Below are 70,565 nucleotides of genomic sequence, written 5' to 3'. Positions count from 1 at the left end.
TCCGGCCGGCCAGGAGGCCAGCTGTGGCAAACGTACCTTCGCAACTGCTAAAACATCAACGCTTCTTGCTACAGCTCTGCGTTTCCAAGGAGGGGCCTCCTTGGGGCAGCGGCCATTTTGTGAGCGACGCCATGACGGTGGGGACGGCATCCCTCTCTCTTGGAGGGAAGAAGGAACATCTCCGTCCCCTCTTTGTCTGTGCGTTCCCCTTGACGCCTGTCCCCTTGGCGTGCCTCATGGCCCAGGCGGTGTTTCACAGGGGACTTTCGCACCTCTAAGCCCCGGGTGCCCCAGGCCTGCTGAAGCGCAGCTGCCTCCATGGAGCACCCGCCTGGACCGCCTCTCCTCCATCGGCCGAGACGTGGAAACCTACAGGAGTCCGCAGAGGCAGCTCCCCTCCGCCGCAGGCCGTGCTCCTCTCAGCACTCGGGCGGTGAGGTGAGGCCAGGCCAGGCCAGGCGAGGCGGGCCGGCAGCTCCCGCCGGCGGGCGGGCCGTGAGGAGGCGGTGGCGGTGGCGGCGGCGGGGCGGGCGGACTACACTTCCCGGCCGCCTTTGCAGGCGCTGGCCCAGCGGGGGATGCCGGGTGCCGTAGTTGCAGCCGCCTGGTGAAAGTTAATAACTGAATCTGGGGTAGGCACTTCCCAGAGCTCCTCGGTGTCTCTCATTGCCATGCCGGCTTTGTCACCTCGGAGGGAAGAGGAGCAAGATGGATGAGCGGGCGGCCGCTGGGGCAGGCGCCCGCGGGGTAAGGAACGGGAGTGGAAGGGGGAGGCTCGGGCCGCCGCTGCGAGGCCGGCTGCTTGAGGGGAACGCGGCTGGCTGCTGCCCCGCCGGCCCCCACCACCCCTTCCCTGCGACGAGGAAGGGGCCGGGGCCGCCCTGCCCGGCCAAGATGCCGGGCTCGGGGGCAGGTGCAGCGGGGAGCGGCTCTGGGGTCCCCCCGCCGGAGGGGCTGCTGAGGCGGGGGCGCGCGGCGCCGGCTCCCGCCTAACGGCCGCGGTGGCCCCGGCCCTGCCCTCGGCGCCCCGCTCCGGCCCGCGCCCCCCCCTCCCGCCTCCAGCCCGAGGTCAGCGCCCGCCCGCCCGCCGCGCTGCCCCCTCCTCGCACCTCCCGGGACGGGGCTGCACGGCCCCCTCGAGGCGGGGGTCCCCCCCCTCGGAGCCCGGGGAAGGGACTGCCGTGTTTCTCCGGGGCCCTCACGGAGAGCATCTCCTTCCCCGGGCGAGTTGGCCTGTGCGGGGCAGTTCTGTGGCTCAGCCCGCAGCCCCCAGGACCGTGTTTGGGGGTGGCCACAGGCACCCTCGGTGGTCTCGGGAAAGCCTCGTCGTGGGCAAGTGGTGAGGCGAGGGCTGCGAGGGCTTGCGATGGGGATTGTTTGATGTGTGCGGTGGTGGGGATAGAGGAGAGTTGGTGCAAAGGAGGGAGCGGAGCCATCCTGTCCCTTCCCAGGTCCGTTTTCAAGTTCAGGCACTGCAGGGGGATGTTTTGCTACCTACAGTCCTGCAGAGGAGGTCGAGGGCCTCTGCCCCTGCTGCAGCTGCCAAGAGATGGTGCCTGCTCTGCCCTCCTCTTCCCTCCAGAGTCCCTGTCCCTGCTGGCCCCAAGCACGCACAGGAGCTGATCTGCCTCTGCCCAAGCTCTGCATTAAGCACAAGTGACTCCAAATCCTCCTGCTTTGATCTCTGAGATAACAAAATGCCAGTCTGAGGGTGATAATCCCCAAAGAGTTAGAAGCTTTGAGTTTGCATCTTTGCCTGCTGTAGAGTGGGGATCCCACCAGCCCCTCGACGCTCTGGGTTTAGCCATCCCCGCTACTGCTTCACGGTCAGCCCTCAGGTTGAAAGATTATGCCTTTCGTTAGCAGACTGATTCAGGTAGGCCCATAAATCTTCACCATGAGATTTACCACGTGGTCGAAGCAGCAGCACAAATCCCATCTGTCTCAATTCCAGGGTACTTTTTGGAGATGAGGGCTGGAAGGCCAGATCTTCAGTGTGGAGGAGCGGTGGTGGACACAGGAACTTGGGTGATCTTAAACACCCATTGTGTTTGCTTGATGCTGTAAATAGCCAAGAACTGACCGAATCCCCGGCATATGGTAGGACAGCCCAGCACTTCCATAGTGCAGGCTCCCGGGGGGCTGCTGTGACTTTCACGACAGTCAGGCCCTGGCTCTGGCCCTTGGCATCCTCGCCTGGAATCTCCCATCCATCGTGAGATGCATGAAGAAGATCCCCGTTCAATTTTCAGGTTAAAATTTTCAGAGTGTCACCTCTGACAAATGATCCTCAATTCAGCCCTAATGAGGTATAAAATAGCAAATTCCTTCTTAGTTCACTTTTCATTTTTATTCCACTTTTTAATGATAATTTTTCATTAGGCATCTAATCCTGTCCTAGCATTTCTCCTCAGTAAGGCTCAAGGTGCTTTACAAAAGAGGTGAAAAGATGGTTTATCCTTATTAAGGCTTAGGTTTTGGGCAGCTTCTGCAGATAATTTAGGTCATAAATAATTAAGAGTACAATCTAATTAAATCCCTAGTCTAAACCGAAGTGCCATGCTTGAAGAAGCCTTGTAACCTCATCTCCCTGATCAGAACGGTATTCCATTAACCCACAAATCTTTGCTCTCCTGACCTGTCTGCCCCAACAGCAGGTACTTCCACGTGCTTGTGCAGGACCCAGGGGAGGGAGAGGGCCAGGGAGTTTCAGTGACCAAAAGCAGCCTGGAAAGTGTTCTCCTATTAAAGTCCCTTGTCATTTGAATAAAGGGCTTGTATTCGGAGGCTTACCCAAATGTACAGCCTGAACTGAGCGGGGTTAGGTGTAGAACTGACTTCGTTTTATAGCAGAAATAGTTGTTGGAAATGAGCGGCATTGCTCAAACTGGAGTCCAGAAGATACAAAGAAGATTGTGGCCTGATTCCAGTTCGTATATGACCTAAATAGAATTCTGACCCTGACACTTGCTCTGAACACCTTGTAAAATTTCACCAAATTTGGACGTGAGCTTTCGTGTTTGGGCATTTAGGTTCTAGTTTGCTAAACCGGGTCTGTGTACCCTGACACCTGCATGTCCCCACTGGAAGCTGCCTATCTCAGGACCGCTGTTTATCTGCATAATTCAGCAGCAGGGCTGCGTGGATGAAATCCTTGTTCTCATTCCAAATACCTGCTGTCACATATTACTTATTCTGTGGGAATGTTTTTGCTGCGATTTGTGGTTACGCAGTGTTCAGCGATGACCTAATTGCAACATTCTCATTAGGCAGAGAAATTTCTGAGTTTGGCTTTGTAGCTCACCTTCTCAGTGAGTAAATCATTGCTCCATAACACCGTCTACCATCAGTACTGTCGCTTTAGCCCGATGTTTTATGAGGGATCGTAAGGCTGATGAAGGCACTTTGAAGCGTGTGTATCTACAACAGCTTCTCACACTTCACCGTTGTAACAGCTAACTTGGAGCAAGCCTAGACCATCTTGATGAAAATGCCCGAATCCAATGTTTTACCACTAAAAGAAACTGCACCTGTGTTAGTTTGGTGTTGGGTAATTTCCTTGAAAGTTGGCTTTATATGAGCAGCTAGAAGTAAAGCTGAAAAAGGCCAGACTGCCTTTCTGACTGTCCCGTGATGAGGGTTAATCTTGGCCAGGGACTGCTGGTGTAATTTTCAAATGTAACTCAAAGGGATGTTGATTGCGAGTTACATTAAAATGAGTCCCTAAGTCCCTTAGGGTCTTGGAGAGACCTGTATCTTGATCTATCTGCGCCATAATGTCTTCATTTGTGTGTGTTAAACTGTAATTCAGTCTCATATGCTGGAAGCTTTGACTAGTAAGGCATGACGGGAGCTCCGAGCGATGCTGGTGGTACTGGAAATGCATGACAAATGACAGAAGGGAACCTGCAGAAATAAGGAAGAAGGGAGTGCAGACATTTTGAGCAGCAGAAAGAGGGAGGGTGAGAACAGAAGAAAGGGAGGAGGCACAAAGGAAGGAAGACTAGAAAAGGAAAAAGCAGGAAGAAAACTGAAACACCACCATTCTAGGTGACGATCGGCGTGGTGTGGGTGAGGCTTTGCGACTGAACCAAGTTTCCCGAAGAACGTTATCGTACGCCACTTGTGGGAGGGAGGAGAAGGGCAGAGGGTTCCTGGAGAAGCGTGTATCCACACAATGAAGCCTTTGGTTTCTTCCCCTCCACATTTGTAGAGCGCTCACGTCTTTCCCTTACCCCAGGAGACATTCCCATTTCCTTTCATGTACCAGTGTTTGGAAGGCGGAAGGAGATGAGGAACTGTTGGGTTCCCTTATTAACTTAATCTGTGGGAAGCCCTACATAAATCATTGAATTTCCTAATCTTGATAGAACGAGATATTTGTACAGTGAAGTCAAACAGCAGATCGAGGTTCCTGCACAGGGAGGCTTTGACGCTGTTCCAGCCCTGTGCCTGTGACTCTTAACGCGTGCATTTCTTTGAAGTCTGAAGCTTAGGAGTCTGCATTAATGATCAAGGGACAGAGCTGAATACGGAATTTGTAAGGTATGAAGGTAAAGGTGTGGGTATGAATGTGGGAAGAGAATATTTAAGAGCAGTCTGGCATGTATAGTTAATAATATTAAAAAAAAAAAAAAAGCAATCATGTTAATTTCCTATAGTTACTCCAGTTCTCAAGGCTTTTAGCATCTTCTCAGTCCTTGTAGATCAGTGATCTCTTGCTGGGTCCTGTCATGTCCAAAATATTAACTTCCTTGAAAAGCAGAAACCTTCATGTTTGAAACCTTTTGTCCCTTTCTACAATGGGAAACTTGCTCTGATCCCTTAGGCAGCAATCTCTGCTCCTCATGCAGTGTTTTGGAGCGTTGTGCTTGGCATTTGGCTGTCACACTGCCCCACTCAGCCAAGTGTCGGTGATCCCTGAATGCTCAAAAAGCTCCTTGGGACTCTCTGCAGATCTGAAGCTCTTCTGAAGTTGAGATTTGTCAGGAGCAGAATGCGTTAGAACAATTATTTCTGACTTTGACTTACGACTATGTTAAAACTCACTTATTTTTACCATTGTGTTTGTTCCTTTTAGGGCTCTTAGCTGTTTCTCTAATTCAGGAGCCATTCTTCCCATTTTTTACTTAATGAAGTAAAATAGTCAAAGTAAAATGCTGGTATCTTGCTATACTTAATATACAGATATCTGCTGACCGAAACAGTGAAATAGACCCTGGGTTTCAATTTCTGACCCACTATTTTAACTGTTTTTTCCAGAACTCCACCCTAATTGCTGCTGCTTCTTCCTTGAGCAGCAAGTCCGTTCTCCTCTAAGCCCCAGGATTACCAAAATTCAGATTTTTGTGAAGAAGCAAAGGCCAGATTTTCAAGACTCACCTTATGTGCAGATACCTTGTGAAGCAGATCCCAAGGTGGTGTTTATGTCCTACCAGACATGGAGCTGCTTCCAAAGTGCTGGCCCTAGGCACCGGGGGATTTGCAGTCCTGCTCTGGATGCCTCCCATGTGATGGAGGGGTATAGACCTACCGCAGGGCTTTGGGGGCACTGAGCCCTCACTGGTACCGCTCGCACTCCCACACCATTTAATTCAGCCGTGGCTGCACACTCCTGATCAGAGGGTTGACTGTGCCCTTCAGGTGGAAAAACTGGAGACCCCAGTCCCATTCTGTGAATGACGGGGACCCCTTTCCCAGACTTATGTTGCTGCTGTGAACTGAATCTCTTCAGCACCCCAAATACTTTGAAGCCATCCTCATGGACAGGTTCCTGAGTGCCTTGCAGGCGTTGAAAGGGAGGGACAGCAGGTCCGGCCCCAGCAATGCAGAGCTGAGCTGGGGCAGCGGCTCAGAGCTTGGCAGCCGTTCTCCAGGAATGGCTTTACTCTGGCTCAAATTGATAGGGCTGCATTATGAAGTCTCATATATATATATTTTTAACGTTGGATTTTGGTATGTATTTGCTACCACAGTGTAAATGAATATTTATGAAGGTGTCTGAGGTCTTTGGATCAGATATGTCATATAAAGCTCTGATCCAAAGCCCACTGTAGCCCAGCAGAAACCCCCACCTCTGACATTGTTCTCCCCTCTTGCCCCCCAGGGAATTAAAAAGACACATTATTTTAAGCAGTTCAACATGTACTGAGCTTTAGTTCCTTCGCTAAGAAAGAGTAGAATGTCTTTCCAGAACTATGTTCAAAACTAAAGAACAAAAAGCTACCTTGAAAAATGGCCATTGGGAAGCAGACCAGCAAAAGCCAAGAAACTTGAGCCCTTTGCTAATGAATACGCTGTCCTTAACTCACATTGTCTCTTTTGTTTCCCACACTTCATGAGCTGCACATGGATTCAATTTGCCAGGCTTTAACCCTTCTTACCGATGCCTGATCTGTGCGTAGTTTGGAAACTGGGACAGCTGTCACTTTAGGTACTTGGCTTTGGGTTTATTTTTTTGGCTCCTGATCTGTTTGTCCCTGTGCAGTCCCTGGCTCAGATGCTGTAAAGTAATCCATGAGGGGTGTGGACAAGGCTTGGGTGCTGGGGAGAGGGAGTCGAAGCTTTCCCAGCATCCTGGCAAAGAGTGTAGCAAAGAGAGGGCTGGAAGCAGGTTTGCTTTGATTAAAACACGGTAGCATTTCCACCATGACTACTGTAGGGGAAGATGTTGGTGCTATACTGGGAGTTTTTTTAAGGAGAGCTGCTTTTCTTGGCATAGCTCTGAAATTGATGGAACGTCAGGGTGGAGCCAAGGCATTTGGCATCATGGGAACTTCTCACACCAGCTTGTCTTTGTGCTACAGCACAGCAGAAGGGCTTTCTGCAGGGAGAAGCATTAAACATCAGATGTTTATTTCTGGCAGTGAAATTTCTTCCAGTGAACGAGGATTGCCATAGTAAATACGCTTCTTAGTAATGACTGTATTGTTTCTAGAAACATAACTGGCTCCAATGTTTGCTACATTGATAGGGTTCTAATTAATCATCCATTTAAAACAAAAAGTGGCATTCCATATCCAAAACATAATGCATTTCCATTCCTTATTTTTCCTTTAGATAACTATTGAACAAAGATTCTCCCTGTGAGGACGGGCTGATCTGGGGAGACCTCCTAGCGCCCTTCCAGTACTTAAACGGGGGCTGCAGGAAAGGTGGGGAGGGACTCTTTGTCAGGGAGGGTAGCGACAGGACGAGGGGTAACGGTTCCTAACTGAAAGAGGGGAGATTTAGGTTAGAGATGAGGAAGAAATCCTTCCCTGGGAGGGTGGTGAGGCACTGGCACAGGTTGCCCAGAGCAGCTGTGGCTGCCCCCTCCCTGGCAGTGGTCAAGGCCAGGCTGGATGGGGCTGGGAGCAACCTGCTCTAGTGGAAGGTGTCCCTGCCCATGGTGGGGGGTTGGAGCTGGATGGTCTTTAAGGTCCCTTCCAACCCAAACCGTTCTGTGATTCTATGAGTCTATGATTCTGTCACCAGCAGAGAGTGCTGGTGCTCTTCCAGAATGTGGCAGCAGCTTCTGAAATTGATTGTAAAATCTAATGAGACTTTGTTCCATAACTCTATTTTTAGTTTTCATTTCTGTCAAAATGAAATGTTAATCAATTATCTGTAACTTGGTATCTTGCTGTCTCTAATTATCAATCTTTTTGTATCTTACTACAGGAGAAAGATTGTTTTTCGGAGCATGACCATGTGCTCAGAAAAGTGTAATTGCCAGTTTTGGAAGTAATTATTTAACAGAATTTTCATATATTTTGTTCTAATGCACTTGCCCCTTTTTTTATAAAAAACATTATTTCTCCCTTCATTTCTCCTCTTTAATTTCATGTTCAAAATAATCTGTTTACTATTCAGTACAGCTTCTGCATAGGGGGGGAAGATGGCCCTGCTCCTACAATTAGTAGAGCTCTGGCATCTATGTAGTGCTCATTGTTTCCCTAGACCATACTTTTAACCTTCCCAGGCAATGGAAGGTTGCTTCCAGCCAAAGATTACTTTTGGTTGGGCCTCTTTCCTTTCTCAGTTCTGAGTCTGCTTCCTACATCAGTGTTAATAACGAGTTGCAAAAGCTTTAAATCAAGAAGCACCCCTTCTCCCCCGTCCCCGTGGTATTCATCAATACACTTGCACCATTGTAAGTCCTGGAGGCTTTGAAGAGGTTAGGCTTCTTGGTTTCAAATCAGCCATGGTTTCCCCCTCTTAATCTTCATGGTCATTGAAATATCAGGATTATCAAGTTTGTTTTTTGCTGCAGAACCTGCTGTGCATCTCGCTCTCGTGTGATTTCATACATTCTTTACTCACCGACAGCAAGCGAAGGCTGTGTTGAAGTGCAGGGCCTCACTCTTACAGTTCACTCTGATCCAAGTCCTCTGGAAATTCATTTCAGCAGATTATGGAGAGACATCTCTTTTTAACGAGGCACGAGACGCAAGAGAAACGAGGGAGGTGGCTAACTTTTGTACATCAAGGTTGTTAATGTACAATGGACATCAGTTAAAGGCTTGCAGGTCCTTCTTTGGGAGAAGAACCGTGGCTTGTAAGGAAATCCCTCTGTCCAGACTAACCCTGCTGTCCTTATTTTGCCAAAACTACATTAAGCCTAGGGAGTTGGGCTGTGAATGCGTTTAGAGCTAAGCCGAAACATTGAATTTGTTTTTCCATAGCTGGCAGTTGTTGATCACTTTTCTGGTTACACAGCTTTTATCCAAAATTCTGCATAAAAAGGGGCCAAGGTTCAGCAGTTAGAATAATTCTCTTTACAGGTGGTACCTGATCAATCAACTGACGGGTGACACATCACTGCTGACCTCTGTATTGCATTTCACTGTGGTGAGCTGTTCCTTTTCTCCCCCTTCCTGTGCAGGCCCTTTCTTCGCCCAAGGAACCATGCTGAACTTGAGTTACACTCCATTAGAGGTACCCTCCAAACTGACACACTTTTAAAACCCTTCGCGCTCCGTAGCACACCAGACCCTAGATGAGCAGGAGCCGTCTTACAGTGTAAATCACAACTTAGACAGGACATGAAGCTGGCTGTGCAAAAGTCTCTGTATGAGTTACTTCCCTCCCAGAAGTTCTGTGGTCATTAAAGTTTTATTATTTAGAATGAGTAGAATAATGTGTAGAAAAACACAGCGATTACTTAGTGAAGGACAGAGGAATACATAGTGCATAACTATTCCCGCTCTTGTGTTTTGAAAAGTAGAGTTTTTCTAGCGATTCTGCGCCTGTCAAGTTTCATGGTAGTAATTCCTGGTGTTGTTGGTCTATGAATGCCTGTCATTGCCATCTGCTGGTGAACGATAACTGGTTTTACATATAATTCATGCCTCAATCTCAGGTCTGTCAGATTGATGCTGTTCCTCTTCAGAAATCATAGCTGGGCTCCAGCTGTACCCAACGGCAGGACCTGAGGGAGCCTTTCAGGGTTTGTTACAGCTCGGGGCTGGATATAGCACCAACATCAAATCCTCTAAATACAACTTTAAAATGGCCAGGACCACCCTGAAGGCCCTGGATGCTGTCCACCCTGGCGGTAAAATGGCCACAAAAGCTGCAATGCTGTATGTCCAGGTTCACCGTACGTGTGGGCAGCAAGGCAGGTCCTGTGTCTCTGAGGCTCTCGAACTCTGGACTGAACTCCCAGCATGACTTTGGACAAACCACCTAACCCTCCTGTACCCCGCTGCCTTCCCCACACGTTCCTTGTGATTCTTACGCAGTTTTGAAGTCTTCTAATCTTGTTTTCGTCTCTATCTCCTAAGGTATTTGCTCACTCGCTTCCTTTTCTTCAATAAATATATCTGTCAAACTCTTCGGCTTCTATGGCAGGAAAGACACAGTAGTCTCCCTTACCAGAATTCCCTGTAGCTCCTGCTCACCTAGTGAGCTTGGCCTCATCTCCTCTTCTTAGTGTTTTTTACTATTGCTTGCGTTGCTGTTTGTTTACTGTAGGGCCGTTATTTCACCCAACAGCGTATTTACAGACGAGACAAAGAACCCCCGGCTTTGGTGGGGGGGATGTGCTGTCCGGTCCCGAGAGCTCAGTGGCACTTGTGAACGGTTTATTTTTATGCTCAAGGAGAAAAGCTCTGGTAAACTGGCCTGAGATCAGAGATCCACGGAAATTCATTTACACCCCTCTCAGCTGCACTGAATGGGCGCAGGACTGAGCGGTGATTTCTCTCTGCACATGAGGGATAATATCAGCGGCTTCCGGAGCTCCAGCTGCCGTGGACAAAGGACGGCGGAGTTACAGCGATTCCTGGAGGGAGGAACTTTAAGATGGAGGAATTTTAAAGAATGTGAAGGACAACCTCTTAAAAAAATTGTAGGTGGAGCAATTCCAGGTCATCCAAACATTTCGTAAGCCCAAGATTTATTTTCCTACTTTGAACTAGTTGCTGTTGTGGCGTTTATCTTTTGTGCTTTTTAACACATCTCCCGTGACCTTTGTATGGTCGCATAAATTGGCCCGAGCACGCTGGAACAGTTATTAGGAACCCCTTTCTTGTGTTGTTTCCTGAATTCCCACATTGTGGCGTGATGTGTGTATGGAAACTGCTCGCTTCCTCCGCTGGCAGCCGTTCAGCTGTGCGCTGGAGCTCCTGAGGACTGGGCTGGGCGGGGAGCTGGGTGAAGGGAGGATACAGGGGGAGAATATTTTAAGGAAGAGAATGTGGATTTCACGCATCTTTGTTCTTTTCCTATTCCGATAAAGCTGTTATCTCCAGTTGTGGGAGTTAAACGGGAGCCGTGCTAGGGCTCTGCAGAATCAACAGCAGGCAGATGAGTTGAGGTTCATATGCCTCGGGCAAGGCTAGCCGCTTTTCAGTGTCTGCATTAAGCAGTCTTTTTTCTTTCCTGATGGTTCTACCTTCTCTCTTTACCCCCCACTATTTTCTTTTAGCATGTGGGAGGGAGAGAGGATGTGCGATTGAAGCAAAGCTTAGAACTCTTTAGCTCGATGTAGCTGTGTATTTCCCTTACAACTCTACCCCACAGCTCGGAGCAAATATGTGCTTCATTAGCTCGTTCTGCATTGTCTTTTTTTTGTTTGTGCGTTTGCAAACTCTAAGGTTATGAGATGGTAATGAACTGTTTACATGTGTTTCTGCGTTTGTTCTACTGAAATGTTCCAATGCACGAATGTCAGTTATGAAGGAAAAAAAATAGATGTTTCTCTGTGCTGCATTTGGGATTTCTGAAATGTGACTTCCTGAAGTTTTTTCCAGATCTTTCTTTTCAATGTTAAGAGTTGGGGATGTTGGAAAGATTTGTTTGCTTAGAGCAGTTGAAAGGTAAATGGCTGAATCATGTTATCTCTTCTCACACGAAGAGCCCTAATGAACCAAGGCCAAGTTTCACAGGGCAAGGATTTGACAAGTGGCCAGCTTTTGAACATTTAATATTTTTGGAAACTGGTGTCATCTTATGGCCAAATTTTGCCAAACTGGGACTGCTTGATGGGTTTAACATTTTCATGGTCCAGCCTTAGTGTATTCAAGCTGTGGACACACCGTGACAGCTTTGTTTTGCTCTTTCTTGAAATTACAAGATAGTGAACAGGAGCTGGGAAAGAAGTAGAAGCTGTCAGTCGGAGATGGTTCTTTGGAGTTCACAGGCAGGAGTGACCTCACAGGGGGAGGATTCGAGTGCATTGTGTGCAAAAGCCCGAGGAGGAGGTGGGTTGTGAGAAAGACGAGGTACCATTGTTTGTACACAAATACGTCCCTATTGAAGGACCATTTGTTATCTCTGACCTTGTTTAGACTGGGGTTATCTCAGGCCTTGTTTAGACTGGGGATTTGCCCTGATTGCAGGTATCAGGCTCAGAGAAGTTAAAGTTGCTTATTCCATTTCAGAACAAGAGCTTTGCCTCTCTGGTGCAGAGGTTGGTGCCACTGCAGAGATGACGGCGTTACTGCCGTTACCAAGTGCTATTAGATCTTCCACAACAGGGAGGCTGGCTTAAGCCTTTCTTTTTATCAGCATTTGGGGATCTTTTTACTGGCCTTCTCTGAATGGGGAAGATATGCTTTTCTTTAAAGGTTGTTACTCGTTTAAAGCCAAACTCTTTTTATGAAGTTGAAATACTACAGCAGGATTCCAGGTGCTAAAGCCTTCCACAAAAGCCACCTCTGAAAGTGGCTGCCATCTTTTGTCGCGTGGTAAGATGATGAAACACAGCAGAACCGTGGTTGCATTTGGGGAAAGCACTGAAGTCTCTTCCCTCTGCTCTTTCCACACCAACCCTTAGCTCCAGCTGCGGCACGGTAGCAGAGCTCCGTTTACTGTTAGGATGGACCGAGCCTCGGAAGGCTGCACGATGTATGTTTGAGTTTTAAGCAGAACGTTATGTACAGGGAACTCCTTTCATATCAAGCTCTATGCAGTTAAGTCGCGATCAGTTCCTGACACGCTTTCCGTTATTCGGCCAGCAAAAAGCGGGCGAGTCAGGTCCTTGCCCGGTGCGCGTTGGCACAAACCCGTTGCCCTCCCCTGCCGGAGCGGAGCCGCTTGGCGACCTTGGGGCTCGCTCCTGGGAACGCTTCTGCAGGTGGCCAAGTGCCTCGGCGCACGGAGCCCCTGCACCCCCCGCCCTCTGCCGGGCTCCGCGGTGCTGACGGGCCGCCCGGGGCCAGGAGCAGCCGGGCGGCGCAGCGGGAGGCGCTCCCCGTGCCGGCCCGGCCGAAGCCCCGCCGCTTCCCACGGGCCCACCGGGGCTCGCTCGGGCGGGGGGCACCGCTAGCGGCGGCTCCGCGAAGGCGCCGGCTCCCCGCGGGACGGCACCGGACCGGCTTCCCGAGCGGCCGCCGGCGGCGGAGTGACGGGCGGCGGCGGGGCGGAGGCGGGGCCGCCGCCGCCGCCGCCGGGGGAGGGGCGGGGCCCGGGCGGGGGCGGCGGGGCGCTTCCTGCCCGCCCCGGCGGAGCGCCGTCCCGCGGGGCGCCCTCGCCGCAGAGCCCGGCGGAAGGAGGCGGAGGAGGGAACGGAGCCGCCCGGCCTGGCCCTGCCCCGTCCTCCCCGGCCCTGCCCCGTCCTGCCCTGCCCCGCCGCCCTGTGCGCGCCTGCGGCCGCGGCGAGCGTGTGCCGGGGGACGCTGCCGCCCCAGCCCCGCGTCCGGCCCTGCGGCTCCTCCGCGCTCCGCCTCGCCCCCGCTGCGCACAGGTAACCGCGGAGAAGGAGGCGCGGAGCCGGGCAGAGCGGAGCGGAGCAGCCTCCCCCCCCCCCCCGGCCGCGATGCTGCGGACCGCCCTTCCCTGCCGGGGCCGCGGGCGCTGCGAGTGCCCCGGGCGGCGCTGCCACTGACCGCGGAGCCTGCGCCGGGCCACCTCCAGCGGGACGCGGACTTTCCCTTCTTTTTGTTCCTTCTGCCGTTCTTGAGATACCGCTGTCCTCCTTCCAGGGACCGCGGGCAGGTCCTGTCTGACGGTGTTGGATTTTTACCTAATCTATCTTGATTGCCTGTCTGAAGGTATATTTATTTTTAATAAAAGAAAAAATCGAGCCACGAATCCAGTTCCCACCGCGTTCCGCTTTCCGTGGAGTCCCGTTTATTTCTGCAGTTAAAAAAGTTTACTCCCCCCGCCTCCAGTTTTATTGACACTGAGGATGAAGAAGGATTTGCAAATGAAAGCGCCTTGAAATACACCATCTCTTGGAGCGAGCTCTGCAGTTCGCCTGTTGAATCTCGAATTCCACCCTTTGCCCCTGCTGAATCCACTGTTCTGCCCTTTACTCTCTGGGGTAAAAAACCAAACAACAACAACAAAAACCCGAGGGGAAAAAAAAATACCTTTGGCAGCAGGGAAGCTTTGTGTGGCTGACCCAAGGAGCTACAAGTGTCCAGTTTCTGAAAAGAAGAAAACCCTTTTGTCTTCAGCAGATCAGTAGGTAAGAGACTCACGGCTTGTAGCGTATGGTACAAGGGACTCAGCAGTCGTTCTTGCAGCCTAAACCTGGGAGTTAGACTGGCTCTCCTCTCTGTCAGCTCTTGCCCATCATTTCTCTCTCCTGTAAAGATTACTCTTCATCTTGCAAAAAAAAAAAAAAAAATAGTCATCTGCTCGTTTCACCACTGGCAATGAATAGCTGAAATTAATAGTGATGTACTTCTGTGTAACTGGATAGAGGAAAATTCTGTGGAAGTCACTGAAGAGGGTTTGTGTCAGGCTGCGTTTGAAAGCAGCCACGTTTCTTATAGTGCTCTTTTCTTTTGAGAAAATAATCGCAGTCATTGTGCTTGTAATCCACGTGTTAGATTGTCTTTGCTCGTCATGCTTCGCAGAGAAGCATGTATGTGCATTTACGTATGCACGCGTGCAACCGGGGCTTCCACGGTCAGTTGAGATTTCGTGTTTCACACTGGAATTTGTTTTACATTAAGTGCTTTACTACTGTGTCACAAGGTGTAGAAGTGTTGAACCCATAATTAATACGCCTTAGCAGATCATTGAACATGGCTAGGAACATGCTTGGCACTGTACAGGGTGAGTGTGAGGATAAGTTTTCTTTGTTTTGAGATTTTTTTAAAAGTAAGACTGAAAACACAGCGGGGACGTGTGCACATAATAAGTGGATGGAGGCCCAGTCTCTGTGCAGGGAAACACATTTTGTAGCCTACCCCTTTCTGCAGGGGCCAAGTGCTCAATGTGTGCTGTGTTACAAGTGATAATACCGCTGCGAATTTCTAATTTTCCTTCTCCCCAGCTCTGTACCCACATGCCCACTTCCCCGCAGCCAGAATTTCACTGTTACCGGTGTTTTGTGCAAGGGAAGGACCTGTGGAATTTTGTGTGGCTGGTAGTAGGACTCCTCTTTGCAGGGAGGGTTATGTTGTTCCCTGTGGAAGCACACAGCATCCCCCGGCAGGAGGATCTGGCTGTTTGTGTGGTGAAACCAGCCTTGACATCATGCTCTTCCCCACTGCGTGGGTTTTGCCTGTAGATGATACAGGAAATGCCACATACTGGTCTGTTGTGGTCCCTGTTCCTCCCCCCACCTCCCGCTTCCTCTTTTCTGGGGGGGATTTCTGTGGGGAAAGAAAGTGGAAAAGGTGTCCTGGTCCTGCCTTAGAAGTGGGGCAGCAAGTCAGCGTACTGTGAGCTGATGGACCCGCAGAGAAGTGAGGGAGCCTGGGGGGGAGGACCTGGCATAGGTTTCAGCTGCTCCCTCCCTTCTTTCTGCTGCCTTTGACTTTTTCTGGGGACTGAGCCTTTCTGCCAAATCAGGGTGGGAACGCAAGAACACCGTCTTCTTGAGCTTGCCCTACACCCTGGTGCTGCTCCTGTGTGAGTGATGGGCAGCATCACGTCAGTTTTCCAGGGCTGATAGAAAACCGTGAACCCTACCATCCAGACCACGACCCTGTTAAATCTTTGGGTCAGGCTTTCACCAGGGTTACCTCAGTGACTGCTCCTCCTAGGAGTGGGGTCATGAGCTGACCCTGGAAAAAATTGTCACATAGTTGAAGCTGCAGGTTCATGTGGAGCACTTGGTCTCCCTCTCTTTTTCTCCAGAACACTTACTTGCAACGTAACCCTTGTCCTTAACACGTTCCTGGGAGCCACAAACACAGCCCAGAATGAATTGCTTGCGCTCTCGCGCTTTCTTGAGGAAAGGGTAGGATTTCCAGGAGGAGGGGAAGGGGTGCCTGGTCTCCCCCCAAGCTCGTCGTCTTTGTGATTCTGGAGGTGTTTTGCAGGCAGCGCTGCCTGTCCTGGGGAGCAGGCTGGAGGCAGAAAGGAAGCTGGGCAGTGCGGAGCAGGCAGAAAGGGCCGCGTAGTGGGCCGTGGGGTTGCAGTGGTGCTGGCACCTCGCAATTGCGGTGTTGTTTGGCATGACACACGTTTCAGTTGTGATGGCTGGTTGATAGACTGATAGCATGGTTCATCCTTCTACCTATTTGTGGTGACACATGGCATCAGATTGTGCCGTAAACGTGGGAGAATCAAAGTGTTGCTCTTTCCTGAAGCACGCATGGGTGACTTTGGACTAACATATGCTTTGTAGCACAGAATGCCACGGCTGAGCCCCTCAAGGTTTTCATATGCCTGTAACACAAATGTATAAAAATTCTCTGTAGTCTGTAGTACAGCTCAAAGGGCAGCTGATTTAGACGTGCTTGAGTGTTAAGGTCAGGAGATCACATTCCATAGGTTACTAGATGAAAGTGCTTGAAGAGAGCGTAGCATAAATATTTGATTCATATAGAAGGGATTGGTGCAAATCCTTTTGTCCCTTCTCCGAAGATGTTCTGTAGGGAAAGCACCATTAGGAGGAAAAAACCCACCAAACAGCAGAAAACTTGTAATGTCTTTGGGCTAGAGGAAGTAGGACGGTAACATAGTGTATTGTTGTTGAATTCCACTAAAATTCTTCTTGGGGGTTACACCATCTTCAAGAACAGCGAAGAGAACTAATGTTTTTAAATGTAAAATGACTCATAATGCATGGGCTCTTGAAGTTGGGTTTAACATTGTATGCAAACATTGCCAGCTGGTGGGGATCTTTCTGGATAAATAAGAACTATATTTGTACGAGGAGGCTTGAATGATGTATTTCAGATGCATCCTGATTAGCATAAGCCATTCACTTTGCAAAAGAATAGCAAGAATCCCAGAAGTGTAGATAATTTAATAGTTCTCTTGTTCTCTTTATCCTGTCTTTCATCAGCAGACTGACCAATCTTTTTGTTTATTTAGAAATAAGGTTGCATTGCTTACTGCCACGTTTTCCTAACCATGACAGTGAAATTGAGAATTTGCAACCCCCAAGTTCTCAAAGCATAAATGCTTCTCCTGCTTCTATCCCTTCGTTTTGTCTCCAGTTAAGTGTATGTGATTATTTTTTTTTTTTTTTTCGTTTCGGGGGGTGGTGGTGTCATGGTGGGTTTTTTGATGGAACAACCTGCACCGTTGAATTCTGTGTAGCACCCGGCTCAATGATGTCTTGGTCCCTGGCTGGGGCTCACTGTCACTACAAGGAATGAACAGCTGAAGTAAAATTTCAGCTCGTTAAAGGCTTTAGTTTCTTACCGTGGAGCAAAATCTGATGTAGGTTCAGGTTGTTGCTGTATTAATATATATATGGAAAGTTAAGTCTTTAATTCTAGAATTATCAACTGTCCAAGTGTGTGTTAATGTAGAAATACTTGTAGCTGTGAGGGCATTTATCTGTTCATACCTTTTGTGGGGCAGAACTCTGTTTTGCAGTTCTTGCTTCATTCTTGCTGGCAGCTTTTAAAGAGCAGCAGAACTGTAACCCAAGGGGAAGGCAAAGCCCAATGTAGGAAAGTTCTCACATGTTAAGAGTTCGTATTAATCTAAAACCTGGCTCCAAACACCTGTAAATGACGAGATTCCCTGTTTGGTGCAGAATATGGTGTGTGTTAGTTCTGTTCTGAATTAAAGAGAGAACTATGACCTTGTTCTTGGCAAAAGGTTCTTGGATTATTGGACGTTCCCACTTCAGGGAGAAGTGTAAATGCTTTCAGAATAAAGTCAGATGCCTGTTTTCCACCATCTAACTGTTCTTGCACGTTCCCATGTTTCAAGGTATTTTCAGACACTCGCTTTTGAAGAAGTCTTCTCAAAGGTTTCCTAATCGAAACAGCCTTATGGATGTTTTTTTTTCTCCTTGCTATTGTGGATGGTATAGTGGGAGTGGAATGTCCTTAGTTGCCAATGTTTGCTGCTAGGTATCCCCCTTCCATGGAGACCGCCTGTTTATAATAGTGTGGGAACAGCCATTCTTGGTGATTGGCAATAAGGTTCAAGGCTCTCTTTCTCCTCTTCGACCCACTGAAATGCAAGAGAGGACTTGGACGTCTTGGTTCTTCACAGGAGCGTTCCAACTTGCCTGTTGCTGGGGTTATGAAGTTTCAGGAAGCACTAGAGGATTTGTCAAAATGATTTAGTCCTTTGTGTTGAATCTGGGCCACAACCGATTTCTGTAAGCTCATTTTCTGCTTTCAGGAATTCTTTGCTTGTTTTACTTTCTGATGAGCGGTTACTTTCTGGATTAGACTTTCATCTACCTCTTGTGCCTGATCTTCTCTCTGTATGTGCCCCATATACGGCATCATGGCATTGTAGGCTTTCAGTCATGGCCTTTGTGAAAGAACAGGCACATAGCTGCCCTGTGAGTCCAGTTTGGCTGCAGGAGCTTCTCAGTTGTTAAACCCTTTTAGACAGGAGAGAGCGTATTCCCAAGCAGCTCTGGAATGCAGTGCCGGCCACAGGAAGAATTGCACGCTGCAGCCTCCACGCTACGGCCGTACCTTCAGCTTTTGCTGAAGTATTTGGTTCATGCTTTGAACAGATCTAATGCTGAAATTGTATCCATGTGAAAATACTGTGCTGTATGGAGAACTCTAAAGTCAGCAAATATCCAGATCTTGCACATTACTTGGTTCTCCAGAGTAGCCTTGAAATGTAATCTTCAAGACAGAAAAAAAAATCTCAACAACTTTGGGGAATAATAATGTAAAGGAGCTCCTTGGAGCAATTAATTTTGAAATATGCAATATAATATTTGTCTTACTTGCCTACTATGCCTGTAAGTGAAAGGAGTTTTTCAGGGTTGATGAAAGTTGTGTTTACCTAGACACTTGGATGTAATTTTTTACGTAAGATTGTATTTGAAACTTACCTGTGTATAAAGGGCCATTCAGGGCAACCCGGGCATTTGATGTAAGCCGGAGATTGGGGAGTGAGGAACGAGTAGGTGAATGAACACGAACGAAAAAGGAAAAGCCATGAACAAAGCAAAAAACTGAGAACAAAATAAAAAGGCCTGTGGAAGCAGAGTTCTCAAAGCCTTAAAATCATGTCTCAGTGGAGTAGCGGTTACGTGAGGTGCTCTGCTTACGGGAAGGTAGAACATGTGTTGGAGTCTCCTGTAGCGCCTGGGGATCATGAGCTGTGGTCGTCCTTCGTGGTGGTTGTTCGATGGGTCATCTTTGTTGTGAGCAGCTCCTGTATTGCTAGGTTGGCGCTGGAAAAGTGAAGTGCTCTCTCCTGTTTCTAATAGCTGAATCGTCTCATAGATTTTACTGGCACGCAGTCTGCATTCCTGGTCCTCCAGAAGGGGTTCAGAGATAAATACTGCCATTCATGCTTGTTTTTTTACTTTCTCGTCCTCTCAGAATGACTGTTGTCTGGTTTGGTTGTGTCTAAGCTTAAAATAACCTTTTGGTTTTTTTAAATACTAAATATTTGAAAACCTTTGGGAGTTTGGAGAGGTCTTTGGTCATTTTCCTTGGTAACTACTGTTGGACTATGTAAGGTTCATCAGTATTTTTTAGAATATAGAACCAAGACTTTGTTTAAACCATAAAAAAGTTCACTGATCTAATTAAGTCGTTTTTTTAAAGGCCTTGCTATTATTTGTATTACCAAAACACTTGCAGTGTCTAGTTGTAGACCAGGATGTTGTGGAGCAATTCTCCTATATGAACGTCTATGAATTAAGCCAATTTACGGTTTTGTTTAATGTATTAATTAGCATTTGTAAGACCTTGTCTAAGAGTTGTATCCCAGTAATGTTTGTTTGCTTTAAAATGCTTTGTGTCTGTACACAACTTGTTTTTTAAAAGAATTACTTAATCTCTTAGGATTATTTACTGTGACCCTCAGGGAAAGTAATTCCACATTTCAGTGACTTTGTTCACTTCAGAGTTTGGTGGACTTTTCCTCGTGTTCTAATCTGGGTGGTTCTGTGTTCAGCTGAAACAGATTGGATTGCTTCATACTAGGGCTAGCCTGTCTCGTTGTGGGGCTTGGGAAAAACAGGGTGGGAAAACATATCTCCCTAGTTTTCCCATTGTCCTTTTGAAAAGAAACAAAGCTGAAACCTCCTTCGTGTTTCTGGAGACACAGAACATAAAACCGGTGTAAGATGGCCTGGGGAGGCGCACAAGGAATTGGTAACCTGAAGTTTGCTGACATCATCACAACTGAACGCTGATACTCGTATTGGGTAAAACCAAATTTGAAACACTTTTTACTGCAGAATGATAAAGGTTGAAGAGACTGAGAGCAATTATGTAGTCTGTTCCACCCTTCCTTTGGGTAGGATCAGGGAACCGTAGAGAGCAAGCAGAAAAGAGCCCTCCAAAGGTACACGAATAAAACCAGCTTTTGCTGTTGCCAAGTTGGGGTCGGGTGTGGAGCCCTTGGATCTTGTTTAAAAAGAGTAAAGGTAATAAAAAAATCTTAGCACCAATGGGTGGGTTTACCACCTGGCGAAAGACCAGAGCATTTCTGATTTGGGGAAGGGGGGACAGCCAGAATAAAAATGGTGTGGGAGGCCGCTGGCCCAAACTGCTCCAGGTGGTTTTTGGAAGGGGTGTTTCCACGGAGCAAACTCAAAAGGCTGGGATGGAGATCGGGGCCCAGGACGGCTCTTGCGGGAGGCCGACGGCTCCGAGGGAGCGCTTCGGCGGCGTGTTGCCTTGCGAGACAGGGGGTAGCAGGTTTTCCAGCCCCAGTGAGGCCCGAGTGGTCGCATTCCTCAGGCAGCGGAGAGCTCAAGGGGTTTCCTGCTGCGAGCGCTGCTGGCATTGACTGCGGCTCTGACTGAGAGCTGGGGCAGGGTGAGTTCCTTTGGATTTGTGCTGAAGGAGCGGTGTGTTACCTGGGGTTGCTGCGCATTCAGCGAAGTTCCTTTTAGCACGTCTCGGTGCTTAAGTGGCATAAAGTCGTGGTGGGTTATTAGTTGCTGACGCTGCACCATCAAAACACGAACATGCAGATTTCCTTCATTAGGGGACTGTTGTGTAGCTCTAATTTGTTGTTTCTGCAGCTGCTGGGGATACCTTGCAGAAGTATCTTCTCCAGCTGTAGAAAATACTCAGAAAGTTTCCCTGCCTTCTGCTTGCACAAGTTCTGAGATGCTTACATCCTTGATCGAAACCGTTTAGGCAGGATCTGCGCTTGAAATATTTGCTGCTCCAGTTATGATGGAAAATCTTTCTAGTAGTGATGAAGTTTATATTAGCAAGGAAGAAGTTTTGCTGGTATGGTTTACACAAGGTTTCCTCAGTAATATACCTAAACCAAATTATTTCGTAGTGTGACTGCATCTGCTTTAGAGTGGTTGCTGGAATAGTTACATTGAACGAAATCAGTTCCCTGACTGACATAGTTGTGGCAACAAAACCATAAATGCAAGCCAGGACTTCGCCAATCAATGCTGCGCTAAAACGAACGTAGTAACGTCTTCCTCCCAGTGTGGTGGTGGGGCTTAATTAATCATCTTACAAGTAATTAAAGGTTTTTACAAGGTGCACATGAAAAACCCCGGTGGTTATGATAGAAGAACAACACCAAAACCACTTTTATGACATCCTTGCTTTCTAAAAATTTGGTGGTCTGGATCTTCTGTTTGGTTTAAAAAAAACAAATAAATGCTGATCTGTCTTTGTAACCCAAGCTTCCCATTGAGATCACGAACTGGGCTTGCCTCGTGATACTGGGTTGTCCCAGGACTGCATTGGGTCTGTTGTCTTCCTGGAGCCCCAGCAGCTCAGAAGGAGCCTTGCTGGCTCTGTTAGGCTGACTGACAACTGACAAGTTACCCGTATTTTAACTGTTTCTTTTTATAAAGGGGAAAAAAAAAAAGAAAAAAAGGCAGCCCTTTGAAAAAAGGAGGGGCCATGCCTGCTTGCTTTCCGTATTCTGTGAGTGGTGCCGTTAAATTCTGTAAAACTGCTTTGTGAAGTAAGAAGAGCTCCTCCATATGGGGGCTTAAAATAGTTGAAATTGTGGTAATGCTAGAAAAAGCCAGAAAATTCCCCTGCTAAAGTTAGGCCGTAGTGATTGTTTTCTTCTCTACACCCTTCTCCACCTGCGGTTTTTATTTGTGTCAACGTGTGATACAAATTTTCAGGCTGTTACAACTGAAGTAGGAGGAAAAACTACCTTAAGGTAGCATAAACTGGATATATCTGTTTGGGGATTGTATTTCCATTGTTTTGAGGTCTTAAGCTTTTAGGTTGGAATTTTGACTTTATTTTTAATGTAGGTGGTGATTCTAATCTTTTTTTTATCTCACCAGCAATTAAAACAGCCTGATCCTATCGGTAGGGACAAATGATGCACTGTCAACGTTTTGCTCCCTTCTGATAATGCACATGAAGCTGGTTTGCGTGTTTGAAGATTACATTTTACTCTCACATGGTTTTCATTATCTGAGAGCCCCGAGGAGAGGCCTGGACTAAATCAGTGAAGGAATGGAGAAACCACACAATGCAATGAAAATGGTGCTGAGGCATACTTGGGATAGTTGTGGGACCGGGGCTGCTGACGACAGAAGCAGGGCGCTGGCTGAGTGCTAGCAGCAGCAAGAAAGTGGAGCGTTCTTAAAAGACAAAACAAAACTTGATGTTGAATTAAAATTGCGGCTTGGGTTTGCAGCAATTCCCCAGTTCTGCAAGGATAATTACTGGAAATCTGTAAAGTTCGAAGCAGACGAATCTTGCTCGGTGTGCGCTGGGAGGCAGTCCTCTGAAGTGAGACCTGATGTGACTAAACCTGTGTGAGCTTGATCTGGTTTTATCAAGAAGACATCTAAAAGGTGAGATCTTGGCCTTTATTAAGTTAGTAGCAGAGCTCCTGTCGCCTGTGCTGGAATTAGCGTTTCATTAAATACGCAGAAATTGCAGTACGTGGCACTAAAGGGTTGACTCTGCAGACGTGAGTAGTGGTTGGTAGTGCTGCATAACAGTTTCAGTGACTGAATGGTATGATGTATTCCTGTAGAAATATTCCCAATAAAACCACACTGGTTTTGTTGTTAGACCAGTATATTCAGAAGAAATCCTCCCGCCCCTCTGACTTTTGAAATTTTATGGAGGAACTTGAAATTCCATAGCATTCTTATCAAAATGCTTGAAAGCCATGAAGCATTCCTATTTATACCAGGCTCTGTGTTTATTCTTCTTCTTTTTTTTTTCCCCCCCCCTTTGTAATATAAAACCTAAATTATGTTGGTGAAGATTATAGGTACTTCCCTGTGAAGAAATTGATGCTTTCTAGTGAGGGAGCAGTAATTGAGAGGTCAAGTAAGGTCTTTTCAGTTTTTTCCTTAGAGATGTTATTTAGAAGGGATTTTCCTATCTTGGTATCTTGACTTGTTTGTCTCAAGCCAGACCAAGCGACTTGCTGCTTTCTCTTCAGGCCTGCCAAGCTTTCTTGTGCTGTGCTGTGCCCAGATCCCAATGCCATGAGCGTTTGAGGAGAATGGTTAGTGGCTCTGGGCGAGGCAGTCTTGTCCTTGCTGAAGGTGGGCTCAGTTTGGCCCAGAGAGTTGTTAGAACCGTGATCAATCTTCGGGTGCTGTGGTGGCCTTTCTCGCTGGCATTGCCTGATGACCTAATACAGTGGGTATGCATATTATTTGCACCCCTCCGGGTGACATTGTTCTTGTTTTTAGTTAAAAGAAGGAAGTTTTTCTTGTTTGCCCGGTGACTCTGTCCTTTTGGTATGAAGAGGAGTTATGTTGGCACTGCTCCATGCACCTGCTCAGTGCCACCCTCCGAGATCACCTGAGTCACAGTCAGCAGATCTAGGCAAGCAGGGACAGGATGGTTGAATGAAAGCTGGGGAAGTGTTTGTGGCTGGAGTCTGAAACCCACTTTTGGTTAGGAGCAGGTGCTAAAAAGCTATCACAACTCTGGGATTCGTTGTGTACCGCCTTGCAGGTTTGGGTGTTTGCACCAGATGTTGGGAACCTTTATCCTCAAGGACTATCCTAGTGTTTATTCTCTCCCTTCCTCCTCCTTGGGTAGGACTGAAATGGAACGGAGAGCATTCGGTGATAATCTGCACTATTCATTAAATAATCTTGGACCTCGCCCTTGAGAGTCTGGTGCTTCTAGCCGCTTCAAAGTGAGTGTGTGTGCAGAACGGCCACGTTTCCAGTGGTCTTCTAGATGCTGATGTGAAGTGGATTTTGCAGGATCAGGCAGTCGGCCTGCTGGGTTTTGCGTAGGCCAGGTAGCAAAGGCATATTTCCACTAAACAGCGGGTGACTCAGCATGTGAGCCGGTCTCTGCGATTGCCTGGGGACTTCACAGCCAGTCCTTTCTGGGCTATCTCTGTTTTGTGTTCCCCTCCTCTGTTACAGCGTGCAGGTATGTCTGAAGATAGCTCTGCACCCAAAAAAACCAACCTAAGACTTCATCTCACTGATAGCATCCCATCACCTGTGGCCAGTCGGGATAAGCAGTATCACATGCACATCTTAACAAAAACACCGAATTACTTAGCAAAATGTACTGCTTGAGTTTGAAATCTGTCACTGGGTCGTTTTGTGTATGAGTGACACAAAATTTAGTAGTAAACCTGAAAGTGCTTAACTGTACTCCAGCCCTTTTGCGGTGGTGAACCTGTTCCCATCCCACCTGATGCGTAAGCTAATTAGCTCCTTGGCTAAGCAGTAATTCTGGGCAAGTATGTACAGGCTGTCCTCACGGGGACTCTTGCATTCCTCTTCGTTTCACAAGCTAAAGAAAGATGCTTCTCTTTTCTCTTTGCTTGTGAGGTTATTATTGCTCCATGCAGGTTAATTGAGCTATAGCATTATAGCCACTCATCAAACAGTGGTGAGGAGCTCACTTGTCTAAGCTTGTTTATTTTTAGAATGCTGAAAAATATTTGCATGCTCTACAGAAATGTGCTGCTTTGGTTCCTTACAGCCTGGCAGTGTTATAATTTTAAATTCTTCATTAATCTTTCTTCCTCACGAGTGACTGGCAAGGTTCCTGTGCATAATTACGTGATGTTTAAGACAGAAGCCTCAGCAATTGGGTTTTGACTCAATGCCCTGCAAACATGGGTCTTTTCTTCCTTAAATAGCACCTACGCTACCTCCACTTTTATGCCCGTTCTTGATCTCAGCATGATTGCGTGCAACGCTATTTGCAATTCCTGTGTTTGTTCTACCAGCTCTGGACTCTGATGTTTCCTTCAAGAACATACAGATAGAAAGTTACCATGAATAATTTCAGAGGAGGAGTTAGAATAAGGTAGTAAGATGATAGAGCTACGATGTTCAGGAACAAACTGTGAAATCGGGTCAGCCTGGGAAACCTACTTCACAGTGGTTCCTTGGAACAGAATTGGTGTAAACCTGAATTTTCCACTTGAAAAGCAAGGTGTTTCTAGGCTTTGTGGTTATGGAGAGTGCGCCATCCAATCCATAAGCCAGTACAGTTTTGCAGTTACTGGTAGTCTGAATTCAGCCCTGTCCATGAGAATAGATTTAGGCTAACCCCCCCAGATATGTCTAAAATATCTGCAGAACCTATGCCGATTTCCTTCTAGCTCTATCATAACAACTTTTCCCATGCACCTCACTGATTTCCAACTTTGGCACCCTGAAAACTGAAATTACTGGAAGAGCCTAACACAAACAGAACTTGGTGTCCAAATAAAAAACACGTGGGCTTCAGCACCGATTGTGCTGTTCATTTTTGTGTTTCATTACAGGAAAAAAGTTCGCTCCCTTGTTCTGCCGTGAGTTTCCAGCTCGCTCAGAAAGCGGAGTGCAGAAATGCTGCCACCCAAGTTAGTTGCACAAGATTTTCGTTGTTTATTAAAAATAATGGGATAAAACTGGAAACAGTAGGCTTAATGCTAACAGTTGGTATTTAAAGGAGGTAGATTTGTTGGCCATAATATCTTCATATTGTATCTCAGTCCACCTTTTGTTTTGGATTTCCAGGCTGATTCCTAGTTTACATCCCCACTAAAATTAGTAGTAGTCAGTTCCAGCCAATACTTTCAGTGTGAACTGGGCCTTCCCTTCCTCGGATCTGCAGCATAAGCTTCTGTTGCTGTGAAGTGAAACTCTGTGTGTGAAATGGTTGCCTACAGAATTACTTCCTCGAACGTTGGAAGGAGTTAAACATGCACAGATTGAATTTGTCTGTTGAGAAAATCTTTAAGGCAGAGAGGCAGAATCTCAAGCTGCGTTGTATCTTTGTATTAAAAAAATAAACATCCCCCTCTCCACCCCCCCGAGTTTTTCCAGTTGAGACAAAAGAAATCTTTGGGTGGAAAGGCAGCATCATATTGCATAATAAAAGCCTTTTTATGCTCTAATAAAAAGGGTTGCTTAGGGCAACTTTGTTTTAAAAACAAAGAAAAGTCAGTGATGATACTGGTGTGAGGGGGACAAGGAATCCTTAAGGTCTCTTGTGCAACACGAGGAAAAGAGGCTAGAAATTGCTCTAGTTATCTGCTATCTTAATGCCTGGTTTAAAGGTTCTTTGCTGCATATTTGCTGGCAGCTGTTTTCAATATATCCCTCTTGAGCTAAGTCACCAGTTAAGAATTTGACATTAGATGGGTTTTTTTCAACCACCGTGTAGTTCAGATTGGTTTTTAGTTGTAGCGATTCCCGTTGCTATTAAAATATTGTGTAAACCGACTTTTTGTAGCTATTTTGGTGGCTTCTCTTTTTCCTGACGTTAATAGCCTATGTGTAGTTAGCATGCTACATGAAAAAAACAAGAGCAAGTGTGTCATGAAAGCAACTTATATATCATATATTTATATATGTTGTATTACAATAACACCCCCTCCCCCCCTCCTCTCCCCCCCCATTTCATCCCCTTCCCCCCCCATCTCATCCCTGCTCTAAGTTTCATCCCAACTTCCCACCCTAGCCCTGATTTCAAGAGCTCTCCTCTTGCATGGCAGGTTAGGAAAGGGCCATTTGGGGTTTTGCCCCCGCCTTTTGGCATGTCAGCGCTGCTGGCAAGAGCTCTGCGCTTGCTGGGTGGGTTTGGAAAGGGGCATTTCTGTTTGTGCCCCCCCCCCTTTCAGGCATGCCAGGCTGGGCCGTGCCAGGCTGTGGTGGCAACCCTGTCCCTGCATCCCACAACGGCTTCTGGGACCCTGTCCCAGTGCTCTGTTGAGGCTCAGGACTGTGTTGGAGATCTCGGGAACGCTGTCCTCGGGGCTGAGAAGCTCTGCAGGCTGTGAGAGAGAGCCAGTGTCACGCTGGGAGTTGTTTCTGTTGGTGGCTGGGGCCTCCACTCTGCCCTGATGGTGGAAGGGTGCACAGTGTTGTGGCTGGCCCTGGGGGGGGTCCCGCAGCCCCAGGAGCCCCACAGGGCAGCGCCCGGCAGAGACGCAGCGCTGTGGCTGTGCGTGAGGATGGCCAGTGGAGGCACGGTGATGCTGGTCAGGTGGATCCAGGAGACCGAGGTGTCGTAGATAGAGCCCCACAGAGCCATCTGCAGACCTGCATGGGGGAGAGGGAGCTGTGCTGGGTTGGGGGACCCTCCAGGGGCACCCGTTGAGCCAGCCCCGATCACCAACATCCCCCAGCTCTGTGCCAGGCATGCGGGGAGCTTGTGGCCGGTGCAGCCCCCATGGGTGAGCTGCTGTGCCGGCAGCACAGGGTTGCAGATCAGGGAGGAGACTCGCTTATAGGAGGTGAAACAGGAGAGATGCCCCCAAATATTTGGGAAATTCTCTGTAAATTACATTTACTGGGCCTGCATTGCCCAGGCGAGGGCAGGAACGCTCACACAGGATTGCTGAAGCCTTGTGCTAAAAACGCCAGGGGCACGGGGGGTGCTGGGAATGCTGAAGGAGCTGAAGGTGCCGTACCTACTGGGGGTGCTTGGGCTGCAGGGAAGGGCTACTTCTGCCCAGAGAGCTGGCACAGGTTCACAGGGCCTGAAGAGAGAGACAGGAGCGATCGTGGGTGGTCACCTCCGCTCTTGCCCCCAGGAGCATCCCCAGGCTGCAGGGCTCAGTGTTGGTCCCTCCCTTGGGTGTGCAGGGTTGCTGGACGGGTAAAAGACCGAAGTGGCCGAGGTACCGTGGTGGCCTAGGAGCTGCACAGTGTGAGCTGCAGTCCTGGCAGTGCCTTGGTCCTTTATGCCTGTGGCTGCGAAGGACTCTGGGGTTGCTAGTTCTTGGCCTTCTGTTTGGGGGTATCCCGGGAGGGAATGCGTTGGCATCATGGCGAGGGAAGGGGTTAAGGGGGGGCTATCCGGTGCTGTGGTTGCAAATGCCTTTGGCTGGAAGCCTTGATCAGTTCCCTGAGTTACGTTCGTGTTTGTGAGACTTGGGGGAATGAGTCCCGTGACCAGTGTGCTGGGGTGGTGGGGTCTGGGAGGTTCAGGAGGGACAGGCAGGGCAGGCGACGTGGAGCTGTCGCACCCTACATAAGGGGGAGGTTTGAGTGTACAGCCCCCACAGGTAGTGAGATGTGGTTTAGAGCCTCTGGGTGAGGATTAGGGGAATGGGAAGAAAAGGAGATGTTGTAGTGGGTGTCTACTACCTATCGCCTGGCCAGGATGCTAGCACTGAGGAGTTATTCCGTAGGCAACTGGGACAAGTCTCTGGATTGGTATCCCTTGCCCATATGGGAGATTTCAACTTCCCAGACATCAGCTGGGAATATCATAGTGCTTTGACAAGCAGGTTGGGGAAACACTTGAAGTTTGTGGAAGACAACTTTTTGTTACAAGTACTCAGTGAGCCAAGGAGGAAAGATGCCCCCCTAGAGTTGCTTTTTGTGAATGGAGAGGGACTCCACAGTCTCCTGCAACATCCTTCTCTCTAAATTGGCGAGATATAGATTTGATGGATGCACTATGTGGTGGATAAGGGATTGGTTGGACGGTCCTATCCAGAGGGTAGTGGTGAATGGCTCAATGTCCAGATGGAGATCAGTGATGAGTGATGTCCCTCAGGGGTGTGTACTGGAACCAGTGCTGTTTAATATTTTCATCAATGTAATATTTTCATCAGTGACCTAGCAGGATGGAGTGCCCTCAGCAGGTTCACAGACGACACCACGCTACGCGGTGTAGTTAACTCACCTGAGGGATGGGATGCCATCCACAGGGACCCGGACAAGCTGGAGAAGTGGGCCCATGTGAACCTCATGATGTTCAACAAGGCCAAGTGCAAGATCCTGCACCTGGGTTGGGCAACCCCCGATATCAGTACAGGCTGGGGGATGAAGGGACTGACCCAGCAATGGGCGCTCGCAGCCCAGAAGGCCAATTGTATCCTGGGCTGCAGCAAAAGCAGTGTGGCCAGCAGGACGAGGGAGGGCATTCTGCCCCTCCACCCTCTTCTGCTGAGACCCCCCCTGCAGGGCTGCATCCAGCTCTGGAGTCCTCAGCACAGGAAAGACACGGACCTGCTGGAGTGAGTCCAGAGGAGGCAGCAAAAATGATCAAGGGGCTGGAGCAGCTCCCCTGTGAGGACAGGCTGAGAGAGTTGGGGTTGTTCAGTCTGGAGAAGAGAAGGCTCCGGGGAGACCTGGTGGCCTTCCTGTACTTACAGGGGGCCTACAAGAGAGGTGGGGACAAACTTTTTAACAGGGCCTGTTGCGATAGGACAAGGGGTAACGGTTTTAAACTAAAAGAGGGGAGATTTAGACTAGATGCAAGGAAGACATTTTTTACAGAGGGTGGTGAAACACTGGGACAGGCTGCCCAGAGAGGTGGAGACTTTCAAGGTCGGGTTGAAGGGGGCTCTGAGCAACCTGATGTAGCTGAAGATGTCCCTGCTCCCTGCAGGGGGGTAGGACTAGATGGCCTTGAAAGGTCCCTTCTAGCCCAGACCAGTCTGTGATTCTCTGACCGTATTGAAGTACCATACCACACAACACAGCCTTGTTCTCTAGTTAGATATCGTTCATGTGCCTTGAAATGGCTGTTGACACCTCAAGTATTTAACTTGCAGATCTGAGATAATTTTTGTTGGGTGTGGATGTGTGCCGTAATAAGACAAGAGACAGAAGTATCCGCGTCTGCATTCCTTCACTACATCTGTTTACTTTATTTTTTGCAGCATTCCAGGAAATTAAGTTAAATTCTACATCTCAGTGAATATTTTTGATTTCACTAGTTCTGTTTTAATTGTCTGCCCCTACAGTCTTAGCACATGGAGTGCACAAGTGTGTGCTACTTCTTTTGTGTCCTTTACCTTTTTCTGTAGGACACCTTCAGTAGTAGATTTAACTGCTTCGTGAATGATGCACCTAAATATAAATTTTTCTATGTTCTCCTGATTCCACTCTCGGTGGTTAAAGTTTCCTTGGTGCTTTGTATTCTGAAAAAGTAACATAATTAAAGAATGTTTTGGGAATTCGAGCTGTGCTCTGCAATATATTTCTGGCATATCCTTTTGTCAGTGTCCTTTTCTTTCCCTCAATTTCCTAGTCTGTAGAATAAAGCTAATATTGGTATACTGATGATTCTCACAGTCATTTCTGTGAGAATTTGTTGAAGTTTATGAAGCATTTAACCGTATCACCTTTCATCAAAGGATTTCTGCTGGTGGAGTTTGGAATATACAGCACCACTGGAAAAGGAGCCATAAGCACAGGGTATCATCATCTGTGCTGCAGCTTTCCTTCTTAGCAATAAATAAAACAATGGAATTAAAGAATTAGCGGGTTTTAATCACTGTTTCACTTGGAGGCACAGATGGGACAGAGCATTACTTGGCAACATTTAATCTTGGAGCAGAAATTGTCATGATTAAAGCAGCAGCTGGAGTAGATTGCTAGGGACAGGGGGGCTCATTCATCCTAAAGGGATCAAAATTGTTGGGCTCTGGGAGGAAGCAAGAAGCTACAAAAGAAAACTCTGCAATATGGGCCAAGGTTTGTTATTTCTAGGGTCTCATCTGCTGATTAAAATGATGTTTTCAATGCTTTCCTCAGAATTATTTTGGAAGCGAGGAGAGTATCAAGTGATCTGGCCTACTGAAGAGGAGACTGAAGCCATCTCTGAGTGGAGAGTTTGGAGTTGCGAGTGGAAGGCTCTGTGTGTCCCCCTCATGTGGCAGAACTGCTCCTCCTTACCAAGGAAGTCAAAGTGAAGGAAATAGGTACGTGCCACTTCAAGTAGGATTTCAGAAGAATTGTGTTCCAGGCCAGTTAACGGGGCCTGAATTCCTGGTTCGGTGAGGCAGCCTGGAATGAGGTGGATTTTAACTTTCCCGTCATTAACGTTTGCAGAAGGGTTCTGCAAAGCCTGATGTGTTGAGGCCTTGTGTTACAGGGCTAGACTCCTGCAGCAGGCTGGCCTGCGGGAGGAAACTGGGTGGCTGTGGAGATGCAGAACGAAGCAGACCCTTCAGGTCTCCTGACTCCTGCAATCCCTCCCTGGTTCTGCCACAGAACAAACTGTTGGGGGCGAGTTACCTTTTGCTAAGGGACAGTGCTACACAGAAAAAAGGTGTCAAAATAAAGTGCTGGAATACCAACGTGTGTGTTCTGCTGTCAGGGCAGAGCCACAGCTTAGCCAACAAGTAAAGCATACTCTATTCTGAACTGTTCTAGCTCAGAGGTAGCTCTGCTTTTAGTTAAATGTCTCAAAGGTATCATTAATTTTGGATATTTCAACTCATGCAAGGCCAATGGGCTTGAGTTTCCATGACAAATTCCTGACTCGACTGGGCGATTGAGCAAAGTATAATCGCTGTTGGTCACTGACTTAATCTGTACTTGGGATGTGCTTGACATTGGCTCTTTGTGTTTCTCTCATTGGTACACAGTGTTTTTTCCTGCCACTCTGAGGTCTTTTTCTGTTCCTTAGATCAGACAACTCTTTTTCCTCCTCCTGCATTTGCATGTGTTCAGCTGACGATATTTAGACGTGTGAGGATTTGGTTGCCTTTGTATAGCAGGAAGTTACAGAGCCCTCACTTGCAGTAGTATGTAGTGTTTTCTGCAGCAGGGAGACTAGGTGCTGATCTCACTCTCGGTATTTCATAACTCTGAAAACCTGCTGGCTAACGAGGTATTCATTAATTGCTTTAAACGATCTAAGCTAAGAGATTTCTTTACCTCCTTTGAACCGTATACTATCTCAATGGGACCCTCGCTTTTTTTTTTTTCTTCTTCTTAAAACTGACAAATTGCTGATTTCACCCTTTAATCCTTGCCTGCCTGCAAATATGGGAAGTGTGTCTCACTGTTGGTAGCCCTAAGTGTAAAGCAAACAGGTCTTAGGCATTTTTACCATCGTCCTGTGAATTATAGGTCTCCTTGCTGCCTGAAAGCAGCCTTGCTGTCTGAGGTATTTGGCATGCATCCCTACAGCTTGCAGTCAATTGGTATTCCTATAAACTTGCAAGGCACCTTTCATCACCTTTCGAGGCTTTGCCCCCGGCATGCAAGTCCTTCTTAGGTCAAGGGCCTTAACGACCCCCATTGTTACGAGAACCTTTGGTAATCTAACCTGCTTTTTTTCTGTATTTCGAGCCATTGCTCTTAAACGGCTCTTGCTTGATCCACTCAGGCGCTAATAACCGTGTCTCCTTTCCTTAGGTCAAGGGCAGCTTTTACATTCCACCCAAAAGGCACCACAGTTTGAGATGAGGAATTCAGAAGAGCAAGCAGCTACGACAGTTTTACAGCGCCTGCTGCAGGAGCAGCTCAGATACGGAAACCCAAATGACAACCGTAACCTTCTTGCCTTACACCAGCAAGCCACAGGAAATGCCCCCCCTTTCAACAGCACTGGGAGTCCAGCATCTCAGAACGACGGGCTGAACTCCCAGGACCACCAGCTTGTGACTCATGCTGCCCGTCAGGAGCCCCAGGGCCAGGAGATACAGGTGGACAACAGCATCATGGAGAAGCAGCTCTCCCCACGACTTCAGAACAGCGAGGATCTCCCGACCTACGAGGAAGCCAAAGTCCAGTCACAGTATTTCAGGGGCCAGCCGCACGCTAGTGTCGGGGCGGCGTTTTACGTAACGGGGGTCACCAACCAAAAGATGAGGACTGAAGGGCGGCCCACGGTCCAGCGGGTGAGCCCAGGGAAGGTCCATCAGGATGAAGGACTTAAGGACCTCAAGCAAGGGCACGTCCGCTCCTTGAGCGAGAGGCTGATGCAGCTGTCCTTGGCCACCAGTGGCGTCAAGGCCCACGCGCCTGTCACGAGCGCGCCGCTCTCCCCCCTTTCTCCGCTTTCTCCTCAGCAGTCCAGCGACCCTTATAAAAATTCGGGCTCCAATGAGTTCTACAAGAACTCGGTGCAGCCCCCTTCCCAGCCCAATATGAAAGGAATGGAGCAGCGGGGTCCTCCTCCAGAGTACCCTTATAAAAATGTGTCCACCCCATCTATGAACTGCAAACCTCAGGACTCGGGACATTTCTATAGTGATCATCGGATGAGCCAGCAGGGAAGATCTGATGGGCCTATGATGAGGTACCAGCATCCCCCTGAGTATGGGTCAGTCAGGTAAGCAAGATCTTAAAACAAGCTCCATGGCAGCCACGGAAGGAAAGATAAAACTCAGTCCGTTGCCCTCGCTCCTGAGGCAGGTTTTCTTTCAGCAAAGATCCCGTCTTTGTTATGTGAGATGACATGCGGTGTTCAGCTACAGGCTGTGTCTGGAAGGACTGTAACCTATTTCAGTAGCTTACCTAGCGAGGCCTGACTCTTTTTTAAAAACAAAACAAAACATAAATAATTAAAAAAAAACAAAAAACAAACCCCAAACCAAACCAAGCCAGCTTGATTTTATGGCATGGGGAAGTTTTAATGCTGCGGCTCCAGAGCCTTACAAAAGGTTTGCTACAAAAGCCAAAGTTACGGTGTGATTCATTGCAGAAACTTGCAGTTACTTATTGCGAGACTTAAGCTGTTCTTTAATTACATCTGCCCAGACAAAGGGGTTTTTTTAGGTTTAAACTGCATCTAAATGCTACGTAGGAAAGGAGAAAGTGAATGAAAGCAATAATGGTGCAGGTAACAAAAATCACATGAGCTTCCTTTAGAGCTTTTCAAATGGAAAATGGAGCATGCTTTGTGCCTCATCCCAGACTTGCTTGTTTAGCTTTGGCTAATTTTCCTTGCATCATTTGAAACCTTGGCCTGTTCTGGTTTCCTCTAGGTAAGGAATTGAATTTGGCTTGAGCCAAACACTGATGTCTGTGTGGGTGAAGGTGAAGTTTTATTCAGGTGGGCTAAAAATACGCCTTTGCTTTACCTGTTTCCTTACCATCTCATCTCCGTCCAAGACCAGGTGGGATTTGGTGTAATGATTTTGGCCTCGTTTTGAAGCTGAAAGGGTACTACAAAGGAGCAACAGGAGGGCGTTGCTACACAAGTAGATGGTGAGGTCTCTGTGCATTTGTGTTTGCACATATTGTGTTGTGTTTTAAGGAGAGTGTGAAGAAGAAACCGGGCTGTATTTGGGAACAGAGACTGAGCTTTGGGGAATTTGAATCTGCTCAGAACGTTCCTAGTCCTATGGGGAGCTATTTTCAGAGTTTGTCCACCATTGTTTGTGATCTGAAATGACTTCAGCAGCATACAAGCCTGATGAAAAGGCCCTTTGATCTGGCTAAATAAATAATAAAGAGGCCAGGAAAAGGGGAAGTAAAGGGTTTAGGGGGGGTAATGATTGTAGAAGCTCGTTGCAAATGTTTTTGGGAATTCAAAGGCCTCAAATCTCTGTGCACACAGGGAAGGGAAACGGTTCCTTAATGGTTATGCTGCATCAGAAATACTCATAATATTATATATAGTGAATCTGAGATGTAGCCTGCTTGCTGTTTAAGGGAGAGGTATTTGAAAACACGCCAACAGTCAGCTCCTCTAGACAGGGTGATTTTTGTCTGTATTGGATGGATCCTGGCTGCTTTGAAAGGAAAGTGGGGGGGGAAGGCGGGGGGAGGAGAAAGGTTCAGCTGGCAAGGTTTCCAGTAGGGGAAGCAACTGAAATTTGTCTTCAAAGCACTGGGAATCTAATGAGGTTACTTTTTAACCTAAATAGCTGCACAGAGAAGAGGTTTCCTTTGCAAGCAAATGCTGGAGCAGTAGAACAATTGCAAGACTAATCCATAAATTACAGAGCAGCGTAGCAGAGGAAGGGAGCGAGTCCTCCATTCCCCTCCCTCTCCCACACACTTTAAGAGAAACTGTCATTTAGACAAGAAACCTTCTGTGTTACTAAAGGTGCAGCTGGGTAATGGTGTGAGGATTTTAAAGGCGTACAGCTTTCAGGAGCGCGTTTGCCTTGCACCAGGCAGTGCTAACGAGTGTCTTTGCGGCCTCCCTGGAGTGGTAAAATATTTTCAGAGACTCCAGTTTTCCTGTGCTGCAGCTCTGTGTTTATCGGGATTAATTTGGATTGGTAAATGTGTGCATTTTTTGAACTGTGCGTCAAGGAAACAAAGCCCCTTCTTTCTGCTCCTGAAGCCACACCCTCTTCTGCGGGTTTTTCCCCTCATTGTTCGGGGGAATTTGAGGGTGACCTAACGATGCGGTTAAATAAAACTCGTTGAGCAAGATAAACATTGGGGAATTCACAGCATTCTCATGCTTCACCCTCCCCAGTCTGGGAAAGGAATGGGCTGTGTGGTAAGTTTAAACCAGTCTGCAAACAGTTTGCCTCACCTGCTCTTGGGCGGTGTAAGTTTGGGAACACGTATGTGTTCGTAATGATGTTGGTTTAATGTAAATACCGGGCATGCCGGAGGCATCTGTGCTGTTATTTGGAAATTTAAGGAAAGTTCAGAAGAGGGCTGGCTGCATGCAAAGCTCCAAAATCCTATTCTCTCTCCCTCATACCTCAACGGCACTTTAGCATTGGTGATGAAAACAAACCTTCAGGTCTAAGAGGAGAAGACGAGTGCCTTGGGCTCTGCGGGGCTGCAAGGTCTCTTGTGGCAGAACAGCAAGCTATGGGGGAGAAGGGGCTCGTGCTGATACAGTTTTGGGGGAAGAGGAAGCTCGCTGTCTCTCCGATTCGAGCACCATCCTCTGTTGGGAGCCCAAATGATGGAGCTCCTGCTGTGGTGATTAATCCCATTGACTTCACAGAAACTTTGGGAGAAGGAGGTCTGCCGAATTTGTCCCGTAATTAGTAAATCACTTCTGTGCACTGAGCAGCATCAAAGTGGGGGATAATCAGGTATGACTAGGAAGCAAAACAAAAATGCATCGGTTTGATTTCAGCTGTCGAGTCGAGTCCGCTCCCTCCTGCAGTCAGCGTTCCCGGGTTGTGCAGGAGGGCTGTGGAAGAGAGGGGAACTGTAGCTTCTTGAACATGAAACAGGCAGGAGAAGCTGGGAAGGCAGAAAAAATTTTAACGAGCCAGAGACCTTTCCTGATCTCTTCATTCTTCTGCCCTCCCCACTTTGTTGCTCTACCCACGGATCTTCTGCGTGACTTGACGTTTGCAATCCTCGGGACTCCTGATGGCTAGGGTTGCTTGCAGAGCTGCCCTTACTCTGCGTCTGTCTTCATGACTGAAAAAGCTAATGTGACCCTTAGAGTGCAGAGCCATAAATCCAGGTTTGTACTTGGCCCACGTGGTGTGTTTCTCCGATACGCGCCAGGGACCGTAAGGGAAGCAGAGATTCTTGCGTGATACCGTCTTCAGAATGAAGTGGCCCGTGAAGTTATGCTTTCAGACTTGAACCCTTGTGGGAATTATTGCTCTGAGTTTTTTTCCTGCGTTTGGGGTTTTCACGTCTTTATGACACTGAGGCGAATGGAAGGAGACTGCGTCATTTTGTTTTCCGTGTATTTTGAGAGACTTTCTGCATTTTTACATGAAGTGGTTAGTTCAGGTATAATTTCGATTACTGCTGCAGGGTTACCTGAGGACTGATTCTCTCACGGAGGGAAGTTTCTGCTGCCGTTCTATCAGCAGTTCTGTTAGGTGACCCCAATAGCGATTTGTACCTTAAAATTTTGCAGTCTGGCTTAAAAACCTTGAAAAGTCCAATTGTCTTCATTTCCCTTTCTCAGTTCAAAATTGGTTTACCAGAGTAATAAATTCCACAATTCTCATGTTAATCTGAGGGATCTCAGAGCCAGGTATTTTGAACCCACAAAGTGTAGGTAAGCATTTTATAAGACAAGATTGAAAGTAGTGGGGATGCTAAAATGTTCTTTGAACGGGTGTGTAAAAGTTTGCATACAAGATCTTAAAAGCTCTGGTTGTCACTGTGGCATTACTAGGGGTTTTTTAAATTTTCTTTTTAAAGATAAGATGTGTTACCACTGTAGTGTTACCCTGTTTTGCTGGGAATAGGAATGCATGTGTGACATTTTGGAAGCTCTAATGCTGTTGGTAATGCAACAGAGCTATAGAGGCTTCCAGCAATCATGTTTTAGCTCAGACCCACAAGATTGGTATAATTTTAGGATTATGAGAGGCTTTGGATGTGAGTGCCAAGATGCTGGAAATCTTGGAGAGGTGTCTTGGTTAGAAATACTCGGCCGTGATTTCCTACAGTTGTTCTTTACAATGGGTTTTTTAAAATAAAGTCATTACCAGGCATGTCAGTACAAAGACTGTCCCTTCAGAATTTAGCTGCTGCTGTTGTTTTTCTTTGGCCATCTTTGTGTTCCTTTCCTTAGTGCTCAGGTCCTGCAGAAATGGCAAGATTCTGCCCGTGTACTTCTGATGACAGAATAACGAGATGCTTTTAGTCAAATAGCTCAAATCGTTAACATTGGCATCTAAATAGTCCTCCTTAGGCTTAGAGTATTAACACACTGCCATCAGCCGAGTCAGTCTCTCTGAGAAACTGCTTCAGGTTGTTTTCAGACTGGAAGAGAGTATTTTGTCAGTTCAAAATAGGAAAGGGGGGTTTTTGCATCCATGAGGCAGACTGGCAACGCGTCCCTTTTGGTCTAACCCCTGTAGGTCATCGTAGATTAAATGTCACAGCAAGGTTATTCCCTGATTGAGTATAATGTCAAAAACAGAGGTGTGTGACGTTAGGTAAAGAATAAGCTGAAGGAGACGAGTCATTTCTCAAGATGCCAAGTTTTAACTCTGTGCGTAACTGGGTGGGCTGAGAAGGGAGCTGGAAACCACCTGAGACAAACCAGACCTTGAGCACAGCCTGTGATCGTTTTACCTCACTCTTCAGTATGAGAACTGGCAAATAAAAGTGAGGAAGTAAGTGCAACGGTAAGTAGAGCTGACCTCCCAGGAAGGGAAGAACCAAATTGCTGCTACTAAACCAAACATTCCTGAGGAAATTAATTGCACATCTCTCTTCTGCATGACCCCGAGATCCTCATGCTACATATGATCATTTCTGGGGAAATACAGCTCCTGAAATGATATTGCTGGCAGGGACTGCAGTCATCTGAGTGTGAGAAAGAGAGAAACAGTAACGAGAGCGGTAGTTATTTGTTTTTTCTTGAGTGACAAAGGCTAGATTTGTTTCCCTGTTAAGGAGTTTGAGCATCAGCTTGGAGTTTTCTGTGCACCTTCTCTGCGGGAAAGCAGGGAAAAGGAGACGTAAGATCCGTGATATTGGAATAGCAGACCCTGTGCTGGGCTGAGAATGTCCGCACTCCCACATGCGCTGCCAGCCAGATGTGAGTAATGCAGACGTTTCCTCTTTGGCCCGGTATGAAGAGTGGAAGCTTCTTTCTGCAGAGAACAGGAAGGATGATGCGGAGTGTTTGCACATCGGCTGAGAAGCCCGTTGTGTAACCCCTTAGTTCCCGTTTGAGCTTCATGCTCGCTGTGGTTAGTTGACGTGCCACTGGTGCTCCTGGGGTGGTGGGAGAGCTCTGCTGCGGGCTGCCTTGTACATCAGCAGAGCAAGCACGTAGGGTCCTTCCTGTGACCACAGACAACGGTGGGGGCATTCCACCTATGGCCAGGTGGGACAACAGTATGCGATTTTTTTCAGCTGCGGGGTTGAACTCTATCCCAAAGGGTGGGAAATTTTATCAGGAGTGTTTCAGAGCATGTTGAACTGCCAGACTGGGTCTGCAGCAGGCTGAGGACCGCGCTTAAAAAGAGACTGGCTGCAGCATGGAGAGGGAGTGACTTCAACTGTTAGAATAAAGAACATTCAGAGAAGCTAAAGGTTGAACGTCTCTGGAGGAGGAAGCAAAACCTGCCTCCTGAGGTCATCCAAGCACGATAAATCCACACAATCTTCTAAGAGAGGTTTCTTACTCGGCTAATGCAGCAGAAGTTGAGCTGGGGATCTCCAGCGCCTGGGAAATGTGAGCTGGTGTAGCTTGGAGTTAGTTCTGCGATAGACTCAAGCATGTTGCAGATTGCTAGATCTGTCTTTGATATCCTGTAGAGGTTATTGTTAGGAGCAGTAAAGATACCTGCTGCATAGGACTGAGGGTGGCTCTGAATCAGAAGGCAAAAGGCTGCTTCTGATTCTTAAGTTGGTTTTCAGATCCTTAAACTGTCTCATTTGACCAGGCTGCAGCTTGTTGGTTGATATTTCAGAAAGCTCAAATTCGTGGTGCTGGCATGCTAACATAGAGCTTAGCAATCCCTTTAACTCTGTATCCTGAATTGCAGAAGAAAATTCATTGTTTTTCTCCGTGAGAGATGGCACATTTCAGGACAGAACAAAAGAGCCCGTTCCTAACAGTCCTCAGTTTAGCCATTTTACCCACAAAAGGTGAAGAAAAGTTATAAAAATAATTTTGGTCAGTAATTGTTGATGGAGTTTCTCTTGGTGTTTCTGTACAAAACAGACTCCAAAGGAAAGACCTTCATGCACTTAGAATGTGTTTTCTGAGAATTAATTGATTTTGAAGTGTTTTTTAAAATAGACTTAGAAAAATGAGGAAAACCTCACATACAAGTCTTTTGTGTGGGAAGACCTGTGCCTAGGAGCTACACGGGTCATCCCGCGCCTTGTCGCTGGGTTTGTGCACCATCTTCTGCGTGACTTTGATGGAGCTCCTGCTCTCTCTTATTTTCCAGGCAGAACCCAGATGTGCAGCTGCAGTTACAACAGAGACCACCTCACCACCACAGCCCAACTTCTTCCTTGACATCTCTGGGATCTTTGACTTTGCTCCAGTCTCCGCCACCATCCAGGCTGTCCCCTTCCCAGCATCAGCAGCCTCTGACTCCAAGCCAGGGAGATCCTGGCGTTCTGCCACGGACCCAGCAGCCATTCTTGTCAAACCAAGTCCATCAGGGAGATTTGTACCGACTATGCCAGCCCTTCCTGGGCCCGCAGCAGCAGCAAAGCGATTCCTATTCAGTAATATCCCGGGCTCAGCAGATACCTTCCCCCTATCAGCAGATGCAAGTAGATCCTTTTGCCATAGTTTCCAGGGCCCAGCAGATGGTGGAAATCCTGTCAGAAGAGAACCGCTCTCTACGACAGGAGCTGGATGGGTGTTATGAGAAAGTAGCCCGGCTGCAGAAGGTGGGTGGTTTTGGGTATCAGGCCCTCTCCTGTGTCCCGTACCATCCATAATTGAATCATCTAATCTGGAACTGTTACATTCCTTGCTTAAGGGATTGATTATCTACTTTAGAGTCTTTTCTATGCAGATGGATTGGTCTGTATCCTGTCCCTTCGGGCAGCAGCTTAACTTTGTCAGAAGATAGAATCAAAGCCTTTAGTTTTATTCTAACAGTTTACTGACCGTACTCAAAAGAGCATCCTCATCAGTTGTCTGGAAGAGGCTGACTACTTGGCTTGCTTGGTGAAATTAAAGGTAGTGTTCTTATGTCCAGGATAGCAGCAGGCTTCATTTTCCCATCAGTCTAAAAACTTTAGAGACTGCAGGAAGGGCCTGCTTGGAATGACGTGAGACCACAGTCAGTCAGGGGACGTTGCTACAAAACTGGTTGGCAGGACGGTGTGCGAGGCAAGTACTGCTGCTATGGCTGCGTTAAAGACATTTGGGCTGCAGGACTGAAGCTAACTCTTCTTTTGTCACTCTCTCAATACCACACAACTTCCATGAAAATTTAGTATCTTGTTTCGGATCGAGCTAGTTGCCACCTTCGGCTTTAGGAAGCAAGTAGAGTAAGTGATGCTAAAACGCTTGACGAAACAAAATATCCCAGTGAGACACGTCATTAATGTGCACGTGTAGAGATATTTTCATTGCAGCCTCATAGAAATAATTTCTTGATGACCAGTGGTTTAAAGCCGTGCAGCAGGTCAGCTTTGCTTTTGCCTTGCAGCTGTGAAAAGGCCGATGCTGTTTGTGGTTTAGGCCTTTGTGGGCCTTGCTGTGCTCTTTGCACTGAGCAGTCTCCGGGGCCGTAAAAACTTGTTTCAGCTTAAAACATTTGTTTGAGTTCAGGTGACCAGTGTGGCTTTCCACACTCGTTATTCCCTATGTTGCCTCTTTCCAGGGACATATGTTCCTTTTGTTGTATTTTTTTTGGAAGATTCCTGGCCAGGAAATGCTTTAGAGACATGTCTGACAGCTTCCTGATAATGAAAGAAGGATAAAACCGCACTTCCCTCCACCCCCCTGTGATCACTTGCTGTAGGCAGTGCTGGTGGGGTTTGCTATTATGTGGATCCGTACTCCATAGCAGTGCAAACCATGCCTGGGAAGGAGAGTTAGAAGAGAATCTCCTGCTCTGAGGGATCAGAGAAGCTTTACACTGAAGGCTAGAAGAAAGGATAAAACTTATTTTCCTGTAGAAGTTTCCCTCCCCTCATTTAGTAAATTGAATATTTAAAAGCACAACTGAGTTGTAGAAGTGTAAACATAGACCATCAGCAGGTTTTATCGTGAATTTTGAACCATAATAATTACAGATCTGCAGAGTTCATCAGTAATGCAGGATCTGCCGCTAGCTTTTTTTTTTAGCATAGTTTTGTCCGCCTTTCTTTTATTTTACTTACAGAACTTGATACCACATTAGCTATTTATATAAATGCTTTTTGCCCAAACTAGCAGCAGTGCCAAACCGCCCTCGTCTTAGAAAAAAAATAGATTACATTTGCACTTCTTCGATTTGCTATACCTGTGCTCTGATCGTAGTGGGGAAACAGAGCTAGAGTCTGGAAGGAGAGCCCAGATCTTCGTTTCAACCGTTGGTGTTCTTTATACAGAAGGATCCATCCCAAACCTGAGACTGTCATTTTACTTCATGTATAGGTGTAGGTTTCTTTCAATAAAGAGAACTTGAGAGAAAGCAATCTCCTTTCTGAGACTGAATGAAAAGAATTGTTAGTGGTAAAATAGTAAGTGCTTGTTTTCGCTTCCACTGCAGCTGGAAACAGAAATTCAGCAAGTTTCGGAGGCGTACAAAAACCTGGAGAAATCATCCTCTAAGCGAGATGCCCTGGAAAAGGCCATGAGAAACAAGCTGGAAGGAGAAATTCGTAGGCTTCATGATTTCAACAGGGATCTAAGAGGTGAATAACTGCTGTTCTTCAATGTTTTTTAAGTTTTATTGTCGTACTTACTTGGCAGGACAGTTTTTTGCTGCAGAACTCACTGTGTCTGTTGACACGACTAGAATATGACAGGATACTCTGGTATATTCAGTAGTCTGAGATTTTAAGTGCTTGCTGGGAGCATGGTAAAGACAGGTTTAGGAGAGTGCTGTAGTCTCTCATTTCCAGCCTGTTTCTCATTGAGAAGAAACGTGGGATAAGCCAAATACCATAAACCAGATGCAAGCCTGGAATTCTCTCTTGTCATCTATCCTAGACACAATTTGTACAATTTGTTCAGTTTATACAAATGGAAAGATGTTTTGGTGACTGCCTAATCCCACACCAGGCATGTTCACTTTATTTCCTGTCCGGTGACCCTTTTGCGCTGACATACAAACTGCAGGCTGTCTGTTCTTCCTGAAGGTCTTGTCATTCCTTATCTCTGTAGGCATCTGGTTTTTTGGATCTCCCTCCCTTTTCCAGAGTGAGGTGTTATTAGTGTCTGGTTCTTGCTAAGAGGCTGAGGCAGTACGGTGGCTGGCAGTGGAGAGTGCTGTTGAATGGTATTTGACCTTAACACGGGTAAAAGTTTAAGCATTAGTTTGAAGGGCAAAACACATCTGCCATTTGAGGTGTGTAAAGATGCACAACCAGTCTTTTAAACTGTAAGTTTATTTTTTTTATGAAAGCTCTCTGATTGTCCTGCATGTCATCTGCTCTCACTACCTCATGTCTCTTACTAAGACTGTGTTCCCAGAAATTGTTTTGCGTCCGAGAAGTGAGGCCGTACAGTGCCCAGTGCTGTTAAGAAGGACAGTACACAAAGGCCTGCATTAAATAATCTTCATAATAAAACAGAGCATAAACATTTCATTCTTATTTTCATAGACTGATAGTAATTTTTAACAGCCTGCAGCAGCAGAACTGTTAAGCTGTCCTGAGGGTTTTACACTTTTCCCTAAAGTCAGGTAATTGGACAACAGTTATTTAATCTTCTATTAAGATTTAGTGGAGAATTATAAGGGAATCTTTTAATTGCATGGTGAGATTTGTTTGGGTGGAAAAAGTAAGGTGTCTTAACATTTGTAAAAATTGGAAAAATAAACTTCTTATGTGTTATAATTGTTTAAAGTAATTTCTTTGCAACTCAATTTAACCTCTTTTGTCTCATTGGGAGTATTTTCTCAAGGACATAAGCAGAAACATTTCAAAAGTGAGTGCCAGCTTCTGACAGGCTTTTTACTTTTGGCTGTGTAGAGTTAGGCGATCCATTCCCCTAGCTTGCATTAGAAGTGTCCTGAGCAGTCGTGACTTAATGCTTGAAAGTGTTTAATTATTTAATGTTCCTTTTATTGAAATACTTTGCAGAACGTATGGAGACAGCCAACAAGCAGCTTGCGGAGAAGGAATTTGAGGGGTCTGAAGACAATCGGAAAACCATCTCTCAACTCTTTGCACAAAGTGAGTTATTCAATCATTATTGAAATATGGAAATGTAGAAATGCTCTAGTCCTCCTGGGAAGGATAACAATGCAGCAGGGTAGTGTAGTTCAGATCTGTCAGTGTTCTACCAGAACAGACATCAGGGCAGTGACAGTCCAAAACTGTCAGTGGAGAAAGGAGAAGGGATTCAAGAATTCCTTTTCTGTCAGTATGTAGAGTCCATCTGATGGCAATTATTAGAGAATTTGGAGCAAAGGTAGTTTGCAGTTACATTCTAGAATTAGAGTTTACCCCATAACGTACCGAATATTTTGTCCACCTGTTTTGTCCCCTGAAAGCTTTGGAATTAAACCTTTCCAGGCTGATAAGAGTCCTGGCCTGAGTTAAGGCCAGAGGAATGGAACCTGGTAGGTCTCCTATCTCTTTCCTCTTTAATTTACCGCTGCCCTATCCAGTTCAGCAAAATAAAGGGGATGAACACTGCCTGCAGTATGCTGGGCTGGGTAAGGGTAATGAATTCTGTCCACAGCAGTGGATTTATCACAAGGCAAACCAAAGTGACGGATATGAAATGCTGCTTTTCCTTTGTACTGAAATGTCTTGAGGCTGATGGCGGCCAGCCAACTTTTCTGTCATCCCATAGCGTACTCCACCCTTTTGACAATGCTCACTTTTCTCCAATTGTTACATAAAAAGGTAATGCAATAAAATTGCAAAATAGAGATTTTCTATGGTGTAACACACACTGCTGGTATTCTGGCGAATGTTGGTATCCCTCTGTTTTGTTGTCTTTAGCTTATTCCTTGTGGCTTACGTTGCAAGCAGATGGCTGTCAGGGTGTGAATTCAAAACTCCCGGTGGGAGTGGAAAGTCTAGGAGTCTAGCCTCTCATTCCCGCTGGTTGGGTAGACTTTGAGGTTCACAGGTGCACCCAGGGAGGTGGGAAGGTAAAGCTGTGAGGCCTCACATTCAATTTCTCCTTTTGGATGAACACGAAAACCATAGCGCTGCATTTCATCAGTCCCAGCGTTTCCAGGGGTGCTGTAGGCCCTTTTCAAGTGAAACATTTGGGGAAAAGTCTGGAACAAAACCTCCAAAAGCTTTGCTGCAAGCACTTAGAGATTCACAAAGAGACTGCTGGCACTGATTGATACCTGCTGGCATAATGCCGCCCTGTCTCATCTCTGCCCATTTTCTGCAATACATTTTAGCTTGCCGACGCTGTCAGCAGCTCATTTCCTGGGTGGAGGAGAAATACTAGTATGGGAGAGATAGGGAAAAGAATAGGCAGGTGGTGACATTAGCCTTTGTCCTTGTGTCTTATGTCACAGGCTAGCTCTGAGTTGCAGTCAGGGTTTGCTCTGCAGACTTCTGGGTGCTGTTGGTGGACAGGTTAGTTTTGCAACCTGTGTGTGGGCTGCGTTGATTCCCTAGCAGAAGGGAATCTTTAGCTACTCCATGTTGCTAAAGCTTTGCTCCGGGCTCTCTGCTGGCAGAAGCAAGGAAATAGTTGTGGTCCTGTAAATATAGTTATGCACATGCTTGCACAAACGGGCCTGTGTACTCCATATACCGTCTGTCCTAACACCCAGGATCTAGTTCCTGTTTTTCAAGCCTTCCACTCCTTGTCCTCATTCCTTTGTCATGGGATATTGGTTTCTGGAATGCAGTTTCTCTGGTGTCGTCAGTGCTGGGTGTAGATCACTCCAGGGAATATTCTGTGGTTATGTATCCAGCAACTGTGTTAATGTTATCATTGTAGCTGGTTGGCTTGAGCTGGGAATGACAGCGTATACAAAGGACATCAGCTCTGTGTTGTGGCTTCGCTTTACACCCCTGTGTGATAATTTCTCCAGTCCCCAATTATTTTATCCCACTTACTTTTTTATGAAGGCAGTTGTTCTGTTCCTGAAACACACAGCATAGGTGCTCCCACTAGGTCCAGCTCCTTCTGGGGAGCAGCAGAAAAGGGCTGACTGCTGTGCTTGGGATGGATTTAAAGTATCTGACATGAACTCTCAGTGCTGGGCAAAAGGCTTTCTTGAACTGCAGGTCTGCTTTGGGCTGTGACAGGACAGATACATGTGCTTCGGTTCTGGCCCAGGGAGTTGTTTTTAGGGGCAGTAGAGGAAGACTGAGGAGTTCTCATGGCTTTACTTATTTTCAGTCTCCTCTGATGGTACTGCCAGCAAAGTGGGACAACTGGGTGTTACTTTCAGAAGGAGGACAGCTGCCCCAGGCAGAACAGCCTTCCTGTTTGTGGGGTCAGTGTGAAAAAGAAGAACACAAGTTTTTCAGTCACGGAAGTCCGCCATCTCTCCCCGGCCTGGGATATTAAAATTACCCGGTTTGTTTTCCACCGCTGAAAGCTCAGAGGTAAAGAGGTGCATAATCAGAGCAAATTACCTAACTGTACTGAGTGATGCACCTTCTGTTCCTTCTTGCTGGCGTTGTGGCACATGGTTACTGGAAGGTACCATGCTTGTTTTTCAGGGTTACGAGTCCTTCTCTTCCTTGAAAGCCATATACTTTTTTTTTTCCCCCATTAGCACTAGATTTGCATTCTCTCTCTTGTGAGAAGTTCCAGCACAATCTTTCCTTCACCTCTGGAGTGAAAGACTCCTGCAAGCTGGCTAGAGATGAGTGCTGCCCATTGATAACTCTCACTTTGTTTTAATAGACAAGGAAACACAGCGGGAAAAAGAGAAACTGGAAATAGAACTGGCAGCTGCACGCTCCACCAACGAGGACCAACGAAGACACATCGAGATCCGAGACCAGGCCTTGAACAATGCTCAGGCCAAGGTGGTGAAACTGGAGGAGGAGGTAAGGATGTTGAGAGAGAGAAATTAGGGTAGTTTGGGTTCCAGTAAAAGTGACTGTGGGAATGAGTTTGTCTTGCGCAAATTATAAGGAAATCTGCTTGCTTCAAAGCTGTTTATATCGGCTTAGCTTCACGGTGGTTAGCTCAACCACTGAACTGGGCACAGCTAAACCACAAGCGTGTATTTTCTTGGAAGTGCTTTCATCTAAGCAGCCCTGTTTCGTTTTCTTTTTTTTTTTTTTTTTTTCAACTGATAAAAGTGGACTGGAACTGAAATCCCAGTCCTGGCAACCTCCTGAACTTGGCAGAAATTCAGCTCTGGATAGACTTTTAACTAATATCAAATGAATGCAGCTTGTCCCCTTGCCAGGTGTTCCACTTAGACCAGGTTATCGTGGTGCACGGTGCAGATCACTGTATGTGCCCAGCATTTGTAAGAAGCTGGGCATGACCTTGGTTGTTTTCTCTCCCTCTCCTCCCAAGAGGGGCTAGTGCGTTTGAACTGCTCAGCTGGGCAGCTTTCACAGCGGTTTCTTGTAGCCTTGTCCCTGCCACTCACCCACGGCTCTCACCGTGCTGCCCTTCTGTGTCACGGTGTCCGTCCGCTTTCCTCCCGCCTACTCTTTTCCTCTCAAGGGCTCCATTTCCCACTCCCAGCCTCTGCTTCCTTTACTCCTACTCTTCCTCCATAGAGAGCCTCTGGAGGAAATCTCATGGCCAAGCACACTTCCTCCACTGCAGATTTGTTCTCTCCTTCTTCAATTCTGCCATCTTCCTGCTCACTAGCACTCACCATCACCCTCAGCTCAGCACTGTGCCTACACCCACCTGCATCTCGCTGTCTTCAGAGACATTCCTCAAACCCTCCCCTTGCCTGCTTCTCCTCTCCCCGTTCAGGATCCCGTTGTGCCAAGAGAGGAGGAATGACCAAAAACGAAGTGAACATCCTCCTGTCCTGTCTTGCCTGCCTTTCCTCCTTTTCCAGGTACAGATGTAGCTGCTGTCTTAATTTTAGCCTGCTCTTCTCTAAGCTCTGTGTTTGCCTCAGTAGCCCTTCCCCTGAACCTTCCTGTGTTTTTTTTTTCCTGGTGTCCTTAAATTTTGCCCCTTGCAGTACCCTTCTTTTAATCTCTTCAGCTACATGGAAGCCCTTCCTCACTCAGTCCTCTCCTGGATCTGCTCTGCTCATTCACGATGGTGTTGCAGGGTTACCTGCCATCGTATCTTAGTAGCCTTTCTTAGCGCTCCGCTTCGCTTTCCTTTCTCCACCCCATCAAATTCAGGCAGTTCCTCTTGGCTTTCCAGGCCCCTCAGGGTTTACCCAACCCTGTTTCTCTTCTCCCCTTGTTGCTGAGAGGATGTCTTCTACCTTTGTCCTTCTCAATTTCCAACCACCCCTTCCTCCCCATCCCAAACAAGCTTTCCCCCAGACTGTCCTCACCTTCACTGCAAACCCTGGCAAGGCTTCTTGGAAGCATCCCTTGCTGTGATGCTCACAACCTGGTTGGCAGGGACTGGGCCGCTGAGCCTGCTGCCGGTCATGCCAACCCAGAGACCGTCTGCTCGGCCTGCCCTACACGTGTGTTTGTGCCTCTTGTCTCCCGTCCCAGCCTCGAGCTGGGAGCTTTGAGGGCGGGGTACAGCACTTCGCATCGCCAGGCTGCGGTCCCTCACTGCAGAGCCAGGTTCTGTGCAATATAAATTACAGTAATAAAAAAAGAACAGAGTCAGAGGAATGCGTAAATATGACCGGCCACGTTCGGCCTCGTGCTCAGTTGTCAAGTCCGTTGATTTCACTGAAATAGCAGCATCCCCTGACAAGGCTGACTCGCACCTTTGTTGCTCGGGGGGGACAGGGAGTGTTAGGTTATAGGGTAACTTAAATGTGACGTGATTCTCTTTGGCTCTAAAACTGTTCTGTCATTTGATCCTGCAGTCTACTGGAGCTCTTTGGCTTTCATTCAGATTTCAGCACGTTATTACACAAAAAGCCTGATGTGTGACTAACTTTAAGTACACAGGACATCCTTGTGGCTTCCCTGGAACTATTCACATGCTTGGAGTCAACGTGCAGAGTGGTGCTGCGATCAGCCAGGGCCAGCATGCACAGCACTTGGCTAGGTTGAACCTCTGTAGGCACTAATATTGGGTCCCTCACAGTAAAGTTGAAGCCTTTAGGGGTAATAATAATTGCATGTTTTCTTTTCAAAAGGCCTCTCTTATTTTACTAGAAGAATTGGGTTCAGTGCTGTTGCAAAGTATTTCTGCCTAGGTAGAATAGTAAAATAGGTAACTCTGGGCTGGATTGCACAATCTGTTAAAAACCACACAGATGCTGCTACAGAGTGAAATGCCCTGCATGAGGGCTCGTGCTCGTTTGCATCCAACCTTTGCTCGAATCCCAGGGTGTGCAGGAAGTGCCACCCTTCCTGTTGTAGATAAATATGGAAGAGTCTCAGGGAGGGAGCAGGAATTAACTCTGCTTTTTCCTAGAGGGGAGGGGGAATAAGGGGAATCAGAAGGAGTAAAGAGCCGCTTTTGCAGGTTTCCCAAATCGCTTCTTAATGAAATACTTAGGATTATAAAGCATTTGTTGCCTCATTAGTATTAAATTGTGGGAACTTCTCAAATCCCCGAGCTGTTTGGTAACTTTCCGAAAGACAGCCAAGCAAGCTGTTCAGAGCTCAGGGCACCACTTAGAAGGGACTGTAAATGTCAGCCTGAGTTAGTGACGTTCAGTGACCAAGATATATGAACAATTTGTCAATTATTTCTTTCATTCCTGCCAGCTTAGTCTGAGTTACTAGTCCCTGTAATTGTCAGGAATTTCTAAACTAGTCCTGCAAAAGAGGGTGGAGTTTCTTACGCTAAGGTTTGGCAGCCACTCTGGCTCAGGGCCTGAGGGGGGGTGTGCATATTTCAGTTGTTGCATCCTGTAATGTAAGTTTTCAGCTTTTTTAAAATTTTTTTTTCCCCCCTTCTGTTTTGGCTTCCTATTAAGCAGAGTTACCCTGCTTTATATGCACCAGATCCTTTATAAAAAAGAATATTTCCATTCTGATAAGAGCTATAAGCCATATATCACTATAGCTGAATTTAAATGTTGAATTGGAATTGGAACTTCCAGATTCCTTTTAAAATCCTTTGCCTGAATTGCCAGCTTGGACAAAACCACTCATTTGTAAAATGTAGATGCTTGTCTACTCCTGTGAAGCTTTTGAGAGCTTTTATATATACTGGATTTTAGCATCCAAGTTAGAGGGGAGGGAGAGATAAAGGGATGCTAAATGTGATGGAGAAAGGAATGATCTTGGAGATACCGAAGTATAGTGTGAAGCAGTTGGAAGCAAAAGTAGACGTTCGTAAAATACTTTCCCTGGTGTGTCAGCAGGGGTGAAATGACTCTTCAAATTTAGAACAAACTGCCATTAAAGTTTTTGATAGTGTGGAGTGTATTTCTGTAAAGTGCTAAAAATGGCGAGTGATCGTGAGTTTTTAAACTTAAATATGTCCATGAACAGATTTGCTGAGTGTGTGTATGTTTTATATATTTAAACTTCACTACTTCTGTACTCTACCTAAAGATAGCCAGCTCTTAAGCCTTATTTTCGCTTCTCCATTTTCGTTCTTCCCTGTAGTAGGTTATGCATAAAAAGTTATGCATAAGTCAGCAGCTTATTAAAATTGTTTCCAGTGAAGTATTAGCCTGTGTATTTTAAAATTAAAACTTCGGAGTATTTTCATTACATGCAATAAATTTGAGATAAATTGAATAAATTTGAGGTAAAATGCAGGTTGGCTTAAAAACATGCATCACAGTGAGAAGTGGTCAGTGATAATACGATTTGCAGCTAAAGCAATGAAAAATTCCTATTTTGGAGCATGGATGGTCTCAACTTTGATGTAAACATTTGCGTGGCTGCAGCGTGCAGGAGGTTTGTAGCTGGTAGATGGTCCCAGATGGCCTGTGCGTGGGAGCTTTCACAATAGTCACGTTACCAACATCTGCTAGCATGCACCTTGAGAGCCTTCAGCGAACAGAGCAGATGGTTGGCCTTCGCTTTGCTCTGAGCCAAAGGCAGGATTGCTGGGTTTACAGAAAGGACCATCCTGACCAGCCCGAGACTCTGGGTAAGCGCTGGCTTATTGTGAGCCCTTAGCAGGCTTGTGATGTTGCCAGAGGGAGTTCGATGCCCGGCACTTTACCTAGTCACAGCTGCGGGATGTAGAGGGTACAACTGCTGCTGGTTTTACACCTTTTTTTAAAAAAAAGGAATTTCCAGAACTTTTATTGAACTTGGTCATTTCTGCTTGCTCTGCTTAGTTCACACCACGGAAGACCACACTTCAACTTAAAAAAAGTTTGTGGGTTTTTTTTTTTTATAGTAGTGTAACTTGTACTCTTTTGCTCCACCACTTTACAAGCCACTGTTTTAATGAGTGCCTTAAGGAGACAGCTTTGAAAAGCAGCGACTACCCCTAAGAAGATATAAATACCCCGTCTTTGCCATCGCCGTGCACACACCTTGCAATGGAAAGAGGAGCCAGACATCCTCTCTGCTGCGAGCAAACTGGGGGCTGAGGGAAGGGACGAAGGTTGAATGAAATATCTTTTCTAAAAGCAGCTTGTATTTAGAAGCTGTAAGATCTTTCAGCCATCAGAATTCAACATAAACCAGATATCAGAGCTAAGATATTATATTCATTTCCCGCTCAGCTATTGCGGAGAGAAATAGCGCGCTATTTCTGATAACACTGAGGGTTCTGTCTGTGAGGAAATATAGAAACATCCATTTCCAAATGACATCTATTGTACTTTATACGCTGTGTCTGAGATACTTTCAGAACAGAGCTCTGGCTTGTAGGGAAGAGACCCAAAGGAGAGTTTGTGTGCTTGAAGCCTTGTCTGTTTTTTTCCAGTCACTTCTCTGGGTCTATAAAAAGAATATTTCTAGTCTCCACAGTTTTGTCTCACTTAAATGCTTGGACTCTCAGAGCTACATAACTACTCCTTTCAGGACAGAGTTGCTTTTAAAGGGGACACTTTTTGGATGGCTTATAATTCATGGAGGGGTAGGGTGGAGAGGAGAGAAAACTCCCTCTCTTCCCTGTAACTAGTATGTGTGTGTGTGTCTCTAATGACCTGCGTTCTTGTAACAGCACAGAACTGGCTTTTCCTTGCCATGTCGCTACCTCTCCTCTTCTGCCTGTTAGTAGTTTTCCAGGGGGGGCTTTGAAAGTTATAACTTATTTTACCACAAACAAACGGGGAGACGACGTTAGGACATTCCCGTGCACCAAACACTATTCCCTAGCAAGAGGATAGCGTTACCAAATGACTTCAGCATGAGTTCTTGCTGAGGCCAGTGGCGCCTTGTTGGGCCTGGATTCAAACAAAGTGAGGGTTCAAAGGCATCCTAGAGGAATATATTCCAACTGCAAGAGGGAGAGGTGGTTTAAACGTGTTTGCTCTCTGTCTTTTTTTTTTTTTTTCCCTACATTTCTGCCATAGCAGGCAAATTCTTGTGGGGAAACACATTTTCAGCTGCATCTGAATGGATTCAGCTTTAGGATAAACCCAGAATGTAATGAAAACACCCTGAATATATTAAAGAAAGGACTTTGAAGACATCAGAAATAGTGGGTGGGAGACAAGCAGATGCTGACGAGTGTTACCAATTTGCTGAAATAGGAGCTGTCCAAGATGAAGAGGGTAATGGCTGGGTTTGTCAAAATGCCTGGGAGAGTTTCTGAATCATTGCTAGCTATGCAGGAAGTCTTCTCTTCTTCCCCAGAAAAACCCTTTGCTGACTAACGCATCTGGAAGCGATGAAGCTCTTTACAAAAGAAGATCCTTCCTTCCCCCTCACCTGCTATGTCCAGGACTGTGTTCGTCCTGCAGAGGCAGCTCCAGACCAGAGGATGATACAGCCTCTACCTCCCTGGCTTTTAGTGACTTGACAGTGAAAATTCCTCCTTCCTTTATGCCCCTGCTCCCTGTGCTGTGTGCCTGAAACCTCCGTGCCCTCTTCAGAGCCTTTCTTCTGCAGGGACCTGGGATCCCTGAAAGAGATTGCATGGTTTGTCAAAGCCTAAATCAAACGAAGGAACAGGGTTTGTTTGGCTTTTAGAATGTTAATCCCTTTTCTGCGGGGTAGTTGTAATAATAATCAAATGTCCCTATTTCTGACAGGAACACGTTGTCCTTGGCCATTGATTTTCGGCCATGCAATGCTCTCTGTAGCAGAGGAGCCTGCAGGTTGTCTGCTGCCAGGCATTACGTTGTCTTAGGAAGTCTTTTCTCCTGCGGAAAGATTTTGAGGACTAGTTTCTGTTTTCTAGGCTTAATGAATTTGTTTAATCACTTCATCCTTGTATGTTTATAGAGTGGTTGATTAATTTTCCATAGCTGGAAGCTCTGCAGTTCGGGGATATCGGTGTGCAGACATTTTCAGGCAGTAAATCTTTCTGACTGACTTGGAAACGGATTGCTCTTCAGGTCAGCCAAACTCTTGTGAGCAATGAAGCCTCTGAATCCCAAGCGTCTCCTGCTTCTCCCAGCTGGCTCTCAACTGCAGAAAGCAATCTTGACAAGGCATGGGGGAAATAAAATGAAGACAGAAATGCTTGATCGGGAGGCCAGGGAGTCTTTCCGGGGTATTCCCTGCATCAAGTCACACTTTTGTGTGCTACATTTCTGCAGAGTCCCAAGCCAGTCCTTGCCTTCCTTATTTTTCTTGTCCCCGTCCTGTTGCAGAATTTAGGTAAACATCGTAGTGGATGTGAACTGGAGAGTGGCTGCTCTTGTTTACAATGGTTTAATTGGAAAATCTTGTTGATAGAGTTAAAACTTGACCTCTGATACGTGGTTAGGACATTTTCCAAAGCAGCCAGGGATTGGCCCGGGGAAGATATAATTAAAGTTGTGCCATGTGCTCTAGGAAGTGCTGGGAAGGGCTCCAGTCATGCTGAAGTGCTCTGCTGAGCTTCCAGACGTGTGCTGAGGGTATTTGAGATCTTACTGTCTTAAAGAGGTGTTATACTAAAGGTATTATTGTAAGTAAAATGCTCTGCATTTTCAGAGCACCCTTCAAGGCAAAACAGTTACAATACATTATGTGAGCATGAGCTTGCTTCTTAGTTAAATGCAGTGCCAGCAAAAGGAAAATTACTCTCTTGTCCAATTTATTTAAACTTCTATACCAAAGGGCGTGACTGGATCCTTGCAAAGCTTCAGGAATGAACTCTTATCTAGAGCACGTGTTCACTGCAAGGCCTGTTGCAGAGGAGGGAATTCCAGCGTCCCTTGATGCCATCTCCCCAGTGGTAGATGTTACCGTGGCCCTTGGCACTGAGCAGCCAGTTTTGGTTCTTTGCTGGGAGAGGGAGGGTGGGGAATCCATGGCAAATGACCAAAAACAAGCCTCGGCATGCTGCCTTTTTTAATCCGTCCCATCTCACTTATGTCTGCAGCACCCTGGCAATACTCAGGAGACTGTTTCCAATTCCTGTCTTAGGAAAACACCATCGTGCTCTCAATTTATGGGAATGAAATCCTTCTGTGCTTGGAGGAATTATTCCTGATCCTCTTTACATCGAGAGGACAGATCAAGTCAGAAAGATTTTGAAAAAGATAAATAAAAATTAGATTTCACTGCTACCACTGCTGGAGAATCCTGGCTCACAGAAAGGTAGATTGTTCCTCACAAATACTCGCAGTAGCGGAGATGGCAGAGCTGGACATGAATGACACGGCCAGACTATGCTGTGAGTTGACTGAGTGCAGCGAGTGCGTGAAATGAAACAATCTCGTACATAAAGGACAATTGTGTCGAAAGGCACTTTAGGAAAGCCGAGTTGTCTGGAGCACATTCGTGCCTTTAAAGCTTACTGAACATCTGTGTTCCAAACAACTGAAAATGATTGGAGGGATTCCTGAATTAATTCTGGTTTTAAGCCATTATATCAAAAAAAGTAACACAAATCTCACATTTTCTAACATTCCTAATTCTTCCTGATGCTGGAAGATTACGTGTATTTTGTGAAGGGGAAGAAAAAGTTGTCTTTATGAAAAGCCACTGAACAAGCCTTGCCTGTACTTTAAGCCTGGTGCATGAGTTAGGCATGTGCAGGCAGTGCTGGTAAGTTGGGCAACAGCTTGTGTTGCAACGTTTCACCTGCAGGTTTGGCTGATGGGAGCACTTTCAAAGTGAACATTTCAGTGGAATTTGTGTGTCCTAATTCTTTTTTGGCTGGGCTCTTGGTATTCTTTGAGAGCAGGCCAAAACATTAATCCACACATAAGCATACTCGGGTTTATTAATTATGAAACTAGTAAGATGTTGTCAGCTGCTTTTGCAAGGAGAATTTTACTGTGTGTTATGTTAAAAAACTCTTCAGAAATTTAAATGCTTTGTGGTAGGTAATAAGAGACCGAATGTCTGTCCTTCCTTCCTTGATTTTTCATACAGAAGAGTGGGGGAGGAGAGCTGATTTTCAAGAGATTATTACTCAGCTCGATGCATGATATTTTGCTGCTAGCAAGTTTATTAGGTTGTTCCTTGCTCTTGTCCAGGTCAGTAAGCCCGTATGCAAAACCAAGATGCTGCATGCTCTCCATTTCTAGGTTTTGCTGCTGACTCATAGTTTATCATTTTTGCCTGGTTACAGAACTACTTTGAGCTGCTGTTGATCTAAGTGTAAAACTAGTGCGTTAATCTACACTTTAGTGGAGTCTGAGAAAGCTTAAATCAGTGTTATTAAGCACTATGATCTGGAACAAAAAGATCTATTAAGCATTAACATTTTTATTGATTTTCTGCAGAGCAGCAGTGGAATATTAAGTTGTATTAAAATGTTCTTGTCCCTCCCGTTCTAAACAAGCTTGAAATCTTAGGCAATCAAAGAATAAAAATACCTTTCTACTGTACGTGTACTGGTGGGAAGGCCTTTGGCTGGATTACTCGCTATTTATTGTAACTTTTATTATAAAATACTTGTTTGGGGAAAATCCTCTTGGGCAGCAACATTCATGCTGTGAGGTTAGATGCCTGCTGACTTTATGAAGAGAAGAAAAGGATACCATGTCTGGGATTAATAGCGTTGGGATAATTTTCTCTCTCTGCTATTCACATTACCGTCTCTGGATTGCCTCAAGGAGCAGGAGTGTGAAAAGGGAAAAATTTGAAGAAACACATGATAAGGCCTTTTCAGAAGGAAGGTGCGGTGGAAGAATGGCTCACGTTGTTCAGATCAAAGCCCAGCAAGCCTAGTACCCTGTCTGTGCCGAAACTTAGAGCAGGTTCCTAGGGAACACTATCAGAATGGGGCCGACAAACAGGAATACTTTCCCAGAATACTTTCTGCTTCCAAGAAGGACTTCTGAGCCAAAAGTGGTGTCTTTTGTCTTTAATATCCCTCAGTGGACTTTTCTTCCATGAAACTGTAGAGAAGCTCTTTGAACTCACATAAGGGAGTCTGTGTTTTGCGCTGTGGTGCTTCTCTAGACTTTGGCTCTGACCATTGGGAAGAATTGCCTCCTTCCTGCTATTTTTGTATTTTAGGGTTTATGACAATCGTAGCTGAAAAAGCAATGCCCCAGATTTGCTGCAGAAGGCCAGCTAATTGTGGTTGTTAGTCTTTTCCTTAACAGAAAATTAAGTCCATAGGTGTGCAGTATTCTGTATATTAGAATAGAGCTGGGCCCTGGGTGTGTTTTATTCTTTTTTTTTTTTAATTCATATTTTGATTTGATTTTATCCTGCCTGAACTGTGGATTAACCTTGCTAAAACAGTTATTGGGGGTCTCAGCATGGTTTTCGTTGCTTATCGTGAGGCAGGATAGCAGCGTGGTTTGCAGGATGAATGATGGAGGAGGACGGAAGGACAGGGGCAAGGAATGGAGCGGGACCTCTCAGGTCACACTGGGCCAGGATGACAGAGATAAATGTCCAGACTGCTAAAATAAACCTGGCTGCAGCGTGGAGAGAGCACAGGCCATGTCTAGTGTATGCTTTGATACTATTCATTATTTTGGTTTTGTGGGGTTGGAATAGAATCCTGCAAGTTTTGATTCAGTTTCTGCTTAATCTCATAAAACCACTGCAAGCGATTTTCAGTGTTGCACTGAAAAATGTTCCCAATTGTGGACCAGCTCTAAATGCTGTCTTTGCTACGATCACCTTGGTAACCTGGGTCAAGTCACTTAAATACTCCATTATGAACCCAGATGCCCTTTCTAGCCCATCTCTGGTCTCAATCATTTGCAACAGTTAATTACCACAGTTTCCCCATCATTACCGTGGGGTCACTGGGGACAAAAAGAGCAAATACACCTAGCAGGAAAGCAGAGATGGGGAAGACCTGTAACATCCTGACCGTTGAGGCCAGAGCAGGGGTCTGAGGCACACTGACAGCAGTCGTCTCGATACGTTCCTCCTGGCTGGTGTTTCTGCGCTCTGCCACGTGTACGAAGCCAGAAGTTCGCTCTTTGTGCTCATGGTTTAACTTACGTTGTATTTTCTTCCTTTGTTTCAGCTCAAAAAGAAGCAAGTCTATGTTGAGAAGGTGGAGAAGATGCAGCAGGCCTTGGTTCAGCTGCAGGCAGCGTGTGAGAAACGGGAACAGCTGGAACATCGGCTGCGGACCCGGCTGGAGAGGGAACTGGAATCTCTCCGGATGCAGCAGGTACCCACTGTTTCCCTGTGCCATACTAGGTCTCTTGTAGGATTGTACTCTATACCCTGCCCCACACAGAAAAGAAGGGCAGCCGTTTTTTCCATCTTGTAAAATTCACAAATTTGATAGCTAGAGTCATGGATTTGCTCGCTGTTGTATTGTTTTTACTTGACTTAATTCTTCCGTTCCAACCAGAAAATTTAGGTCAGAGAGCAGCAGAGGATCCATCACGTGACAAGATTCAGACGTAGCCATATAGCTAGGTGGTTTAAGTAACCTGGTCATATTTACTTTTAAATTATTTTAAAAATACTGTTCACAGTTGGAGATTTTATGTAAAATTCATTAACAACTGGCCTGAAAAGAGGCCCTTCAAAAACCTTTTGCATTTAAAAAAGCCAAACAAGACCAAACCAGCAAAACCAACTCTATAAAGGCAGTTAATGGAAACAGATGGGAGCTTCACGTGGAGTTTACTTTTACAATTGTAACGTGAGTCTTTTTCAGTGAAAAGAATGAATGAGAAGTAGATTGTGCCGTGGTGTTATGAATTGGATGTGCAGTTCTGGTTTTATTTCAACCTATGTCAAACATAGGTGAACTATCAGGTTTGTAAATGTTGCTGGAAATAAGGTGCAGGCCTGTGTTCTAAATCACATTTAGTTTCAGGTTATGTTTATCCCCCAACTTCCACCTCTGCACAGGAACAGATATTTAAGTCTTACTTGCATTTTTGTATTGGTTTCAGTAGGAGTTACAGGAATTTGATAAACTTTTCTGTGTTACCTTTGGAAGATGAGGCACTCTGAATCCCACAGTTTTTGACGTTGGGCCTGAGTCAACACAAAAAAATAGCTTGCTTGTCATGGTTAAGAATTCTTAGCTGAACATAAAATAGCTTGTTTGACCGATTCATTTTCTTTTAAACTATTTTTATTAGTTTTAAGTCAAATATTCTGCTAACCCCAGATGAGACTTCCTTATAAACCTTATATGCATTTTATCTGTTGGACTATTAACTCGGAAAATCTGCACTCTTTCTTGTTTTGAAAGGGAACGCTGCCTGTCTTCCAACTCTTGCTTTAGAACTGAACTATTTTTAATCCCCAGCTACTTAATCCACAGGTATACTCAGATCCTATTGGTTTAATAACCAAATCCTTTAAAAATATTGTGGATTTTTTTTTTAAAGGTGTGCTAGCTCTCGTATACCAGTTAGTGTTTTGCTGGAACAGTGTTGGAAGTAAATCTGTGTTACTTTAGGCATCATGGATGGGCTGTAGACATCAGACCCGAACAGCATGATCTAGCTCTTGGATACAGGTGTGGGGCTTTGCACGTGGAAAAAGGCCTTAGGAGGAGTATTTTCCATCTCGGATATTTGCTTGTTAGCATTGACCAGCTCTGGAGTGGCACCAGGAAGCACTGGTGTGGGTGCTGTGAGTTCAGCCGTCGTTCTTGGGAACCGCGCCTGGGGTTTTACGACTTTGGAGCTTCAACGTTTGGAAAATAGGAGGAGCCTTTCTTGCATTATATGAGCTTGTTTCCTGGTCTTGGCAGAGTGAGGCTGAACTGCCCCTGGAGATGTTTCAGATGAAGCTCTAAAGGAGACCATTACCCTCACCTAGTCTGCCCAACGTGGCATAGGCCACTGCGTTGCACTCTGGGGGGTTCTTGCATCAAGCTGCTGCTGCTCTGGACCAGCCTCTGTCCTTCAGACCAAAAGCAAACAAACCAACCCTGATGCATCCTGAGACTTCTTTTTTTTTTTTTTTTTCTTCTTTTGGAAATCAGCGCCAGGGGACGTCTCAGACTGCCAACGTCTCCGAGTACAATGCCACGGCGCTCATGGAACTCCTGCGCGAGAAGGAAGAAAGGATTCTTGCTCTGGAAGCTGATATGACCAAGTGGGAACAGAAATACCTGGAGGAGAGTGTGATGAGACAGTTTGCTTTGGATGCTGCTGCAACTGTGGCTGCTCAGAGGTAAATGAGACTTTTCACGGTACAGGGATTATTTTATTTTTCCAGTTGAATGTCGTATTTCCCACCAAGGAATGTTGTCATACCACCCTCCCATGATACCTTGCCGTGTGATCTGAACGGCTCCTCAGACTCCTGCCTGCAAGTGGAGCTTGGCTGCTTTTCCTGGGAGCTGTGCAATTGCCAACAGTTAGAAACATTTTTCCAGGGGAAGATTCCTCCACGTGCAGGAGCCATTTTCCAGACCAGAATTGTTCTGAGCCATTCCTAAAAGCTGTTGATTCAAAAATAGGTGCCTGAGAAGGGGTTCGGTTGGTTGGTGGTTGGTTTTTTTTTTTTTTTTTGAAGAGGAATCAGTCCTCGCTGAAGTCATGTGAGATGGGGTAAGCTTGGTGGTGATTCACATCATTCACCCTGAATGGCTTACTTGTTCTCCAGAATGTTTTTGCAAATTACTTTGTGGTATTGTCCTCAACATGGTTACTAACCAGAAACATCTACTAGGAAATTCAGCTCAAAACATTCTGCTGTGTATGGAGAGCACTGCTTGTGGGGGTGGGAAGGGAAGGGTGTCTGAAATGTGGTAACAAGCTCACATTCCAAGACAACTGGGCAGAAACACGTATTATGGCTGTAAATCAGCCCGAGTGCTTCAGCTAGTTGGTAAACAAGAGCTGTTATCGGAGCGCAGCTCTTTAGTGTCGGGTATTGCTTACGTATAATTTCGTTGCTCACTAGTTTCTGATTCTTGATGGCAGATTTTATTTCAGATTGTTTCATCAACCAGATTCAAATGGGCACGTTATCGCAACTGGCTTCCTAGCTCATAAGATCATACTAGAATTACAGGGGTAAAGTTGCAGATCTGCTGTGTTAGCGTTTGAGGACTTATCTTATCTCGCTCCAGAAGCAGGCTGTTATTTTAGGGTATTGATGCTTCTTGTGCACTGTTTTCTGCCTCCCAAGAGATTCTCTAAAGGCTCTTGCTACTGCTTGTCCTTTTAGGCCGTGTTATATTTTCAGCATGTGCTGATAAGTAGGGGTCTGGTCTATTGTTTATCATGGAATGAGAGGGGATGTGTTAGGCCTGTTCGGGTTTGGTTAAATGAACGAGAATGCCTTCTGGTCAGGAAAGAGCTAACCTCTGTTTTTCTATTTCCTTCTAGCTGCTTCTCCCCTAAAAGAGAGTATTCCATTAGTGTCGATACTTCTGCAAGTTTATATGCAGTTGGCACCTACAGTATCTCCTTCAAAAATACAGGCTGTGGGGGACTCCACTAATTTCAGTGGCAACCTTGCCCACAGTGTGCACAAATTTCTTGCCCTTTTCTTGGATAGTGGAAAATAACATCCCTTAGGAAGTTGAGGTTGCAGGAATGATACTTTACGGCACAGGCAGGAATCTGGATCAGGTTAGGTTTCTTTGATGCCCTTCACGTTGGTGCTTTGCTGTTCCTGATCTGAACTTTTGCAGAGTTAAAAGCACATTTACCAGCCAGTTCTTAGACCTGCTGGGTCTGAGAGAACAGATTTTGTATTACAATAAATTGGAGCTCTTGGTAACTCCAAATTTTTTTGTATGTTTGGTTTTTGTCTACTTAATGCATAGCTATGTCAGTAGCATGCCTTTAATACTGTGAGTCATACAGCGATACAGAGCGTAGCACAGCGACTTTGTTCTGACTGAACAGCAACAAGTAGAATGAAACACTCATTATGTTTTGGTTAGTGGACTGAGCAGCTGTCACAGTGTTAACATCAGGCCCTATATGGAGTCAGGCTAAAACTGTTTTCAGCCCACTCCCAAGTTTTTTGGACCAAGCTGCTTAGGATTGCTTAAGAAACTTGCATGCCTAGTTCCCTTTGATACTGAGATTCCCTATGTGATACTGTTGGAAGAGGAAGGGAAAAAGCTTTATGTCTGAAGGGAAGTTTGTGCTGTTTCAATTGAAGAAAAGTGCCTGGTGTTCGAGATTATAGACTGGCCCGAGCTGGACAGTAAATTGACTATTGTTGTAATGTCTTGCATATTTTTGTAATCCCTCTTTCGTTAGGATTGGGACTTGGATTTTTGGAAGACACTGAGACAGCCAAAACTCAAAAAAAGTGGATTTTCTTGTTTGTTACTTTTGAGTAATAATTCTGTGCTGCTAGGAGGAAGGCAGCAAACTTACCTGGTCCTTCATCTGCTCTGCTGCTTCTTCTCAGGGACACGACAGTGATCAGCCACTCGCCTAACCCGAGCTATGACACCTCTCTGGAAGCTCGCATCCAGAAGGAGGAGGAAGAGATCCTGCTTGCCAACAGGAGGTGTCTCGACATGGAGGGAAGGTAAAATGCATTTGGTCCTATCTGGCTTCTTTAGGACAGGGATTTTAAATTAATTGTCTGGGTAGACGCCTCAGAACCAGAAATTCTTGTGTCTTCACCAGTAGCAACGACGTAGGATGCCAGACACTCATTTGGCCAAGGAAGTATCTACATAGCAATCCAAAACCCGTCTTGATACTGAGGGCTAATGCAAAAAAGTCTTGTCTTAGCTTTTTAGCATCTAGATTGTTCCTCTTCAGGGCATCTGCATCAGACCCCAGGCTCCAGCCGCCTGTCTCATAGGACTGTTTTCTCTGGGCTGAGGTCCAGTGGAGACTCCCCAAAGTGTGGTAGTCCTTTCTGTTGGTCTCGTGTCCTGCCTGTAACTCTCAGTTTTGTCTCAAAGCCCCTTCCGTGGGTGTTCAGAGCGGCTTCCAGCAGCCAAGGGTGGGTGGGTATCTCAGTGCCACTCTCTCATGCATGTATACAGGGAGTTTCATGCACGATCAGGGCAATAAGCTCGCTGGCATCCTCTCTCTGCCTCCCCAAAAGCCTAAGGGAGTCCTAGTCACAGCCCTGGGGGGCAGTGAGGCCTCAGTCCCAGGAGACAGGAGTACAGGTACATTTTTCTTCTTTGTGCTTCTCCAAAAGGATTAAGACTCTACACGCTCAGATCATCGAGAAGGATGCCATGATCAAAGTCCTGCAGCAGCGCTCCCGGAAGGAGCCTGGTAAGACAGACCAGCTCTCCTCAATGAGACCCGCCAAGTCCCTGATGTCCATTTCCAACGCTGGCTCGGGCTTGCTGTCCCACTCCTCAACACTGAGCAGCACTCCCATCCTGGAGGAGAAGAGGGAGGACAAGAGCTGGAAAGGCAGCCTCGGTAAGTTTTAAGGAACAGTGGGAATTCAGGTGTGCGAGTCGCTGCTTGGAGGGGAGGCAGGAGCAGCAGAAGGAAGAAGGTGTGTTGGACAGACAGATCAGCTGGCCTAGCGTGCCGCAAAGCTGACTGCAGGCGAGATGGGACACAAGCAACTGCTGGTTTTAACCACTTTTGGGAAATAGGGACTTTGATGTCCAGGCTGTGTTACTGAAACACATGAGCCTTTATTCCTGATTTCATCCCTGACCTTAGGGAAATTTGAGGTATATTTTTCAGAGTGCCCAAGCGCTTACTTTCAGCTGTCTGAAGGTGTAAATTCTCCTTGAATAGGAGCAGAGGTACTAATGGGGATTGCTGTCCTGTAGTCGTGTGCCTGCACTAATGTGGCTCCTGTCCGGAATGGCTCAACACTGTCGTTGAGAGAAAATGAGTTGTAACAAAGCAAATCTTAGGTGATTTTTTTCTTTTTTTCTGGGGGGAGGTTAAGCCCAAAGGCCCTCCCTATGAGACTAAAAGACCCTGAAATGTAAATGAGAATCTGTTGCAGCTGATTTCGGAGTGTGCAGATTTACCCTGCCGCAGACAGGCCACTGGTTAGAGACAGGGAAGTGAGCTGTTAGTGCCCACTTGCGTAGCTTTGCATGCAGCAGCATGAGGGTACTGCTCTTCTTCAGACACTTCAGCACCCCGTGGTGAAAGGTCCTACAGAAAGGTAAATCAGTGCTGTCGGCTGAAGCACGGAGCGCTTTCCAGATCCTAGAGCAAGTCCTAGAGGGGTGCAGAACTGATACCAGTTAGTTTTCTGCGATTGTGAAATTTCCTTCCTTTCTTCCACCAAGGTGTTTTGCTGGGAACAGAATATCGCTCCGAATCCATTCCCTCCACCCCCTCTCCTGTCCTTCCTTCCACGCCGCTGCTGTCAGCCCACTCGAAAACAGGCAGCAGAGACTGCAGCACCCAGACTGACCGAGGGAACGAACAAAGCAAAGCTGCACCTTCCACCCCGGCTCCCACAGCAGGACGACTCCCCAGTACCAACCTGGCCTACAGTGCAGACAAAACAGGTAACAAAGCTCAGCTTCTCTCACAGGGGGCCCCTGCCACCGACTCGCCATCAGTTCTGCTCTGTGGGGCAGGCCCTGCCCTCCCTTTTTCCATTCAGGAAAAATGGGGTTAGTTTTTGTGAGGACAGATGGGTTTCAGAAGGAAGTTTAACAAAGTTCTGAGGAGTCTTAAACGCTCTGAAGGAAAAAAAAATAAGGCTTTAAGAGTGGTGGCAGAAGCATGGACCCACTGGGTGGGGAGGCACAGTGAGATTTAAGAATTGGAGGAGGTATATATAAATCCCAGGATAGTCTCTGAGTCGGTGTCCCCTCTGAAATAAATTGAGTAGCGTGTGGGGTTTAAACAGCGTGTGAAAACGGGCGGTAGAAACTGGCCGTTGCATTTTACTGGCTATTCAAAGCAAAGTGGACTCAGATAAGGGGGAGGAAGAGGAAGGAAAGGTAACTATCGTGGTAAAGCTGTCTCGTTACTGTACTGTCCCAGTCGCAGAACCGACGTCAGCGTTGGCACGAGGAGATCCAGTTGACAGTGACTGTCACAGAAGCTGAATTTGCTTCCCACAGAGCTCCGAGCTGGCAAGAGCTGCTCATTTTCCAGCCCACTCTGCCAAATCAATGCAGATTACACAACCTTGCCTCTTCTGTGCACAGGCACATTACAATTATGTTGTTCTTTATGGAAGAATGGATTTGGCTGCTCTGCTGCGCGTCTTGCCCGTGCTATGCTATTTAATGGGTGTCGAGGGAGACAGGGGAACAGGTTTTGTGGAGTGTCTACACTGACTACATGGGTTTAAATGCAGTCACTCCAGTTCTGTATGTCGTTGTCTATCAGTGGGAGATACCCAAAGGGAATTGGATAGAATATCTTTATTTGTCTGGCTACATACGTGAAGAATTGCATTTTTTAAAATGAAATAAGGAGCTGTTAGCTGTCTTTTGGCCAGTGATAGAAGGCGACTTTTCGAATGTTAACATCATTTTTCTAACTTCATTGAAGTTACAGCTTTGATTGTCTTGTCTCTTGTTTCTCCTCATCCCGTAGATGGACCACTATTCCACTCCAGCACTCTTGAAAGAAAAGCCCCTGTTCAGACCATGGGGCAGGACCTCCCAGATGGAGAGATGGTAGAATACCTCATCTGAAAGGCCGTACCAGGATCTGAGCTGGGATACACTAGCAAGAAATTTTTAAAAGACATTTTTATTGGGAAAAAAATGTAGTACCTGAGTAATAAAAGAACACTCAGCTGTTTGCTCTTGTATATTATGTCTCGAAAGTATGGACAGGTTAATTTATAATTTGTTCTAAATTATAAAAAACCCGTAACACTTGTTCTTTGAAAGTTTCCCCCTCTATTTTTTGAATACTGGATCTGATAACATCAGGAGAAAACCCAAGAACTTAGAAGCACTACATCTGCTATTTCAGTATTTTGAAGTCTCTTAAACAGAAGTACCTACTGTCACAACTGTTGATTAAACGTCTAGCTTGAGCGCAGTGAGGTGAGCGTAACGGCCAGCACCAGGGACTTAGCTGTGAGCATCACTTGATCGTTTTAGAATGCAGGTGTTCTGAGGAACTTTTCTAAATTTGAGCTGTGATCAAGGGAGATTTCCCTTTACACTTTCTCTTTACACTCAGTGTAAGAACTCAGAATAGGTATTTCACATTCATAGGCTAGAAAGATTTCCATTTTCAAGGTGGTAACTTTTTTTTTTCTTTTTACTTCCCAAATTTTGTTATTTCTTTATTAAAAAAAAAAAAAAGACTCCGGTGATTAATGTCGCATTTCACATTTCTAGTTTCGTTAAAGATTTGCCACACTTTTATACTTAAGTACTTGTTCAATAATTTATACAGTGGATAGTAAATAATATATTGCATTCGTGTTTTATGTAAGTTAAAAAAAGGAGAGTTTACAGGCTCAGTCCTGATCCGTTAGATCAGGTTTCTGCCATTGTAATTCCATTGGCTTTAGTGGAACTACTCCAAATTTACCCTGGTGCAAGTGGCAAGCCCTGTTGCTTTTCAGTGTTAGCAACTTGATCTACTGCATCTCTGGAGCAGATTTTTCTGTATTTCAAATGCCCTTCTGCTTTGTATGTCCCTCCTTCTTGGAGAGACGAGATTCTTTTTCATAGAGCAAAGCCTCCGAAGTGGAGCTTTCAAGAGAAGCTCTGTGCAAAGTTTCAGATGGCAAATTCTCTCCTTCCAAAATATTTCTTTTCCTCATCTGACTGGAGAGAGCAGCTTAAAGAAAGTCCCAGAGGCATTACAGAAGAAAGTTACACATTTAAGTCATCAGATTCACTCCTGGATTTTTGGGAAACTAGCACAGATGCAGCAAAGCTTTGGTTGCAGAAGCTATAAGCAGATATTGAGACCAATAGAAGTAAATCAGTATTTTTTATTACTGTCTTTGCATTTTATTAAAACAATTCGATATTAATTTCTGTTAAAAACTACTTCTTTTTTACTTGAATGTTGAAATATTTAATTAGCCAGTGGTCGTATGTTGGGAACCTGGCTAGTCTGTGCAGCGTTAGAGTAGCCGGATTTTCATTTTGGATCGTTTCACCCCAGAAATAAGGAAAACCAGCAATGAATCGTGGAACAGTTAGTGAATGTCCTAAGGCAGAAGGAAGTCCCTTCTGTCTGCTGCACAGGTGATTTGGTGGTGCCTAAAGATCAGCCATGAGCTGAGTTCTATTTGTCTTCTAGTGATAATCACTTGAAAACCAAGGGAAACACTTCCCATCGTTTCTGGCAGATTTGCTGCTCGTTAGTGTTCTTCAGGCTGTATTCCTAGACCCGCAGCAGGTGGAGGTGGCAAAATGCGTATGGTAAGATGTGAACTAAGTCTGAATAGCCTGGCTTTACCAGTGGCTGCTCCAACAGGCAGCACAAACTCCCGTCACCGCTAATTCAGACACTTCAGAGCTGCACTTGAAGGCTTGGACTGTCTCTGCCATGTGGGACAGCGTCTTGCCGGACAGCGCGGTAGGGCTGAAGTGTTTTCTAGTCATCTGTCTGAATTAGCTCTCCACCCTTTTCTAGACAAACTGTTCACAGCCTCTTCGTTCTCATCCCTGAACTTACATTTATTTCTCTTGGCTTAATTCCATCCCATTATATGAAGTAATGCCCGCTCTGGATGATACGGAGTTGTTGGAAACGCAGGAGAAGCTTTTCTCCTTAGCTCCAGGTGTCCATCTTTCTGCGATTTCAGCATAATTTTCTGTATTATATTTTGTGGTTTGGGCTTAGAATGAACAGTAAGGGAGATCAAAAGCCATTGAGTGTCTGTGTGAGAGACGGGGAGAGATGTTTGAGTGCTCTTCTGTTCCTTTAAAGTCAGGAAAAGTTATATTCCATCTTTACAAGTACTTCTGAGCAGTAGGAGAGAAGTTTTGCAACTGTAGGGCTCTAATCAGTTCCAACTCGCTTGATTCACGTTAATTCTAAAACATCTAGGGAAATTTGGATCCTTTACAGATAGAGTCCGTCTTAGAAAACTGATTTTCCCCAACTGATACTGTTCAGCTGGACTAGGTAAAAATAATTCATTTATCCTCCTTGCAGCTCATTGTTTTCAAACTGAATGCCACTGTCATCTGTTTTTACAAAGAAAAAAGGGCATAATAGCTTTCTGTGAATAAAATACAGATTGTGGACAGCAACGGTCTCCTCCAAAAATGGAAGCCAGGCAGTCTCTGACAGTCCAAACCATCGGGATTGGGGGAGCCTTAGCAGTTCTGTGCCTGTGGAAGTAAATTTGGAAGAAGATAGTGCAGTTTTACGTTGCTTAGGTCAGGTTCTTTGCCGTATTCTGTAGTTCAGATTTCTTCCAAAAGCAAAACCCCTGAAACTATTGACGTGGAAGTTTGAGGTCCACTTTCCTGTGCTGACGAACTAGGAGCCATCAGGAATGTATTCTTTCCCTTGAGCTTCCTCAGAGCCATCCTGATGTGAATGTAAACGAGCTGCTTGCTTTGAGGAAGATGTGTACTATAGCCTTCGGTCTCTCTGTACAGATTTTTATTTTGGTTTTAAACAGAAACTGCTTTAAGGAGACAAACTGCACACCTAGCCCCTTTTCCTTCTGTAGAGCTTGTTTCTAGTAGAAAGTGATTTTTTAACACAATGATTGCAATGACCTTCTTTGCAAACCAAAATGTTAGACTAAGAGTTTTTCTTAAACTCGGGTATTAGAAGCAGAATTGTAGCTTTTATAAAGAAAGCCGCATATTCTTCTTTGTAGAGCAAACCAAGAAAATCAAGTTTAGTTATTTTTCCTCTTTCCTTTCACTGCTTACAGAATGGCCGGACTCACAAGTCCTTCCCTTTTGGGTTCGATGGCTCGGGGGGCTGCCTGAGATCTGGGGGCTTTTGTTCCCATCTGGCCCCATGTCGTCAATAACTTCAAATAGCTCCTACCTGGCAACGCCGGTGGGCTCTGGAGCAGCAATTTTCTGTCTGTGGCCTGAGGACTCGTGGGGATCCGCGAGTTGCTCCCTAGGAGGCTGCCAAGGGTGGCTGAGGTCAGCAAGTGCCGTCGGGGGGTGAAATTCTTTCTGTGTGGTCTCTGCCTCCGCGGGCAAGTCGGCGGAGCGAGAGGCTGGAAGCTGCCCTTCGCTTTGCTTCGGGTTGGAGGCTGCCTGAGGCGAGGGGACTTGCAGAGGTTTAGGCCAGAACCATTTCCAAGGACACCTCCTGCTCCAGGAGCGCGCAGCGGTGACCAGCGGCGCGTCAGACGGGTGACAACTGCGTCCCGCGCGCCGTGACGCCCGCACGGTGACTCCCGACAGCCGTGGCCCGGCGATGCGCTTTTCCCGGTGCCTGTACGACGGTGCCGACACGAGGTCGGGGCGGTCGGGGCGAGCAGAACCCCGGCGGTAGGTTGGCTTTCCTCTCGCTCCCTCCGAGGGCTGGCACAGGTTAGCCCGGGATTCACCGCGCTTCTCCGCGCCGCGGCCGATGGCTTTGCTCCGTGCCGGGGGTGGGGGGCGGGGGGCTGTGGGGAGGGGGGGGGGGGGTGTCTCTTTTCATGTATTTGTATAGGAACTCTTTTTTTTTTTAAAAGCTAGCGTTTTTATGTCTAGAAAGTAAAAAGACATTGTAAAATGTAATTGTACTGTATTTATGAAGAAAATACATTTCTTTTCAAAAAGATCTTACTCTAAGTTGGTTTTCGAGTCTGACTTTCAACTCCATCATCTCTTAGGCTTTGAGCAGCATTGAAACCCATCGCGTTTGCGCTGCCCTGTCCAACGATACCGTTAGGGCTGTGCCAAACTGCCGAGATTTAAGAACAAGGAGACCATCTCTCCTCCCAACTCAAGCAGAACCTGTGTTGCCCCGAGCTCTGAGGTATTTGAACGCTTGCTTTCGTTCACCGTGGGCTCTGCTCGGGATCGGCAGTGGAGATGCTGAAAGAACTGGGGACCAGTCTGGAGCAATGTGGCTTGCAAGCCTTGCCTCCGGGGCGAGCTGGGAAATGGCTGCCCTTCTGCTTTGGCTGTGGAGCAGGGTTCATCCCCAAGGGAGGCGTTGCGCGGGACTCCTGTCCTGTCATTTGGGTCTCTTCCATTTGTAGAGGAGGACGTTTGAGGGGCAAATGGCTTCAACCCAGTTTCCCTTTCGGCAGGGAAGTGGTCTGAAAGGTGAGAAATGAGTAACTGGTTAGCTGCTGCTCCTTAGGATCTGAAAGGTCGAAGTGTAAATTAAAATACTGAAAGTTTCTCATCTCACAACCTTAGAAAATGTATCAAGAGAATGATCTTTCCTATGTAAATCTATATTGAAGTGAATCATGTGGATTATTTTTTCCTCTTTATTTAAACCATCAAGTCTATTTTGTAGTTTGCGGCTGAGCTGTTTTGTAATTCAGCTGTTGAAACAGCCCTAAAGTCATTGAAAATTACGACAGCTTTAATTCTAGAAAAGAGAGCAAAAAAGTAAGTGGAAATATGCGCTAAGAGATCTTGTAAATGTCTGTCATTACGTTTGTAGTTAGCTATAAAAATATTTTGTGTGTTTTTAAAGAACAAATCCTGTGCTTTCAATTTTTTTCCACTGATTTGCTTCTTTTTCAGTATTTTTTTCTTAGTATGAAAACCTTACTGATTATAAAACAAAACCAGTCTTCACCTTATCTGGCCCTTGCTGCTGCAGGGCCTCCGCCTTTTAAGTTTTCGAGTCCTAATTGGAGATTTTGCAGGATAAAATAATTGTCCTTCCGGTCTCTTCCCTTAAGCATCGCGTCGTATTTTTTCCTCTGACCGGTCCTGCGGCTGCGCACAGCTCCGCACGCTTTGACACTTTTTGATAACCGGATTAGCATCACTTGGCTCCCGTGGCCCTGAGCTGCAGTGCCAGTGCCAGGCATCTCCTGTGGTGGCTGGACCGTCTTTCAGAGGTTTAAGGGTAGCGGCACATGAGCAACCTGCAGCCGTGGGAGTATTTTCTACATCACAGCCTTCGACAGACCAGTGTGCTTTTCGGTCTTACATTTTTGGTGCGTTTTGTTGCCTCCGATTTCTCTTTCCTGAAGAGAGGGCAGGAGCAGGGGTTCCTGGGAAGCTGGTTGAAAGCGGTCGCCCTTGATGCGCTTTCGCTGTGGACTTTTGAGTTGGATCTTAACGTTGTTGTCGCCTCCCCTGGCTGCCAGTGCTGTGATAAATACCAGCTTGAGAAATCCGGAGGCCGGTGGTCAGTTTAGCACATACATCCCCTGCGCTTTCAGGCCTTTTGATGTTATTTCTATAAATCTCTCTGGCCTGCCAGACTAGAAACAAGACGACCAAAAAAACCAAAAAAAACCCCAACCAGACAAAAAAACAACCCCCCAACCCAGCTCCAGAAGCTTCCTAACAGCTGCCTTATTTAACAAAACAACTGTGGCCCATCTGCCCACGGGTGCGAGCGGAGCGTTTGGCCATTTCACAACGCCCTGGGGAGCAGGACGGGCCGGTCAGCGCCGCTTCAGCCCAGCCGCCGCCCGGGAGAGGAGGCTGGAGGGAAGCACCCGCTGCAGATCTGCGGCGATCCCACCGCAGGGATGACTTGGGTGTTCACGTCCCTTTGCCTTTCTGGGAAGCACGTTGACCAGCCCACTTGGGCATAACCATCTACCAGAGGTGATGCCTTCCAGGTGCCTGGACACGGCGCCAACCCCTGCGCTGCTGGATGCATCTCTTGGAGACGTGCATGGTAAA

General features: G+C 46.4%; 1 protein-coding gene across 1 annotated transcript; it reads left to right on the top strand.

The window, feature by feature from the left end:
* The first annotated feature begins 32,370 nt into the window (after positions 1 to 32,370).
* AMOT (angiomotin) lies at positions 32,371 to 64,490 on the top strand. Its single transcript, XM_009954853.2, has 11 exons — positions 32,371 to 33,242; positions 39,721 to 40,174; positions 41,992 to 42,136; positions 43,529 to 43,621; positions 46,284 to 46,429; positions 56,964 to 57,113; positions 58,899 to 59,089; positions 61,295 to 61,417; positions 62,048 to 62,280; positions 63,120 to 63,344; positions 64,390 to 64,490. The coding sequence occupies exons 1-11, from the start codon at positions 32,371 to 32,373 to the stop codon at positions 64,488 to 64,490; spliced, it is 2,733 nt and encodes a 910-aa protein (XP_009953155.2).
* Positions 64,491 to 70,565: the final 6,075 nt, after the last annotated feature.

Source organism: Leptosomus discolor, chromosome 9 (genome assembly GCF_034619465.1).
Source record: "Leptosomus discolor isolate bLepDis1 chromosome 9, bLepDis1.hap2, whole genome shotgun sequence".
Lineage (NCBI taxonomy): Eukaryota > Metazoa > Chordata > Aves > Leptosomiformes > Leptosomidae > Leptosomus > Leptosomus discolor.
The sequence above is the reverse complement of the archived record's forward strand: the minus strand, read 5'-3'. Positions and strand labels throughout refer to the sequence as shown.

What these genes read in the sequence shown, in the direction of transcription:
- AMOT (XM_009954853.2), top strand. Translation starts at nt 32,371, where the DNA reads ATGAGGAATTCAGAAGAGCAAGCAGCTACGACAGTTTTACAGCGCCTG. An exon ending in GCAACTGTGGCTGCTCAGAG is followed by an intron (nt 59,090 to 61,294) that starts GTAAATGAGACT and finishes GCTTCTTCTCAG; the next exon opens with GGACACGACAGTGATCAGCC. An exon ending in CTACAGTGCAGACAAAACAG is followed by an intron (nt 63,345 to 64,389) that starts GTAACAAAGCTC and finishes CTCATCCCGTAG; the next exon opens with ATGGACCACTATTCCACTCC.